This window comes from Anabrus simplex, chromosome X, assembly GCF_040414725.1.
Source record: "Anabrus simplex isolate iqAnaSimp1 chromosome X, ASM4041472v1, whole genome shotgun sequence".
Classification (NCBI taxonomy): Eukaryota; Metazoa; Arthropoda; class Insecta; order Orthoptera; family Tettigoniidae; genus Anabrus; species Anabrus simplex.
The window spans coordinates 61,544,747-61,616,835 of NC_090279.1; the positions used below are offsets into that span (position 1 = coordinate 61,544,747).

The following is a 72,089-nucleotide window of genomic DNA, read 5'->3' on the forward strand; positions in this document are numbered from 1 at the left end:
CATGGCTAATCTTTTATGAATGTTATTTTGTGACACAAATATACATATTGTATTTGTACATTGTTATCATATCACAATAGCATTCTCTTATGTCACTGTGCGCTTTTCCGAAATATGTATCTTTGATATGCAATCACACAGAGTCAATATATATAGAAGACGGTATGTTTATACAAGGACGTTCATACTTACTACCATGTACTACATCAGTCTACGTCTTAATTGCTGTATTTAACACAATCCGTATGCAACACGGAAACCACTAATCCTGATGAAATTCTGGAAAAGCTGAAATATAACAAGTATACGACGGCTCTCTCCCTAGCATAGATACTGTCCTTTCTCCTCCAGATACTGCTGTTAAGGACATTATGAAGGCAACACAGAATATGGCTTTGGTGGTAGCGTTTTATTACTATGCTCTATTATCCTGAATTTGAAATCAAACGCAACCTATCAAGCCCTTGAATATCCTTACAACTATTACTTTAACAATATAGCTAGAAAGAGCGTGAAAATCAAGGCTTGAGCCAAAATTCGAGATAACAAGATGTTGAATTGCACCGTAGTGTATATTGCTGTAATGAAAAGGAAGAAATGAGATTTCATTTACTTCAAAAGATCACGGACAACGTGATTATTTTTAGTGGATTGATAACATAGTTGGATAGCATCCAATTCTGTGCCTGTCTTCCCACCGTAGAGTAGTTCTACATATTCTAGGAAAGAAGGGCGAGAAATACAAATTTATTGGTTAAAGATGAGACCCGCTTACAAATGGCACATGGGAAAATCGGTCACGCAGGCTACAATATATCGTAACATGAACTGGTACTTTCCAATGCATGCTGTATGCACTGAATTCACATGGCCCAGTCGAATACCTGACTGGCTCACAAGCAAAGTAATGGGAGGGTCGACAACGTATTGTTACTGCACTCTTAGGAGAAAATAAGTGGAAAAATAAAAGGGGGTCATTGATTCCAGATATGACAGGCTAGACCTCTTGATCATCTCACAAGATATTACTGTTGACATCACTAGAAAACAGGGGGCAGAAAATACGACACTGTATTATATGCCATACGTTTTGTGGCATTTCACGCCAAGCAAAATTGCAAAGGTCTGCAACCGTTCTTCTTTACGTGATTACGTGATTCTTGTGACAAGTCAGGTTCACAATAAGTTCTTCAGTAAAATAATGTTTCATTTTTCAGTGATAAATATTCTCCACGAACCAGCTATATTGCTGTAACACGTGGTACGTCCTAGGTGACGGATACGGGTTTCCCACTGGCCTGCCGATGAACTTAAGCAAAACATAATAGCTCTCGCGTACCAAACACGTACTAAGTCTTAAGTGGCAATTTTGGCGGAGATGGAAACTTTCGGTAAGGAGCAGTTGACAGAAGAAGTACCCTAAATTTATGTAAGTTAATGCAGAAAAGAGATTAGCGGTTCTTCTCTAGAGGAGCGGCTGCAAAATGAGTCTGATCCCCATGTCCGAAGCTGCGTTACTACCTTATATCAAGAGCTCTAAAATGCTACAAGACAAGCCGCCGTAAAATAATACCGTCACATCATTACAGAAATATGTCTCATGGTATCGGAACCAAAGTTAGTGCAGCCTCTGGAAGGGACGCGCGTTGGCAGGGCCCAGCCAGTATGAAAAGTATCCAAGGGTTACCGTCACACGGGCTGTGACGGCTAACCAAGCGAGTACCCCCATTCTGTATTCCATAATTGAATTATGCCTGGATGAAGTAGCAAATAAGCCACTGCACTTGAGAGAACGCTTATAGGATCTGTGAGATGCGGGAAAAAAGATGGAGTGGAGAAAAGTCATGGGAAAAGGGGTGCGGTTACTAACTGATGTACAACAGAAGCCGAAGAACAGCTCATGGTGTTGACATTGTCATAACAGCAAAACTTGACGGTTCAGTCTCCGAGATGCAAAAGTTTGATAATCGCTTGATGTAACTCGTCCACATTGGGGAGAGAAGGAAATTCTATTTTTTCAGCGCAACGCTCCACAAACTGACGTGCTCACGGAACCAAAGATGCGTTCTGGGCACTGCCTGACAAGAAGACCGCTGACTATCTCATCGCTGCCGATGATCTGAATGGACGTGTCGGACGGAGGAAAGAAGAACAAACAGTCCATGGCGTTCATGGACATGGAGAAAAGGACAACGATGCCCAACAAATTCGCGATTATGCAGAAACTGATAATCGGAAACACACGGTTCAAAAAGATTGATATTCATCTACTCAGTACTACAGTGGCTCCCATCCAATTAGCATTGACTACATCCTTGTGAGAGGGTGAAATCTCGAAGATGTTCTGGACATAACAGTTGCCCTTATTAAATCCTTGCGATGCAACACCGACCAGTCATCTAATCTGCGGATAAAGTCACCAAGAGCCCAATACCTCACAGCAAATAGACAAATTGGCATCAAATGGTGGCCCCTTAAGAAGGAGACTACCGTTGTTGCAAAAGTAACAGAGCCACAAATCACCACAGCTCAAGTGAGCCGGACTAAACTGAAAGACGCCGTTCGCTCTATCCTGGAACAATTAAGTCAGGGCGATGACAACGAAGGATTAACCATGACATATGGCTAAGGAATGAAGATGTTAAATATGCAGTACGGTTGACGAAGCAGCTGTACCACGAGTTTCATGCTCGTTGGAATGCCTACAAGGCAGCCACTCGTAAAATGAATGAGGACTTTGCCGTAGCAAAATCAAACCGGTAGGCAGGTCTATATGTGAAACTTGACATGCGCGAATTCGAGCGGAATTTTTAACGGCTAGTCCAATCGAGCAATCGCAAAATGGCAGAAGTCCGACGTTTTTACGGCATCAATGAGGAAACAGACGATTTGCTACTGGACTGGCGAGAAGCGCGAGTACACTGGCGGAACTATTTTGACTAAATTTCAATCATGGAATTTCCGTATCTACCAATCCTAATCACCTCCGCTGTTGAAGGTCCAATGTAGGAAAATGACGTCACTAAAGTCCAGACTATGCTGAAGGAAATGAAATCAGGGAAAGCCATCTGTCCCGATTATCTTCCGGCAGAGTTTTGTTTCTCTCAATGGGGGATGCAGCAGTGTGGCTAAAGCAAGCTTTTCAACCATATCATCAAAGAAGGTCAAAAACAGACAGACTGGCGACGGAGTATCCATTCATAAATAAGGGAAGCCCTGCCGATTTTTCTAATCACGGCCCGATCATACTTCTGAGCCACGCAATGAGAGACTTAGAACAAATCTTCGACAAAAAGATTAGCGACTTAGCCAAACATACAACAAGCCAAGCTGGATTTGTGTAAAATTGTGGCGCAATAGGAGAAACCCATGCTGCCGGACTATTACTTGAGAGACATTGTGAAAAGGATAAGAGGCTTCATCACAAATTTCTGGACCCTTAGAAGCCCTTCCATCGGGTACTTCATGACCTAATCAGTCAGCCCTACAAGTACATGGCATTCCAGAGCTTGCTGAGAGGGTATAATTGCTCTACAAAGAACAAATGAGTTGTGTTCAAGCTGCCGCAGGAGCGTCTGATGACTTCCGCATAACTGTAGGAGTCCATCAAGGCCCCGGCTTATCACCACTGCTACTCATTCTTGTGATGGACACAATTACCACAAACCTGCGCAGTCCAATACCATGGACACTTCCCTAAGCAAATGATATAATTTTGGCTGAAGGGAATAAGCTAGACCTGCAGCGTCAAACAGAAGACTGGAACAATCGACTAGCGCAATAAGCCCCGCGCCTCAACAAGAACAAGACAGAATACATTGCATTATATCGTCGAGAAGTTGGAACCATGCATGTTGACGTTGAAGATAGAGCACGAGTACGGATATTTAAGTATATTGGCTCCACAATCTATGATGATGTCCGCTTACTGATAAAGTCAACTTAAGGATGTACAAAGCCTGACTGAAGTGGAGAATGACAACAGGCGCCCTTCCGAACTTTGGACGAAGGGCCATCTCTAAACTAAGTTCTACCGAACTGGTATCTGTCCTATCGATATCCATCCTGTCGTTTTCTACGGCAACGAATGCTGCCCAGGTCTAGAGGTAGAACGCCAACTAAGCATCATGGATACGAAGTTGCTTAGGTGGAAGACTGGCATAACTAGACTAGGTCATATTTCAAATGATGTTATTAGAAAACGTTTTGGCATTGCACCGACCCAGAAGAAAATTGGGGAAAGGCGTGTGCGCTGGTTTGGGCATGTGTTGCGTGTAGAGGACGATATATTGGGAAAATCAGAGTATACACAGAAAGTCGGTGAAAAGAGGCGCGAGGGACGAACCAGACAGCATAGACTGATAAAGTGCACAACGGTCTGAAAGTTGGAAGACTACATGCAGACATGGCCCGAGACCGAACTAACTGGAGTCACTGAATCACAACACCGGACCCTGCCACCAGAAGCAGACTGATGAATATTCTGTGACAAAAATGGAATGCAAAGGATATATTACACATCCTAACATTCAAATTAGTTTATTGCATGTTCAAATTTTCTCCCCTAAAGCCTATGTCCGATATCTATAAAAACTTATTTTCACAAAATAGTGTTTGAATGGCTGAACGCTTCTGGATTTCGTGTTTAAGTGTCTCCTATAAATGGATTGTGAAGAAAAACTTATAACTAAAAAAAATGGGTATATCTGTGTTAAATGGGAAGGACAGTTTGAATATCCGGTGAAATTCTATGAGTACCTACAAGAAGGGAGTCCATCAGTGTATTCTAGCCTGAATAGAATTTTGCAATTCATATTTCTGCTTACATACGTCATAGACAGCAGACGATCATATTAATCAGTTTGCTATTTTCACTCCGCTCATGCCTATAAATATGAAGGCCATGGAGGAGTGGCACAAAGTGGTCAGCTCAGGGCCATGTGACACTCAACGCTCTAAAGATGGAAGGAAACCACATAACTAAGTGGTTAGTTCAGGACCATGTGTCTCTACACAAACGGAAGTAAGTCTCATCACTAATTGATAATCTCAGAAATACGTGTATTTCCACAAGTTAGCAATTAGGAAATTTCATGAATCTTAAAAGCAATACCAAACTGGCATGGCAAATATTTTAGACATTTTAAAGGAAGTCATTTAAGTTGCGGCATGATATTTGTAGACTGCTGAAATGAGAGTGAGGAAACAATAGCGCCTGAGGTGAGATATAAAACAAAGTGGGAAGTAGCAGATAAGATCCGGTCGACTGAATCTTTAAGAAGCATCTAAAATCTATGATGTAAAATGGACTAAGCTACATAGACAATGGACTGTCCTCTGACATATATGCCAAGAAAAAAGAAGACACATAAAATGCATGTCGCTTTGCTGGTCCGAGAGTGCCTCTGCACAAAATATGTTTAGAAAGCAGAAAGCTAATTTAGACTCCATCAAAAATAGAAATATGATTTTGTGTATGAAAAGGATTCATAAGCAACATTTTTACTGGTGGTCATAATACAAAATTGTTCTCTAATGTAGCCTATTGTGTCTTGTTATACATGAATTACAAAGAAACTGCAGGATTTAAACCTCGAAGAATAGACTATTTGGGCGATCTTCGGTTGTGTGCATGGTTCTACTCTGACTAACCAGAGAGTGTGAGCTGGTATTGGGTAGTTCTGAGGACCGACATGAATATTTCTTGCCAGTAGTGTGAAAGTACAGTAGGAACAAGTCAGTGCATCACATAAGAGCCGAGAAGGCTCTAACCACTCACAAAATCAAATAAACCATTCAGAATTCATAGTTTCCATCACAAATCTGGTTTGAAGTCAAACCTTAGGCTATGACTAGCCATCGCATGACCTGCATTAAATGTTTTAAAACAGGACTTTGTGAGGTCAGTGACAATAATTACAATTTAAAAAAAAATATTATATCATGACGTGATTTACCTATTATTATTATTATTATTATTATTACTATTATTATTATTATTATTAGCATAGGGCAACAAGTTAGATACATATACACAAATATATAGTATTTACAAATATACACAGACAAGAAACATGTTTTACAGCAGAATGTCCAGTTGGGTGATCCACTGTATGGCTTCCTCTGTTGGTTCCAAAAAGTCACTCGGGCTACCTGTGTAGGAACGTCGTGTACATTCACTTACAATATGGGGATCATCTGCCGAGATGCACCACAGTCGCACTCTGGTGATGAGATATATTTCCACTTATAAAGCGCATCGCTGCATCGTCCATGATTTGTTCTCACCCGATTCAGAGTGCTCCAAATCTTACGAGGTAGATGATGTTCACAAGGAAGATGTTCACCAGAAAAGATGTTGTGTAAGGAACTGTCTGTGGCAAATTTCCAGCGACTTCTCCATTCTTCTAAAGGGTGAAAATTCCCATCAGCCAATGCGACAGCATCATGCAAAAATGGATGTCGTGACTTGAACCTTGTTACCTTGAGAATAGGAATATAATCCAGGTGAGGGTTCATTTCTATCTTCTTGATCTCTCGAATGGGAGCATTTTATCTTCTTAAATCAGGCGGCATTATACCTGACAGAATTGGGAGCCAATAAAGGGGTGTGGACTGGACAGTACCAGATATTAACCGCATGCTAGCATTCAGTTGAGTATCAATTAGTCTAGTATATGGGCTATCCAGCCAAACTGGTGCACAGTACTCAGCACACGAGAAAACCAGTCCCAAAGCAGATCATAAAGTCTCTGCTGATGAACACCAACTTAAGCCATACCATTTCTGAAAGATAATATTACATGTTTTGAGCTTCTTGGACAGATTCATAAGATGTTGTTTGTAAGATAGTGTGCGATCAAGTGTAATCCCCAAATATTTGGGATAGCTGCTGTGCCGAAGTTCTTGGTGACAAAAACGTATGTGAAGTTTAATGCCAGCTTGGCGATTATTTAGGTGAAAACATGACACTTCTGTTTTGTTAGAGTTAGGACAAAGTTGCCATTTCTTGAAGTGCGTTTAAAGTGAAATCAGGTCTCTTTGTAGCACTTCTTCTGTCACACTAAAGTCTCAATATTGAGTGGCTAGTGTTATGATATTCAGCATAACAAAATGTTTGTGATGATGTTTCTGGGAGATCGGAGATATACAAATTGAACAGTAGGGGAGACAGTACCGATCCTTGAGCTTTTTTCTCTACTTATACTATTTCCCATACACACTTGAAATCTTCTGTCATTGAGCATATTGCTTATAACCTGCACAATGGTCCTACAGGGTACAATTCGGAGAAGCTTGTAAATTAATCCTTCCCTCCAGACTGCGTCAAATGCTGCAGTAAGATCAATGAATACAGCTGAGGTCTTGAGTTGTTTCCGGAAACCTGCTTCCATGTGGAATGTCAAGGAAAGCACTTGATCGCAGCAGCTGCAATTGGGCCTGAATCCGGCTTGATCAACTGCAATATGCTGGAAAACTGTTGCGCTGATTCCGTTGTAGATTAGCCTGTCTAAAAGAAGGGCAATTGGTCTATAACTGCTTGGGTCATTGGCAAGCTTACCTGGTTTCAAGATGGAAATCACTTTCGTTCGTTTGAATTCTGCCGGGAGTTGTCTGTTCTGTAGAAGGTCGGTACAAAACCTTGCCAGCCAACTTCTAGCATTCTTCCCTAAATGAATGCGAAATTCTGGATGAATGCCATCAAAATCTGGAGCTGTACTTGGTTTAACGTCTTTGAGAGCAGCATTGATGCCTTGCACCGTAAGTGGTAGTGAATACCTTGGTGTGCGTGGTGTTTGAGCTGGCGCCGTATGTGTTTGGTATGTTTCTTATCTGATGGAGTTTGGGAAGTTGTGACGATGTGAGATGCTACTTCATCCGGAGTAACTCCAGGCTCTTGCTTCACCAAAGGTGTCCTTCCTCCAAGTTTTCTGAGGAGAGCCTAAGTTCTTCTACTGGAATGAGTTAAGTCGATATTCTCCACTGTTTCAATTCACCGTTCTCCCCCGGTAGTATCCATGCTGGAAAGAAGTTCATCAGCTATGTCTTCATCACCAGTCTGCAAATATTCATTCTAGAGCGCACCAGTCTCAACATTCCAGCCAGGGATGTATTAATTTTTATGGCCTCCACGCATATTCCTCTTAGCCGCCATCATAACTGCACCTACGAAACGCTAGTAATTATTGTGCTTGGGAGCAATCCACCGAACGCATTTATCCAGTTCAGTGGTGAATGTTGACCAATTTGCTTTTCTGAAGTTCCACCGAGCATGTAGTATTGACCGTACAACAGGAATGTTGATGCCAATATCCACTATAATGGGGCCATGTTGACTGTAGGGAAAATGTCTTAACACTTTACGACTGGTATGTAAGGACTGTCCTCCCTCATTGCAGCTAACAAAACGCAGGTCAGGATTGGAATCCCTATTCCATGCAGCTGATTGGAAAGTACCAAGATCTTTTGGGTCAAACATTAGATGGAGATTGTTCATCTCTGTCCATTCTACGAGTTTTGTTCCACATTCACTGTTATTTGAGTACTTCCATAGTTCGTGATGGCTGTTGAAGTCGCCTACATAAACTGCAGGGTGTTGAGCATTAGGTAGTACTGTACTTCGCCACTGTGCGTTTGGGGTTTTTTTAATGTTAAAAATAGTAACATCTGCCACTCACACAGCAACACAATGGATGTCTTCGTCTTCGTTTTGAAAGAGCAGTGAGGCATATTGGATATTATTACGAACATAAGTAGCTATACCATGTGCACTGTGATATGTTGCACCAAGAGCTGTGTAACCATTAATGCGGCCCCTTTTCAGAAACTCTTCTACATTGGCTGTATGGGTTTCCTGTATAGCCACAACATCCATATTATTATCCAGGATAACCTTGGATAGGTAGTCACATTTTGCTCTGCTGTTGCTCTCTACGTTAAGACATGGATGAAAGGTCCAATGTTTCTTGTCTGGTAGCTATGAGAAGAGCCATTTCCAGCAGCCAAAGTTATTGCTTTCTTAGTAGCAGCCGGGGGTCACGTGTAGGGCACTTTGAGGTTAAACCTAAGGACGTGAAGCAATAATGTACGCCCTATTTATCTAATTTTATGAGATAATAAATTCACTTACTTAAAGAAATCTGAATTTTTTAGGCCAGCTGCAAAAATTTAAAACTCCACTTGTACCGGTAGCTGCCCATTTTATTACTTTATACTAATTGTGTAAGTATGTTTGCAATCAACACACTACAAGCCCCTGACTGAAAATGAACACTAAAATGAATCAACAAGTGTGACCACAACACTGGAATGAACATAAATTCAAGACCACATAATTTTACACTTACAAGAATGCACAAGTTTTATTTGAAAACTATGATATCGAAGATGTAGCACTACTGACCTGAACGTTTCATTTCTACAACACATTATCAGCTCTGGCGTCCACAATTGGAGGAATCTGACTTAACACAAAAGAGACCAGAAATGATCATAAAGAACGGAATCTAACGAAATAGTTTAAAATTACATTCTTTGAGTTATAACATTATTGAACTCAAGCCATAATTATATTGATTAATGAGACTGATTATGATAGTTCGAAATATTACAATGTACATAAAACATAACAATTTTGAATTTGAAGATTTAATTTATAATCTACAAACATCGCTTTTTCTGTGTGTCACTGTTGGTGTGAACGTACAAAACCTTACTCAGAATATCTGGAGGCAATAATTTCAGATAGCATTTCAGATGATAAGAATGTGATGAACAAATGATGCAGAGACAGTGAAAGAAAGAACACTTTCTTCATAGTTGCTTAAAGGTATTGTAAACAAATACACTTCAAAATATCTAGCTTTACCAGAGATTCTTTTAGTAGATATATACCGGTATTCAATAAAACTACATGATGGTACATTAAATATGATCTCAAAGTTCTTGAATACACTGACTGACAGAGCAAATGCAACACCAAGAAGGAGTGGTTCGAAAGGGATGAAAGTTGGGGAAAAACAGAGACGGCACGGATGAATAATTGATGTTTATTTCAAACCGATATGCAGGTTACACAATGCGCACGGCGTCGACTCAGTAGGATGTAGGACTACCGCGAGCGGCGATGCACGCAGAAACACGTCGAGGTACAGAGTCAATAAGAGTGCGGATGGTGTCCTGAGGGATGGTTCTCCATTCTCTGTCAACCATTTGCCACAGTTGGTCGTACGTACGAGGCTGGGGCAGAGTTTGCAAACGGCGTCCAATGAGATCCCACACGTGTTCGATTGGTGAGAGATCCGGAGAGTACGCTGGCCACGGAAGCATCTGTACACCTCGTAGAGCCTGTTGGGAGATGCGAGCAGTGTGTGGGCGGGCATTATCCTACTGAAACAGAGCATTGGGCAGCCCCTGAAGGTACGGGAGTGCCACCGGCCGCAGCACATGCTGCACGTAGCGGTGGGCATTTAATGTGCCTTGAATACGCACTAGAGGTGACGTGGAATCATACGCAATAGCGCCCCAAACCATGATGCCGCGTTGTCTAGCGGTAGGGCGCTCCACAGTTACTGCCGGATTTGACCGTTCTCCACGCCGACGCCACACTCGTCTGCGGTGACTATCACTGACAGAACAGAAGCGTGACTCATCGGAGAACACGACGTTCCGCCATTCCCTCATCCAAGTCGCTCTAGCCCGGCACCATGCCAGGCGTGCACGTCTATGCTGTGGAGTCAATGGTAGTCTTCTGAGCGGACGCCGGGAGTGCAGGCCTCCTTCAACCAATCGACGGGAAATTGTTCTGGTCGATATTGGAACAGCCAGGGTGTCTTGCACATGCTGAAGAATGGCGGTTGACATGGCATGCGGGGCTGCCACCGCTTGGCGGCGGATGCGCCAATCCTCGCGTGCTGACGTCACTCGGGCTGCGCCTGGACCCCTCGCACGTGCCACATGTCCCTGCGCCAACCATCTTCGCCACAGGCGCTGCACCGTGGACACATCCCTATGGGTATCGGCTGCGATTTGACGAAGCGACCAACCTGCCCTTCTCAGCCCTATCACCATACCCCTCGTAAAGTCGTCTGTCTGCTGGAAATGCCTCCATTGATGGCGGCCTGGCATTTTTAGCTATACACGTGTCCTGTGGCACACGACAACACGTTCTACAATGACTGTCGGCTGAGAAATCACGGTAAGAATTGGGCCATTCGCCAACGCCATGTCCCATTTATCGTTCGCTACGTGCGCAGTACAGCGGCGCATTTCACATCATGAGCATACCTCAGTGACGTCAGTCTACCCTGCAATTGGCATAATGGTCTGACCACTCCTCCTTGGTGTTGCATTTGCTCTGTCAGTCAGTGTATTTAAGATGATTTTAACCAATAGAATTTTAAGATATTTGCATTTAAATGAAACCTTGTAAAGAAAGGATTCAACTGACGAAAATGGCCAGTTTTTGGAGATAAATCAACCAACACTGAACACAACTGTGAATACGTACAACATGTTCTATATTATATAGGATTTGTAGTGTACTTACTTTGTTTCTTCTTTGATGTATGGCAACAGCTGATCATCGGTATGTTCTTCTATGAATATTTCCTCCTTAGTATCTTCGGAAGGCTATAAGTAAGAAATAAGAAAAGTAGAGTGAAGAAGTAAAGGAATATATATAGGCCTAAACAAAAAAACAGCTGAGAAAATAAATTTCACAGTGGCACAATAAAGATTAAAATTAATATATCTCTCATTTTAAAAATATAAGAATGGAAAGGAACAATCAATTCAAAATCAATCTAAATACAAGAGAGGTGTCGACCTTGGTGGCAAATGGTACACAAAAATACATTATTATCAAGCACTAATTTTTAAAAGAACAGAGAAAAAGACAATTTCATAAAATACAATATTATACAATTTACACTTTATTTTCTATTAAGCATGTATATAATTTATAAAATTTTACTCGTAATACCTTCTGTATTACAAACATAATCAACACATGTACAACTTGTTCAACTACTTCAAATAATGCTATACAACTTCTATTAGATTAAAATTTGCATTTATTTATTTTATTTTTACTCTTTTTGGAACCTAACTTGCATAATGACCTTTTGCATTTTAACCCGGTCCCTTTGCCACTGCCTTCCAGACAAATGATAAGAGAGATAAGAACATGAAAAGGAACACAGTGTAGGATATCAGTAGACAAGGTAGTATAGAAAAGGAGGATCATTTGCAAAAATGTAAATATAAAATTACCTACATATTTGTGAATATTCACCAGAGTATGTGTACACATACATGTGTGGGTGGAGGCACTTCCGAGTATGTGTATATGTACAATTTAAGGACAATAAATAATAATACACACTATCTCCAAATCAGATTTTCAGTATGCGCCAGGTAATTGAAAAATGCTACGAGAGGAATAGGCAGTTGTGTTTATGTTTCGTAGATCTAGAGAAAGCATATGACAGGGTACCGAGGGAAAAGATGTTCGCTATACTGGGGGACTATGGAATTAAAGGTAGATTATTAAAATCAATCAAAGGCATTTATGTTGACAATTGGGCTTCAGTGAGAATTGATGGTAGAATGAGTTCTTGGTTCAGGGTACTCACAGGAGTTAGACAAGGCTGTAATCTTTCACCTTTGCTGTTCGTAGTTTACATGGATCATATGCTGAAAGGTATAAAATGGCAGGGAGGGATTCAGTTAGGTGGAAATGTAGTAAGCAGCCTGGCCTATGCTGACGACTTGGTCTTAATGGCAGACTGTGCCGAAAGCCTGCAGTCTAACATCTTAGAACTTGAAAATAGGTGCAATGAGTATGGTATGAAAATTAGCCTCTCGAAGACTAAATTGATGTCAGTAGGTAAGAAATCCAACAGAATTGAATGTCAGATTGGTGATACAAAGCTAGAACAGGTCGATAATTTCAAGTATTTAGGTTGTGTGTTTTCCCAGGATGGTAATATAGTAAGTGAGATTGAATCAAGGTGTAGTAAAGCTAATGCAGTGAGCTCGCAGTTGCGATCAGCAGTATTCTGTAAGAAGGAAGTCAGCTCCCAGACGAAACTATCTTTACATCGGTCTGTTTTCAGACCAACTTTGCTTTATGGGAGCGAAAGCTGGGTGGACTCAGGATATCTTATTCATAAGTTAGAAGTAACAGACATGAAAGTAGCAAGAATGATTGCTGGTACAAACAGGTGGGAACAATGGAAGGAGGGAACTCGGAATGAGGAGATAAAGGCTAATTTAGGAATGAACTCGATGGATGAAGCTGTACGCATAAACCGGCTTCGGTGGTGGGGTCATGTGAGGCGAATGGAGGAGGATAGGTTACCTAGGAGAATAATGGACTCTGTTATGGAGGGTAAGAGAAGTAGAGGTAGACCAAGACGACGATGGTTAGACTCGGTTTCTAACGATTTAAAGATAAGAGATATAGAACTAAATGAGGCCACAACACTAGTTGCAAATCGAGGATTGTGGCGACGTTTAGTAAATTCTCAGAGGCTTGCAGACTGAACGCTGAAAGGCATAACAGTCTATAATGATAATGTATGTATGTATGTATATCTCCAAATCATTACCCAATAACATTGCGTGCTTGTGTTTCTATTTCTGTTGATCCCTATTTCCACACTGAATAGCTATTTTCTTCATCCTTTCATGTTCACATTCCCCTATTCCCATCTTTCTATACCAACTTGACTTGTAACTTCTTTGTTCATTTCCATGTTCCTATATACTTTCTTTCCGAAAACACTTCACTGTAATATCAAATAATCCCACAGTACTCCCACCACTTTCCCAACAAGTGGACAATGCTTAAATCATAAGCATAGGAATATCCATCATCCCTCTCTGTACATCACATTAAGACCCAAAAAAATCAGTCAATGTCCCAATCAATCAACGAATCAATCAAACAACAGCGTTTCGGGTGTTGGTTGTTTATATAGAAAAAGATTGTGGAAATATATGAAACAACGTCCTCGGTAAATTATTTCAATCACTAAATCATCTTCCTATAAGTGAACATTTGCCAAAATTTGTCCCCATGAATTCAAAATTATCTTCATGTTGTGACCTTTCCTAAACTTAAAGAACATGACTTAAATGTATTCATCAACTAATGTCATTCCAAGCCATCTCTCCAATGACATCTCAGAATATACCGTACTCTTTAATCAAACATCTTGTCTTCTTTCTCCAAGTCTTCCCAGCTGAAACTTTGCAACATCTCTGTAAACACACTCTTTTGTTGGAAATCACCCGGAGGAACTGGAGATATTCTGTGGATTATTTCCTGTTCTTTATTCATGTAATACTGGTGATGGTCTCATACTCTCATTGTGGCTTTGCTGGAGATTTATATGCCCTCTCCATTACAACCGTTAAATAACCTCATTATCATATTAAGAGATCTGTAAATATCCTTTTCAATATGTTTATATGATTACCACAATGAAGATCTATTCTTATTATGAATACCTAGGTACTTACAGAGATCCCCTTAAAGAACGTTCACCCCATCAACACAATAATTAAATGAGAGAGGACCCTTTCTATATGTGAAACAGAGAACCTGACTTTTCACACTGTTTACCAATATAACATTGCCAAATGTCCATCTTATCTTACAATATTGTTAAGGTATTTTTGCAGTTACACACAATACTGAAACTTACTTATTACAAAGAGCCTCATAACTTATTTCAGTTCATTATTCATATTGTTTATATATATCAGAAAATAATGGTTTCATAATACTGGCCTGTGGGAGCCAATCCAATAATAGTTACAGGATCAAATAAAGCTTCACCTATTCTAATGCTCTGAGTTCTATATTTTAATACACCAGACGTGGCCAAATTCTAATGGTCAAACGTATATTTCTATCTTTATGTTAATTATCAACCTTTATAGCCTAATCCTTGAACTTGTTTGGTGGAGTTACCACTTGGGATATCCCTGTCTACACTACTGGATTTTTTCATATAGTGGGTACAGTGGGAACCACAATGTAATTTCATTATTCATATGGTTTTGTGTCAATTTTGTTAGTGAACATGTTCTGTTGGTTATTGTCCATATCTGCATATTGTTGCTGTATGGAAGTAAACAATGTGACCTATTGTTAAGACTGTGCATTCTGTAAGTTACACGCATTATTGATACTGTTCACGAGTTCAGTTCACATTTCTTCAGAGTGGTTCTAGAGAATTAAAAAATTTTGAGGTTATGGGGAGACAAAAGGACCTTTCGCCAAGAAAGGCACTGTCAGAGAGCTACTTTGGAGAAACGTTATTCACAGCAAGAGATAGATTCTAGATTGCAAATATCACAGCAATCTGTAAGTAGAATTTTAAAATGTGAAGATAAGGGGAGAAAAAATGTCAACAACATGTTGGATACTGCGGGCGAAAGAAGAAACTAACCCCAAGGAGGAAGAAAAACTGATTAATTTGTCAGTAAACAACCGCAATGTTACTAGTTCAGATTTACGTAAGAAATTAGAAGAGTATGGTTCATTGGTACCAGCCAGGACTGTGAGGTGAGAGCTGTTTAATGCTGGAATGAAAGCAAGACGACCTCAAGGAAAGGGGAAGATTACTCCTGCTATGGCTGCAAAGAGGTTCCAGTGGGCCAAGACTCTCGAGAAGTGGTCATCTGATGAATGAAAACAGGCAAGTCCATGACAATTACTGTAATTCCTTAATTATCACTCACTATTCCATTTTTTACCCAATCTAAGTGATGTAACCGTATAGTACAGTATATGTATGAAATTTTGCTAGGTTTATGTGTTTTATTATTTCAGGTTTGTTTTAGTGACGAATCGGTATTTCCTGTCGAAGAAGAGACAAGTCAATATGTCAGAAGTAAAGGGGAAGCATTCCATCCAGGATGAGTGAAGCAGAGAATGAAGCATCCAACTTCAGTGATGGTCTGGAGTGTGTTCTCTTGGTACGGCTGTGGACGATTATATGTTGTAGAAGGAACTATGAGACGTGAACAGTATAGTATTAAGAACCAGTTTGGTAGCTCAGGTGCAACAGTGGTTTGGTCAAAGTGAATTCATTTTTATGCAGGATGGGCCTCCTTGCCACAAAGCTTAGAAACAGTTCAGGCATGAACCCCATAGAACATCCTTGGACGGTACCAAAGGAAAATAGGAAAAACAAATATAACGACAAAAAAGCTTGATTGGGAAGATCGTTCAAATCTAGTGTCATGATGACGATTTAAAGAGTCAGGGTAAAATACTGACTGAGGGTATGCCCAGCCAAATCAAGTCACTCATGAAAGCTAAGGGGATGCATATCAAGTACTAAAGTCATCAACTTAAAAATTGGTAACATCTTATGTGTTCAATTCCCAATTTTTTAATGTTTAATACACTGATGGAAATGGAAATTGCACCACCCAGAACGAGCGGTGCTACGTTGCTGCAATTGAACATGCAGGACGAGTGTTCGGTTGTGATTCGATGATTACACTTACAGGTCCCTCTGACCGCAAGTTTGGACAACAATCAATACAGGATGTGCCCACCACGAGCTGCAATACATTGATGAATTCGTCGTGGCATGGAGTCAATAAGGTCCTGGATCGCGTCCTGAGGAATTGTGGCCCATGCTTGCTGCACTGCACGGGTCAGTTTTTCCAGAGTTGAGGGTGGATGAGGACGGTCGGCCAGTTGTCGACCCATCACGTCCCACACTTGCTCAATAGGACTGAGGTCCGGGGATCTGGCGGGCCATTCTAAGGTTGTGATGTCGTGGAGAGCTTCTCTGGAGATGCGTGCAGTGTGAACCCAGGCACTGTCCTGCTGAAACATCCCATTAACAATGTTCGCCATCATAGGGACAACCACTGGATTGAGTGCCCTATCAACAAGCACTAATTGTGATTTCACATTAAAGCCAATAGCTCCCCAGACCATAATGCTTGGTGTTGGCCCTGTGTGCCTCTCGACAATAAGATCTGCGTGGCCCCTCTCCCCGGTACGTCGGCGCACACGATTCTGGCGATCACTGCAGGCAAGACAGAAGCGCGATTCATCACTAAAGACGACCCTATGCCATTCGTCGACCCACGTCGATCTTTCTCGACACCAGGCCAGCCTTACACGTCGCTGTTGTGGGGTCAATGGAACACCTTCTGCAGGGACACGGGCTCGTAAGCCAGCTGCACGCAGGCGATTACCAACTGTTTGTTGTCTAACGTAGGGTGCTACAGCTACTCGAATTTGCGCTGCTGTTGCATGGGGTTCCATCCGGGCCATCCGAATGATGCGGCGATCCTCTCTCACAGTTGTCCGTCTCGCTGGGATTGTGCCAAGTCTACGAGTGTGGGTACCTTCATTCGACCACTGCTGCCATACACGTTGTACCGTAGATGCCTGTCGGCCAACACGTGCAGCTACAGTACTTATCGATAATCCAGCCCCACACAGCCCAATTATCCGAGCCCTCTCAAACGGCGACAGTTGTTGACAGCGTGCTCTTCTCTGTCGTCGAGGCATTGTTGACGGGGAACACATCACTGCAGAGACTACAAGTCAACTACGCTACACCAGAGTCCGTATACTGGAGTTGATTCCTCCGCGACCAATCACGTAGGGAGACCTGTAGCAACAATCCAATGGGTCTGAAACTTTGATCGCTTGCATACCTACATGGCATCGTTCCATATCTTGAAAATCAGCACAAACGACAAATGCCTTCATGGTGAAGCAATTTCCATTTTCTTAAGTGTAATTTGGCCACGTCTTTTTAGTCACCAATTCAGCCAGTATTTTACCTATCCTAACCGCACTAATTTTTGTCAGTAGTTTCCCGATATGTAAGTCGTGATACATTTGACCACCTGAATCCAATATATCTGCCATATCCTGCTGTAATCTACAAGATGAGCTTCAGTGGAATCATGTTTTCGAAGCTTGAACTATCTTCTATGGAACCAGTTGGTAATTTCGTAAATGTATATAATATAATCAGAAAGAATGCATTCCAAGAGCTTGCACGCAACACCAGTCAAAATGATTAGTGTGTAATTATTGGCTTTATGATTAGCACATTTTCTTTATACACCGGGCGCTTCTACACTAATTAATCACTCATCTGGTATAGCTGCTTCATACATACACTAATCAATATCTCATAGAATTTACTTTCGTACATGCCCAGAAATTTTACCAATCCCAGCAGCATTTCTAGTTTAAAATTTTTGTATATTATTTTCAACATCTTTTTTATAGTAGGGCCATATGGACATTGCAAAGTAGTATCAAAGGATTGGATAGAATTGCCAACTGCATCAGGTACTGGAAAAGGACACGACCATACCATTGGTGACATATCCTATGCCACAAGTGACGGGTGCGATGCCAGTTTGTTGGTGAACGATGTATGTTTTTACATAATGCAGGACTGTGATGCCCATCGACTAATAGTGTATACACATTCACACGTTGTGTAATTGCTACTCCATACCTTACTCAGCCTGTCGACATTCAAAACCGTACACAGCAACAAGACATAATAACATGCAGTATATTCTGGACTTCAGACGTAGTGTTATCCTTCAGTCACAGAGTGTGCCAGTGACTTCCCTTCATCTCATCCATGCTGCCTTTTTCATAATTCGAACTTCAACATCTACCCAACTAACAGTCTGTAGGCAAGATCCTAGGTACCTGAGTCAAGTTGGATGGAGCCATTAGATGGTTCAGATAACTCCAGGTATTCATTCTTCCTGCTGTTCATTCTAAGGTTGTATTATGAAAAACGGTATTCAATCTTCACTTCGATGCCGCAGTCCCATTCTCGATCTATCGGCAAGTGCAACATCATCTGCATATGAGAGAGTCCATAGGCAATTCTGGCACTGAACAAGCTTGTCAGCCAGTTGATAATGAGTTCCTTAAATTGCTACAATTTCCAGAAGTTTGCTGGAATGTCATCTGGTCCTGGCGCTTGTTGGTTCTTCATACTCCTAATGGCACTGATCAGTACCTTTGATGTGATGCATAAGATGTGATGCATAAGATGTGACTTATCATCAGGAATAGGGCGATGTGGTAATTCTGTGCAGGGAATCTCTACAAAATGTTGTTGCCAATGTTTGAGGATTTCTTGTTTGTCCTGTGTTCACTGATCATCTTTGCCTCTAATGCACACAGAGCGCTCAATACCTGTGTCAATTTTTGTCAGCTGGAAAATAGTTATTTTCTCCTTCCTTTGAGTTCAGTGGTGTACAGTGATTATCAGAACTATACCGACAAAAATTCAAGGATGCTCTTCGTGTTATGTTAAGAATAATGGTTCAATCAGACTGACGGGAAAAATTATTATTTTTGAGAAAATGGTTTTAAATTGTTACTTACGGGTGCGTGATTAAATTGATGAGCTGCTGCCGTGCTTCAGGGAAGACAAGTGGAACGACCATCCACCTAATTACTGCTGCCATTATCAAGAACTCCACATGTCTTGCCCTACTCGCCGCTACCAACACTCATATAATCGGCCTTGTACTTTCGCTTTGGCCTCGCTTAGCGCCCGACCTGCTGGACAGCTCATCGCACACTGATCTACCACTGGATTACGTCACGCGCTCCGTCACAATCTGATGTTTCTAGAACCCATGTGCGCTTCTATCACGAACTTTCTGTGATGTAATAAATTCGTTCCTCGATTCCTCGGTCTTGAGACCAGCGCTGATACCGAGTGAGGTTGGAGAGTCGTAGAAGGCGTTCCCAGTATTCTGCCGGGAAACTCTGTTTTTTAAACACATTGGGTGAGCAACAGAGTGCTTTACTTATTATTATTATCATTATTGTTTGCCTAATGGACTTTGGCAGTCAGGGCCTTAAACTTACCTTCGTATCTATTGACGGTTTTCAGTTTTACATGAGTGTTTCTTTCCAACAAAATATGACCTCCAATTAATCAATAGACTCAAGAGTTTTTGAATGATTGAACACGAGGCCTGGACTCAACAACATTTATTATGAACTGACTCTGTACTCTGCATCTCAAAGTGCTTGGCGACTCCCACTGTTGTGATCCCGTACTTGCCCCTCTCTACTGCCTTCCTCCTCCTCTTGTTTATTTTGGAAACTGTGTTAATTTATTCTGTTACGCTGAGGGTTGCAGTTTGCTACGGCCTTTTGAATTGCCTCATTTAATACATTCTGTAAATTGTCTAGGGATTTCTTGTAAATACATTATTCAGGATGATTGTTTTATTAATGTGCCATGTTACGGAATGCTACGTTGTGTTTTGGGTTATCTTTTAAGAGGAAAGAATATATGGTCTTCGTTAAAATGTATTCTTATTCTTATTCCTTCCATTGACCTCTCATTGGTCCCAGCCTCTTTCTTACTGGATAGCCTGCCCATGAATCTTTATTAATTATTACGTCATATGATTTGCTGTCTTCTATGAATTGCTGCATATTGAAACATGTTTGATTCGATATACACTCACAATCGTAACACAAGGGTAGGGAGGGGTTGTGGATTGTATGATGCAGACAGAGATAGCGCTTCGCGCATATGCAAAAGTTCCTCATACGACTTGAATAGGAACGTCTGTAACATGCAATATCCATTTATTAAATAGCCGTAACAGCACACGCAGTTGAAGAACACACTGTATTTAAGACACACTTGTCAGTCAAGGAAAGCACCAGATTATTTCTCCTCTCATCTGTATGTCGCAGTAATATTCTATATTAATTAACATTAACATTCCTTCACACACAACATTGTAAATTCAATGAAATACTAAACGAAGGAGTCAATATGCCCAACGGTTTAATTACAGTAGATGTTCAATATGGCCCCCTCGTATTTTGGTGCATAGTTCACAATGTAGTAGTGAGTGACTTTTGGAGTCTGTCCAGGATGTGTAGTGAGTGGCGAACGACTTGGAAAGCTGCCTGTATTCTTGGTACAAGTACGGCTTCTCCTTCTATGGGGATCACATTGTAGTCAATTTGTGGAGAACAAATTGTACACTGCCTACTGGAGCTTGGAAGCTACTATGCGAAATGAACGAGAAACTTATGCATTCGCACCGAGCATTATATTTGCCTCCCACTTTTCACTTCCCATCCCTTGCCTACTCTTACGCACAGCAAGGGGCAGCAGCTGACTCTCTGGTATAGCAAATACAGTAAATACTTCATTTCCTCAAAAAAAGAAACATTTCCCCGGCAGTCCAACTGCACCATCATCCTCAACATTACACGAAGAGCTTCCCTGATTTCCTTGTCAGTACAGTTCTGATACACCTTGTACACAGGTAATTACAGTGAGTGCGCCTCGATTCAGCGACAGATTTCTTAGCCACACGTTCGGCAAAGAAAATTCTTTCTCTGTGTTCTGGAGTCTTTTGTGAAAGCCAATTTAAATACAGTATGCCTTTGTCTTTTCCTACACCTCTTCTTAGATTGGAATCATCCATAAGAACGTTTAATTTTCAATACAGTAGGAACAACGTTATGTCGTACCCAAGTTTACAGTGACGGTTGCAGTGAATGATCTGTAGACTGTATCCACATGTTGTCAATTGCATTCAGGTCAATGAGAGGAAAATTTATGCTGCCTGCTAGGGTCTCCTTCTAGTCTTTAAGCTTCCATCACTTGACCTTCTCGGGGGCATTTTTCCCTCCACCTCTACGATGCATTAAATCCGCTATGCCTACCTTATGCAGAGGTGGTAGACAGTCAAATGATATGACATTCACATCCTTTGTTAGTCGGAGATCACGGTGCTGAACAATGATAAGGTCAATTTGCTTCCTGCAGTCATAAATGAAACCTAAAATAAGAGTTCCATCATCATATCACATACCGAAGGTATTACCACCATGGCAGCTATAACAATTCTTAGTGTGACCAACATGCGCATTAAGGTCACCACAGAGAAGTGGAAACTCATCTTCAGGACACGCTACAATATGATCTGGTAGCTCCTGCCAATGCTGTTCCTTATCCAGGTTATCACAGCCTGATTGTGACAAAGAAAACACAAGCTCGAGAAGATGAAATGTCGAGTTTAATTGACAAAAGACTGTCTGAATAGCGCTGAACCTCAGCAACTCAATCTTTCAGGCATGTGCACACAATGAAGTCAACACATTCCTGCTGGATGTAACCTGGCAGATGTTGTGAGATTTCTGGCGTTTCCAAAGCAAGCAACTTACTATCTAATTAACATAGCTACTCTTCAATTCTAAACCGGACTTACATTATCCTAATTACAACAGGTTAAGAGAAACAATAGAATTAACTACATTTCTAAGCAGATATCTCCCCTACAATGAAAATATTAAGTAACAATAAAGTAAGAATGATATTTACTAATAAAATAACTATTCCACAATAATTCTAAGCCACATTTAGATGTATCCTAATAACAAAACGGAAGCAAAAAGTATTCCTAAAGTGTAAATGTAAATTTTCATTGACTATGTATATAACATTTTAGTTTCCTTGGTTTATTAAAGAGTCAAAAAGGTGGAAAGTTAAAATGTAATTATCAGTCAAAGAACAGTGGCCAGTTATAATCATAAACGGAAGCCTTACAAGTGAAAGTTAATTAAACATAACCTATGGCATTTTGTTTATTTGATGGTTTGTACCATTTCCCTTTCACCCCGACAGATATAGGTCGTATGGCGATGATGAGCTAAAAAAAGGTTAGGAGTGGGAAGGAACCAAATGTGGCCTTAATTAAGGTACAGTCGCACCATTTGTTTGCTGTGAAAATGTGACACCATGGAAAACATGCACTTCAGGGCTGTCGGCAGTTGGTCCGAACCCAGCATCCCCCAAATGCAGGCCGATAGCTATACGGCCAGTTGCTCAGTAACACAAAGAAGCAATTGCTTGAATTCCTTCTCCTCCAATACTTATTGTGAGTGAATCTTAATATATAATTTCAAACAATACGTTAACCCCTCAGCGTCACGGCCATTTAAAGAGCTTCCTATCCCGCATCCGGATGAGATTTCAACTACGCGCGACTGAAATACATTGATTCACTTCAAGCGTTACTACAAGTATAAGAGAAGCCCGATATTCACGAAAGTTGTAATTCCTTATGATAAAACATGCAGATAATTACATAATTGTTTCACATTTTCTTAGTAATTTAGTTTCATTTGATAGAGATCGAAGCACTCTTCGAGGCAGAGACCCAAGTCACACTCCTGGCATCAGTAGACCGACGTCTTCTTTTCGCCGTGTTTTGAACATACTATACAACGTCTCTCAGGTTTGGATTTCTCACTCTTGGCTGATAATTTCCTGATAAAATTTCTTTCCTGCAACCTTGGAACTGTATTATCTGATGCGCGCCGGCTTTGAATATTTCGTTCCCCGCCCGAGCGAGCGTATTTTGTAAACAAACCTTCCATCAGCTAAACCCGATAAGATAACTGCTCAATGTTTGTCCCTGTGACTTGTCTGAATATTATTAGAGAATTCAGGAATCAGAATTCACTGTTGAAAACCTCCATTGGAATTGTATAATTATCCATAGCCTCCCACACGAAATTTCCAAGTACTGGTTCCTCCTCATCGTCACTCTCATCATTTACCACTGCATCCATTACAGCCACATCATCTATTTCATTATCACTGCTGATAATACTGTCACTACTACTTCCGACTAAACTTTCATCTGAATTATACAATATTTCAAGCACGTTACTGTCAGTCAAACCACGGCTGAAGCTAGCCATTGAGCACGGCGCGTCATACGGACTGATCAAGCTGCAGCGAGACCGAAAAGAGCAGGATGAAACTGAATGAGGGGAATAACACTTATGACGAAAAAACCAACTCGATACATATTTCAGATAAAAGTTCGAGACATCATCTTTCAAACGAGATATATACCATGAACAACTGGTTCTCGTATCGTATGACAGAAAGCAGCACTAACTCTTGCCTGCACAGTGCGCTCGTGGAGAGTTACGAAAATATTACAAGCTGAGAAATAAAAACAAATATAATGAATAAACCGCACTTTTAATGTAAAATTAGAGCAAAGAACATCACGCGAAAATACAAACTTCTCAGAATATAATTTCTTTATTTTATTATGTGGGAAAGAATGAGGCACACAGACTTCTTTTAAAGCAGTGATTAGTGCTCAGACTTACTTGACAAATACTTATCCTTGCAAAAACAACTTCATTTTAAAGATTTTCAATTCTTATTTATGACACTGATAAACGAAAATGTCTTCTTGGAAACAAAACAATTTGCATATCCGTAACTCGAAAACTCTTCACGCTATAGCCGTAAATGCGAAACCATGTATGGGTCTATACCACGTAAAGAGTTCGGCACTGAAGGGTTAAAAGTAAGTCTTTATTTTAAAAATTCGGTGTTCACAGTTCGCCAGATTTACATGCACATTTGGACATAAGTTTTCATATACATGTGCAACATTCTGCGATACATGGGGTTACTTTGAAAAAGTAAAGAGTTAAGTAGAACCCCCAATGCACATCTTTCAAAATTCTATGCAGAGCATGCTTTCCTCCCTTGAAGTCAAGATGGGCTGCCTACCAATGCTCTTCGGTTCTAGGATCAAGGTTAGCACTTACTTCTTCGCAGCTTCTCTGTACGCCTTTCACCAAGAATTCCTTTAGGAGACTTATCAAGCATATCGGCATTTCAATTACGATAGACCATGCTTCCATGTTTATGCTTATATTCTTCCATCAAAATCCGAAGGAACCTCACACAAGAACCCTACTCAGAAAAAATGCCAAACATTATTCTTGAGCTGATCAAGCCAACGCATGTTGAACCCAACAGAATTTCCAAACCAAACCAAACCCTATGGCACTACAACCCTTGAAGGACCTTGGCCTACCAAGCGACCGCTGCTGAGCCCGAAGGCCTGCAGATTACGAGGTGTCGTGTGGTCAGCACGACGAATTCTCTCGGCCGTTATTCTTAGCTTTCTAGACCGGGGCCACTGTCTCACCGTCAGATAGCTACTCAATTCTAATCACGTAGGCTGAGTGGACCTCGCAACAGAACTTCAGTTAGAGTTAAACACTCAAAAGCAATTCACTTCAGCTAACATTTGTTGACAATGTGAACATACAGTACAACACGATACAACAAACAAATTCTCCTACTGAGGTACGGAGAAAAAGAGACAACAATCAAGAAATAGGTTTAACACAATAGTTCTATGAACTTTGACTGTCCTATATATACACAGATCTATACATATTAAGAAACAAAGTATCCACTTATTTGAAGATAAACCGATGTCCAGAATTATCCCATGGAATATTTGGAAGCTAATACTCAGAGAAGTGTAAGAAACACTAGTAAATTGCAGGGTATACGCTGTAAACGGGAATCATGGATCAAAGGAATCTGGGCACAGAGTAACGCTCACGAGTCAATTTATCTCCAAAGGGAAGAGACTGGTTTGGATCAAACACATTTCAATGACACTTGGGTGAATTATCAATTAACAAATAGTAAATGTAATGATTATCATTATTTTACTGTTAAACCAATTATAGCATTAACATTAACAGCTAAAAGAAAAGTTAACTGTTAATAATGTAGAATGACAGACTGTAAGCACTGTACACCTTAAAGTTCTACACAACAATTTATTCTGAAAATGCAATTATCACATCATAGATAGGATTTCTACAGAATATATTACTAATTCTAATACCAGTTCCAATTTCCTTATTAAACGTTGAGGAGTGATTGATTATGCTGCAAACGTCACTAAAGTTTACAATGTTGACCTTGTAGAATTACAGCTGACTGAAGGAGATGATGGTCGAATACAAGGGATAGATACCTCACGGGAAGACTTCGATTGTGGGAATAGCTATGCTGCGCCAGTCGAAAATGATGGGGGTAATCCCAATGAAATGGGACCCGTCGAAGATGTGCCTCTTATAGAAGAGATATTCGACGACGGTTCTGACAATATCAGCTCCATAGTCGGTGTAATTAAAGACCCAGCGGCCAAAAAAGACGTTGCAGATACAGGCGAGGAAATCTTTAAAACTTATCCAGACTTATTCAATGATCAGCACGGAGAGATCTGAGATTTTAGATACCATCTGGATGTTAAGGATACTTCCACATACAAGAAACGACCCAATTCCCTACCACAGGAATACAGAGCAGAAGCAAGCATGCTAATTAACCAAATGGAACCATCGAGGGAATATATAATACTTCCAGCTTGATGACATACTTCGAAAGAGACGCATAAAGAAAATCCTGATCGAATTTTCTTTATCCTGTACCGGAAACACCGCAACGTGGAAACAAGTTCGAAGTATGTGTGTTAAACTTCGCCCGAGGTGGAGGATAGGCAGCCCACCGAACTCCCTGACGTGCACAGCAGTGAAGTAGCTGCTTCGAGATAGCTTCAAGCAGCCAGGGGTGACAATACATGTTAATGTTTCGACCCATGTGTAAAAGTCTACTTAGAGTTAAGATGATGTTATTTTTACACCACCAACGTGGAGGCCATCACAGCAGATACAATCTATCAAATTCTCGAGAGAATCCACCACGTACTTTGGGAGTTATACAGGTGGATAATATCCACATTTCTAGATGCTTTGTCGGCTCCAGGTAAAAGGAAGGCGATCGAGGCTACAGGGTCGAAGGACGAGATGACTGTCGTAGCGGAAGGATGTACGTGATTCTCGCTCCGTTTTCTCTCTCCTTGCCAGGCGCACAGTACTTCTTAAGTGCTAACCAGGCTGCTGCACTTATTAGTATGACTTCGAAAGAGCTTTTGTCTGAGCTGAGCACTTCTAAGTGCTCGCTTTTCTCTTTCAGGAATATATTTTCAGGAGGACCATGATGGAGAAGCCAACGCCGACCCTACCAATGAGACTGGTCGACCACGACCATGAGGGAGCCTTTGAGAAGCTACAAGACGCGCTCTACATGATGGAAGCCCCCCCTTACGAACGCCCAGGGCTGGTGGTGTTCAACCGGTGGGGGGAGGACAACCATCAGGGGACGCTCCGAGTATTCGACCACCTCAATGCGACCGCGGAGCCCATTGGGGAGCCACTCTTGCAGATCATCGGCCATATGGTCCCTGCCTGGGCGATCATCATTCGCCCTAATGACGCAGCTAGCTTCAAGGTCTACGAGGAGCGCGCGTTCCACCAGTTCCAGGTCGCCCGGCTACCAGGACTCAGGGGGCACCTGGACGTCTCAGGCTACCAGGAGGCAGCCACGCAGACGGAGCCAGAGATGGATAATGACGGCGGCGCTCCCGAGCGCCGCTGCCCCAGTTGGAAAGCTGTACTTTACGTAGTACACGCAGACCAACAAGGCCGCCAACCAGGATCGTCGACCACCTATCAGTGCGACGTGGTCGCAGGCGGAGGCCTACCAGGAAGGGCCAGTTACCCGGGTGCAAACCAGGAAAGCGCCCGTGATGGTGGAGAGCAGCATAGCAGTGGAGAGGGACGCCCCCTGGGGTTCCGAGGCTGCTGCCGAGCCCCAGCCTGCCTGCATGTCTGTCGAGTTGCAGACCTCGATGTGCGCCTCCCAGGACAGGGAATGCAGTCAAGTGTTAGCACCGACTGACGCCGCCGACACCAGCCAGGAGAAAGAAGAAGAGGGCTACGCAGTGGAGACACCAGCTACCCCGGGGTCACCAGGCCGGGAGGAGGGCCACCAGGACGAGGCCTCCTCCCCTTCTGAGAAGAAACCTCCGGGAAGAAGAAGAAGACGCCGGACCAGGAAGCAGAAGGCGCCGCCGGCCCAACAGGACAGGGCCGCTCTGCTGCAACCCAGGACAGCTCCCAGGACAGCAGCCGAGCGAGGAGCCAAACAGGAGAGGACCTCAACGGGTAGCGGCAGTCAGGTGAGACTAAAACGTCCCCCTCAGCAGCTCTTGCAGTGTTTCCGCTGTCTGAGCTGAGGCCACAGTCAGGTCAGCTGTGGGCTCCAAGTGAGGTGCAACCGCTGTGGTGGTGATCACCACTACACGTCCCGCGCAACACTTAAGGAGGCGCCGGTGTGCGCCAACTGCTCGGGGTCCACCCGGCCTCCCATCGCAGTTGCCCTGTCTACCGGGCCATGGCGCGGGCAGAGAGGAAGGAGGCCCGGCGCCATGACCCACCCCCTTCCAGGAGGCCCCCTCTTCGGCGGGCTTGGCCTCATTCTCCGGGGTCGAAGACTGGGTACGAGGGACCCCAAGGAGGTGGCGCTGTTCAGCAGGCCCTAATGGTACTCGGCGAATGGCTCCGCAGCCGGCAAGGCCCACGCTAGTCACAGCAGTGCCCAGATGAACTGATCCCCTGGCAGACGGAATGGCGAGGAATGGGTTTATGACTTGTGCATGTTACCTCATTCTAACTAACACTACCTCTGGACTTTTCCAGCCCACATCCTTGCATGTGCTATCACAAGATGTCAGGTTTTACATGTAGGCTATTTCTCTTTTCTGCCTATGTGTTTTTTCCCTGACCCTACAATACCATACTTTAACACTATCCAACCAACACAAACCTTCCCTGGTAGCGTGTCTGACATGGAAACAGGCAGATACTTCTTGTATCACTTCCCACTCTTCCCTGCTATCTCTTTCTTCTTAGAAATAATAGCATGTCGGAGGCCATGTAGATTGAGTCGATGGTCACACGGGGGAAGCGGGCTTCGCCCCCCTCCCCCGATATAAAACAAAAAAGCTACAGGGTCAATAATACTCCACTGTCACTGCGATACGGGCGATGGGTGGAGGTCTACATGTGCGTCAGACCAAACCTAAGGTCGGACGAGACTTCGCATCACGAGTGCTCGGTTCCAGCGGAGGCAGAACTTTATAATTTTCTTCAAGTGCCATGTTAGGACTTGTGTTTCAGTGATAAACTGAAGGAACATAGAATTTTTCTCGTGAGTGTTGTAACCCTTCCAAGAGCTACATTTGAACTTGTGTTCGAACTTGTGCTTCGTAACAAACTTTGGAACATGGAATATTTCCGAGTGTCTCATTAGAAGTTGTGTTTTGCGACAAGCTGTGGGAACATATAACTTTTCATGTGAGTGTTGTAATTTTCCACGTACCACACTGAACTTGTGTTTCGCGACAAACTGTGACAATTAGAGTATTTCCGTGTATTACGTTTGTGTTTCATAACCAATTGTGGGAAAGAATATTTCTGACTGCCACATTTGAACTTGTGTTTAAACTCGAGTGCCATATTAGAATTTGTATTTTCCTCTAGTGAAGTTCCGAGAGAACATAGAATTTTTCAGTGCCATATTTGAACTTATAATTTCGGCGTCATTATCATTTTTCACAGACAGTGGCAGACTCTTTGCAAGTGCAGTTTAACTTTAATTATCATTTAATGACATTGCTCAACAGTATTCAAGTACACGTAATTTTTGTTTAAGGACGGAATAGGACATTTCTGAGTGCCATTAAGTTTGCTTAATTCATCAAGAACATGCTAAAATGTCTTGAACTTACACGGACTGTGCGTATTGCGCTCAATATTGTGTTCTGATGATAAACTGACGAAATCAGAAAGTTAGGAACTGTGGCGATAAAGATTAGTGGCCTAATAGAACATCCCAGTCTGACATTAGCGGATTCATGTTAGGAACCTGACATTATAAATTGTACATAATTTTCCGAAGTATTAATTCGGCTGACTTACAACTTGTGGTCAGATATTCAGCTTAATTGTTTTACTTTCAAGTGATAATTTATGAACCATTGTGATTCAACGAGCTGTTTGAATTAAAATTCGAGTGTTAATTTCATTAACATTTGACTTATATAACTTGCAATGAACGAATAAATGAATGAATGCAATATTTAAAAGTCAATGTTGATTTCAATAACAGTGCTACAAGTGAGTTGAATGCCATACGGGGGACTTGTATGTGCGCTACGCCTCACCTCTCAGTATTATCGTCTGATCGAACCCCGCAAAGTGGGCACATAGAAATTCATGAACTCCTAGATCCTCCAGAACTTCGAGAAATTCTAGAAAGTCGAGAACTTCACATCCAGGACGGGCGTGGTTCCTATCGAGATCGTGTCCAGTAACCATTCCGGAGTCCGGAGATTCCAGCCTGCTACAACGCTTCAACTCAACTTGTATGAAAGGTGATATGAATTTATTTCCAGTGAATAAAACCAAATTTTCAAAGAAATATAAGTTCAATGAACTAATATCCCTCTCTGTACCAACTCCAATGTTTATGTGCCACATCCTTAAAAATATTCCATGCTCTTCAAGCTAGTGTCACCGGCCCCAGTGTGTGCAATTTACACCATTTAGTAACACTAGCAGTTTCTGTCTATATCGTTGACTGTTAATAATCACAACCAACAATGACATGCAGTTATCTATATTGACAGGGCCGGTTTTGCAAGCCGGAGTCTAAAAAATCAGCGGGCGAATCACTTCAAGAATTACGAAGGAAGCAGAGGGTCGTCTTTATCCTTCGAGCTGCAATGTCTCTCAATTGTTCCAAATGATAACCCAGTTTTGAGGTTCGATAATAAGGGAGACAGACTAGCCCTTAGACGTAATGGCAAGTTAGCGGCAATAAGGGGTGGCTTTGACATGTTCATTTCACACCTACCTAAAGTGTTTGTTTCATACGAAAATACTACTGTGGGCGAACAGAAGGTTCGCTTTAGGGGAAAATACCCCCTTAAGTAGTATTTACCGACCAAACCAAGAGTAAAATATTGAATAAATGTATGGCTAATCTCGGATTTGGACGCGGCTAATTTGTGCGTTGCTGAAGTTTGGAATGTAAACCATTAACCGGACAGAGAGAAGTGAACCAGGAAAGGAATGTGGTATTGAAAGTTGTCAAGGATATTGAGGGAACAGGGGGAAACGTCACTACATACAACTTCTTCACCGAATTCACCCTTGCTAGCGAGCTTCTGAAAAAGAATCACAATTTCAGCAATGATTGCTGTGGTCTTTTTAAAATGACTGGAACATTCCTAGAGACTTAAGACTTGCTGATCCCATGCTCCGTACTCCTTGAACAGACATATTCCCAGGAACTCAAGTTTTCATGCAGCATTTAATAATGGATCAGAAAACTCATGAGACTTAACCAGTTCTCCACTACACAAAATTGACGTGAATCTATGATGGATAGTTTAGTATAATTACTTACAAAAGATAAAAGATGATCGTCGAAGAGACATACGCAAGTGCCGGCCAACAAGTGGTATAACATGGATGGTACATGGGGGAAGATGTAAATAATATACAAGGAGTCACGAAAATACAAGAACACAAGTGTATGAACAATAACTGGCTACTTTGGAGGTATTGAAACAAAGGACACAACAAGTTACAAACAGTAGAGCATAAGAAATATCAAAAAATATTTCACAACAAATCACAAAGGAAATATTACTAAGATCAGTGATAGTGACACTAACATTTACAATTAGATTCATTAAAAAACACAAAATTCCTAACTAACTGTACAATGAGAAATAAGGAACATTAGCAAGGATATCAGCAAAAAATAATAGGAAAAAACCGCTGACTTAGGGTGAAGACGACTACAAATGAACATAATCATCAACAATACAGTTTGTTGCCATGGTCCTACATGATTGAATCAATACTCCTAGAGTAGCCCAAAATGAAAACGTGAAACTCAAATTAATCTCTCACTACAAAAAATGCCACTAATTCTCCTTAGATCCATGCACGGTGATCTGTTCATAAAAAAGTTGCAAGATAAAGCACGGTATAGAGTGTCGCTGCATATTGTTTGCGAATTATCTGAGATTGATTCAAAAATTTATAAAAATCAGGATCCTGATTCCTCTGGTAAAGTGTTACATAGAGAAACATGTGTTATAAAAATGAGGAAACTTGTTGTAAGTTCACAAACGACAATATACACAATTAAAACATGTCTAAAAATATGTGTGAGAATAATGGTTAATTTTGGTGCAAACTTACATTGATACCCTTAAAACACTTTTAAAAATAGCCAATCAATCTATATACATGAACAAAAAGAATGTCTATGGCTAAAATTATTGTCTAAAGTTGCAAGTTCAAAGTATGAATGGAATGTGATTTAAGGCAACTCAATTTGAAGTCGCATAATGGTTACTATGAACCTTATGTAGTTTAATCATTGAAAGATGACACTGAATATTCTTGTAGGAGGCTTGTAGTCTTATCATACAATGTACAGCTGTGTGACTGATGGAGTTGTTATTGTTATTGAACACGTATTTGTACGGTGCGTCCACAGTCTCCTCATTTTTGTTGAAGAAGTGAAAAAGGTTCAAACCTGTGTGTGGCGTGTATGTCTTTACTAGCTGATGTGATAGCCTACTCTTGTACTATTAGTCAAATACGGACGCTCGTGCTCACAGTTGGCTAAAACTTGAATGTTGGAATCGACTATTGAGGGATGTGTGGTGAAGAATCTGTAATGAGAGGAGGGTAGAAGGATTTTTACGATTAGAGAAACAAAGGTTAAATTTGTGTATTCATTTACTTAATCAATCAGGTGTGTACTAGTTGCATTTGCAAAGTCAGACTGAATGACACTTACACTTCCTGTATTGTATCTGTGTGGAATTGAGGGAACAGGATGTGGCGGAGGTGAGGAGATGAGTGAAGCATTGGGCTTATGCACTATTCGCTGTAGACTTAACATTTACAGCGATAATGGCACCAACTTCTTTGGAGCAGCTAAAGAAATCAAGGCCTTTCTGCAAAACAACCCTCAGAAAACCAACTCTTCACACACCTGCAGGCATGGGACAGACATGGCATTTCATACCTCCTGTAGCACCACACTTAGGTGGAATATGAGAATCACCTCTGAGGAATGATGGATTCTTATCGCTTCACCAGCAAAGAATGGACCACTCCTAAAACATGTACTCATATCCTCTCCCAAATACTTTTAGATGTGTTTTAATTGTGTAAACTGTCGTTTGTGAACTTACAACAAGTTTCCTCATTTTTATAACACACATGCTTCTCTATGTAACACTTGGACTAGAATAATCAGGATCCAGATTTTTATCCTCTAGGCATGAGATGACAGCTGATGATGCCCATGCAATGGGTGAAACATGTCCCCTTAAATTAGTATGACAAGATGTAAATCTTAATTTTAAAAACCCAATGTGTACTGAATAGGAGGATTTCAATGAACTTTTGTAACATTTTTATATTAATGTACATTTCAATATGGACCAGTCATGAAATTTGTAGCATATAATTATCTGAGATTGTTGTAAACAGCCCACAGAGTGAAATTTAAGTCCGCTGTTCATATTGGAGTTGAACCCTGTACACAAATAATAGATCAGTATTGTGTAGGAAACTATCAACTCATATTAAGACTATAAATCCAATCATAGATCAAGAAGGGAATCTTCATGTTGGCAGAAGTCTGCACAATACTCCAATACTAGTGGAGTGGAAACATTAGATATTCTGTATCATATCATCTCAAAAATATAATTATGATGGCAGGACACCTCGAGTACTTCATCCTGGCACTCAACTCTCTGAAATACAAGTTTAGGATCTCAACAGCAATGGGGACGGAAAGAAGTGTTCTAAGTTGAATGCAGATACCTCAGAACAATTAATGCGAAATACACAAACGGTGCATGTAACCTCAACGTACCTATTCCCATTCCAATTCTCATCAAAAATGGTGTGAGGTCGAACAAGACCAGACAGCTCAGCTACCAAGGCTGTCTACACAGACATTATATCTGATCTCACCGCAACAACACATCCCTCCGCACTGCATTGACTTAGTTCTCATAGAGGTCAACCCCTGAACATGTACAGCGATAATGGCACAAACTTCTTTCTGCAAAACAACCCCCAGAAAACCAACTCTTCACACAACTGCAGTCATGGGACAGACATGGCATTTCATCGCTCCTGTAGCACCACAATTCGGTGGAATGTGGGATGCAGCTGTTAAGAGTCTGGTATATCACCTCAGATGAGTTACGGATTCTTATCGCTTCAACAACAATGAATTGACCACTCTTACAACACATATCACATCCTCTCGCCAAAGCTAAGTGATGACCCTTTTGACACTTCTTACCTAACTACATCCCAGTTCCTTATAGGAGAGCCAATTACTATACTCCTTGACCATGATTATACTTCCTCTCCCATCATAACCCTGCCCGCATGGCTATATATTCAGCACCTAACCCAGAACTGCTGGAAGAGATGGTCAAATGAATATCTCAATAAACGGGCAATGAAATACCCCATAGCAACATAATCATACTGAAAGAAGACGACACACACGCTGTGAAGTAGACGATAACAGTGATCAAATGTGGATCCTGGTAGTGACAAATTCATTCATGTAACAACTGTTCAGGTGAATAATGGTGAACTTACAAGGCCTATTCACTAATCCTATCCCTTAAGAAGTATGAAGCAGAAAGGCAAGATAACTCTTCAATGGCTTATTTATTCATTGCATGTTTAAGTCATATTCTAAGTCACAATGGACTAATAATACCACGAACACATTCAGAAGAATAAGAATGTTTTTCACTTGCCATGAGATGGCTACAATGTGTGTAGCAGGTATATAAGTGAACACTCACAGTAAACAGGCATATCACCTGCAACTTGTATCAACAAATAATTTTATTATCTAGAAATCAATAATTAATATAATCAATAAGATTACAAAGTTGTTTAATTTGGAAGCAACTAGAATAAATACCCTGTAATACTCGTAGTAACAAAAGAATGTATCTTACAGCTACTTTGCATTGGAAAATATTTAAAAAGTCTAAAGTATTAGTAGGAATTATAAGAGCTCCCAAATGATATAGAGTAGAGGTGTTTGGAGTAATCCTAACTGCTGCACAATTCATAATGCAAGGTCGTGGAAAAACTTGAAGGAAAAATGAAAATTAGGTAAGTAAACAATCTCATCAAAAAGTATGTCTTCCGTAGGACTATTAATAGTGTCCACTGAAATAAAGGGTCAAACACTGATATCTGCTGAGCCATTTTCTAACCATTTTTAATACCTGACGATGGCTTATCAAATTATGTACATTACCTCAAGAGAGTTTCCCTGTGTTGACCATGGCTCGGTTAACTCTGATTTAATTTCCTCTTTCACAGTTATCACTTCTGACACATGTTCAATATGTTCCTGTGGAAAATAAGATATATTAGGTATACTCATAACACATATCTACAAAATAGTCACGAACAAATAAGCATATTAATACATTAATTGCCAGTATTACAGTTACGTTCAAAATTTCACTAATACTTAAGGAAGATTACTATCAGCAGAGGATTATTCTAACTAAAGGCTGTACTGAGAATGGTGTTACTGTTCCTCCTCACTCCTTATGTGAGATAAAGCATGAGACTGAGAACAAAATATAAAATGTGAAACATTTCCTAGCCATACCAGAATATATACTACCAGGGATGGAATTGGCACCATCTTGCACAGAATTTGGAGGGAAGCAGCCATAGGCATAAACACTAAATTATATGATATGTTTTCATATATGTACAGTCATATCAATCAAATCTTAAAAGTTGTTTGAACCAATTACAAATGAGATTAATATACCTTGAAATATTGGAATAACATTTTCTACTCTGGTTTCACCGACCTCACAGGGGCTACATAAAGTATTAAGACAGTTCGGTTTCAAACAGCATATTTCAATGCTTCCAAGTGTAAAATTAAAAAAAAAATTAAACAAGAAGCAGGGTTATCACAGTCATATATGAGTGAAAGATGTGATGTAGCCCAAACTCAAGGCAACCACAAATGAAATATTTTACTACTACAATAATGTTATGTAGTGTTCTGTGAAGAACTGTGTGTATAAGGACACTCTCAGTGGAGAGTCAGCAGTGTTGGAGTGTACATCTGCAGTTTCAGAAGATCTTTTATGATCTACTACGAGTTCTTTAAATTTCTCACTTGGATTCATAAAAACCTTGTTGCCACTAAAGGGGGAGGCACTGTGATCAAAAACTTACGTTCTATTAATCTACCAATAAAATTGAATTAAAATATAAAGTTCTGGATTATACTGACTTAATCCATTTAATATAGTACAGGCTTAACCATTCAATACAGAAGAGAACAGTATTTGAACTAAGGAATGGATGAAAAGGATGCACAAAAAGGAGAGGTCAATAATGACAAAGAGGAGAGAATTTTTTTTAATGTGCCATAAGTCCTCAAGGTGTCAGGAGGGGCATATTAAAGAAAATTTTCTCAGAAATCATGTATTCTAGAGCCCTTAGACATTATTCTCTATATAACATACAGTCCGACCTTTATTCGAGGAATAAAATGAGCTAATCACTAATCACCTTTTCTAAATGGATTCAATGTCTGAACAAAATACTTATTTTGAGAAAATGTACATTCAGATTTTAAGCTATTTTATCTCTCATATGCCACAGGCGCTTCTGCTCTTTCCTTAACACACATATCTTCCAGCACATAGTGGATGTGAGGGTAACCCAGAGTAATCACCTGTGTTGACATTTTGTTTAGCAGACTGGTGTATCCAGTCTCAAAATCACTGACGAAAGATTTGTGACATAACTTCTTCTCCTTTTTTTGCTAGTTGCTTACGTCATACCTACACAGATAGGTCTTATGGCGACGATGTGATAGGAAAGGCTTAGGAGTTGGAAGGAAGCAGCCGTGGCCTTAATTAAGGTACAGCCCCAGCATTTGCCTGGTGTGAAAATGGGAAACCTCGGAAAACCATCTTCAGGGCTGCCGACAGTGGGTTTCGAACCCACTACCTCTCGGATGCAAGCTCACAGCCGCGTGCCCCAGACCGCACGTCCAACTCGCCCGGTTAACTTATTCTACACTATTTACGATATGAGTAATAATTTTTAACATGTGTTCTAATGGTGGTGCAGTAGTGTTGAAAGATATTAGTTAAAAAAAAGTACAATGGGCCAACCATCCTCCAGTATAATCAGAGGGGAAAAATAGAAGAGGTGCAACCCTTAAACCAAAGTAATTTCGATACTGACAGTAAAAAGTACAGACTAATCCAACCCCAACCTTAATATACGTGCTAACAGTTTCCGATAATGTCACACATTTCTTTAACATAATTTTCATATCTGTACAAGTTTGAAGCAGTAGCATTATAAGAAATATTAAACCTAGTGTTTTTGATCGGGAGTGTGCTCATATGCCGGGTTCAAGTCTGACATAACCAGAAATACCAAAGGTAGAGATCTTGAACAGCAGTACACTAACATCTTGAATATGTTCAGACACCATTCTCTTCTGTAGTGCCTGTAACTCAAAACTCAAAAAGCACACATTTATTCTGAGAATAGCATTCATTAATTGCAGAATTTTATCTTTAAGCAACTATTGGGCAATATCTCATCTGTAAATTAGCACTTCACAGTGTTTACAATAGATTATTACTGGCAGGTCACAGTTATTCATTGAACATCTCTCTTCAAACTGTCAAGGTTTTCAAAGACTCTGAGGTGCCAAAATGATGCACAGGAATTCACATTCAACAGAGTAAAACCACAGACATATGCTGTAATTCAGCTTCCTCAAATACCTCTAGACCTAACCTGAATCATACTCACTGACATGAAATTAGCATGTCATCAGTTTACCCCCTGAGCTATCAGATGAAAACCCATTGAACTGAAAGCCACACTAACAGAAGATTGCAATGGACTGTGATTAGAGTAGCAACAGGCAGAGCAAGGAAAGATGATAAAAATATCTTGCATCTTCTCCAAAATTTTCCACTGCATCTCCACATTCACCAGGGTGTTTGCTTTAGATGAACTATGCTCACAGTAAACTTCCAAGGCAGAATTTTTCTACGTGCTCACCCAACATCCATGTCACTGTAAAGAAGTTCAAATGATGCAAATCTGACTTGGAATTTCTTTTGGAGGAAACATGTTCTCCATGAGAGCCAGGGAGCTACTGGCCATAACCTAATTATATCTAGAACCCACCATTTTCCAGCACCTCAGCAACTACTAGCACTGCAATTGGCTAATATTATGGGAAATGATGTCAATACCACAAAGATACCATTACCACATATGCAGAATAAAGAAATGACCACACACCCTCCAGAAATCCATTTCAATAACCAAGAGAGGTAATCAATTAACATCAGTCAGTCAATAGGTATTTATCACTTGAAATGCCCTGAAGCCTCAATCTTGAGACACTGCTAATCACAACTTTGTCACTAGCTGGACCTAACCAAGGCTCCTTCAACATGAAGCCTCCAACATTGATCCTAATTTATGATACCATCACACATAGAATGCATTGCCGTCTCCCTAGTAAATGCCAGAGGCCAACTGTCCACCGGGCGGTCATTATCCGGTGGCATATACCACCAGAACCCCTTTCCTTGTCCCATGAATGATGTTTTTCTCACTAGTTTGACCCATAGATGTACATCAACAGTGTGGTTTGTAGTTCCTATGGGTTGGCAGCTTTGTGTAGTGCGCTGTGGCACATTCCCAGGCAAAGAAACAAAACTGAGACATACTACACATAGGAGCTCATGCAGTAAAAGGTAATTGCTGGTGTTAATATTGAGGAAGCACATAGAAAATTATGCCCCTGCCAAACTTATTCAGCTACTAAGGGCTAATTATTCACCTCTATAAAGTTATCTGGAATGAGCTTACAAGTGATGCACTTGTTGTTCCTTCAAACCAGGCTGGTTCCTCTTTTATCTTTACTTCCAGGTCCATTTCACACAGCAACTGAAGTTGTTATAAGGCACTGGAGTTGTTGATTACTTCCAATGACCTTACACTGAAATATAAGCCAGAAAAATACATTACCTTATTGATGTAATTGCTACTTATGTTATTTATCAACAGACTAAGCAACAAGCATGTAATTTTACATGACCATCAATATTATGATCATACAAAGAAACTCAAAAATGTTACATGTCTGTTGATATTGTGCTCAGATGTATAGGACCTCAAGTTTTCTATGACTGATACAACGCTCATAACTAAGGGCCTCCAGTTTTACATGACTTCTAATACAGTGATCATTTCCATAGGAAAACATAACTTAACATATCTGTCAATATCAAAGTCCCCTAGTTTTAAATGACACCTTATATCGGATGAATAGCTATATAACATACAGTTTTATATGGAACTGAAACTGCAACAAGAAGACCTTTCATGTTAAAAATCCAACGTACCTCACTTGCGATCAGAAAGCACAAAACTTCTTGAAAATTCAGTGACTATTCCGTTTGCATATCACTCCATATCTTGGAATCTTTCTACCATTTTTATCCTTTGCAATAAGCTTCAAAACTAACTGAAGAAATTCACAGTGCTTTGTGATTTTTTCTATCAAAATTTTCCTTCTCAGGGTCAATTCTCTCCAGCCATTCTCCTCTCATCAAGCTGATTTACCATCTCTTTATTTGAGACATGTTCTATCCATCTGATCTTCATCAACTTCTGATAACATGGCATCTCAAAGGCTTGAACTCTATTTTTCTCGGTACTAGTTATTATCTGTTTTACTTCCAATATGATGTCATACTCCATACTCAGTATAGACATAACTTTTAAGTTTTCCAATCTGTTGAATCTAAATAACATGATGGAGAACAGATGGGAGTTTAAGCAGGATTTAGTGATGATATATATTGATATTGAGAAGGCATATGCCAGTGTACCACAGCAAGTAGTCTTGGATGCATTGATAAAAGAGAAAGCAGGGAGAGGAGCAGAACCAGTTATAAAAACCACAAATGAATGGTAAGTAGCATGAAGATTATGATAGGACAAACAAACCGGTTCAAATAGAAACAGGACTTAAACAAGTATGTGTATTATCCCCTCCACACTTCATTACAAACATGGATGAAATCCACAAGAGTATACAACAAACAATGGGAACCAAGGAGGCAAAGGCCTTAATCTTTGCCGGTGACACAGTAATATGGGGAGAAGATGAAATCGAAGTACAAGAACAAGATACTGTATGGAATCATGAGATAGAGGAATGTGGAATGAAAATAAATGTGGAAAAGTATATGATAGTAGTGGTAACGAGAGGCAATAGGGAAGGAAGTGGGAATATTGAAGGAAATGCAAGGCCATTAGAAGTTGTGGAATGCTTCAAGTATTCGGGGAGAATAATTGCAGAAGATGAGAAAATAAATTAAGAAATTAGAAAGAGAATTGAACAAGCTAATGGGTTTTAGCAATATGTGAGAAGTATAGTCTGTAACTGGGACGTCCTAAAAGAATGCAAGAAAATTTTTCATCCAATGTATTACACACCAATTTTCACATATGCTTCAGGCATATGGACAACAACAAAACATGATGAAAGCAGAATGCAAGAGGCCAAGAAGAAATTCCTTAGAGAAGTAGTAGGGAGGACATGAAGGGATAAAATCAGAAACACAGAAATCCGGGAGTGAATTGGATTACCTGAACTGAAAGGCAATATAGAGACCAGTAAGCTGAAATGGTATGGACACATGATGAGAATGGAAGAGGATGGACTTCCCAAGTAAGTATTTACAGAGAAAGAGATTGGAGAATGCCCAGAAAGGGGTGAATGGATATGGTGAAAGAGAGTACAGAGAAGAGTGGAGTAAAAGTAGAAAAAATATTCGAGGAAAGAAGGGAGTGGTGGAGACAGAAAAGCTGAGGGGCATACCAGCCAACTTTCGAAACGAGAAATCTGAAAGATTCCTAAGCGGAAAATCTTTAACACGCGCATGCGTAAGTCTTGAGACATAATGAAAAAGGACGGCAAGGAGGGGGAGAGATTATAAACAATACTAATACAAGACAAATAAATCGAACCTCGATGCATCGTTCCCGGAACTGTCGTTTTCCCGTATTAATCGTTGAATTTATTCGGTCCCAAAAATGTTCCGTATAAACCTTTGTTAAATTTCCACGCATCTATCGTTTCTCGAACTATCGTTTTATCGCAATGATCGTCGAAAAATATTTGTCCTCTGTCACAATTTTCCCGCATTGATCGATCATACGTAAGAAAAAAAATACGCAATGGTTTTTTAAATTTAGGAGGACTGTTCAATACTGTTAGCATACCTTATAAAAGCGGCAACCTGTTACGCGAGAACGTACGTGCGATTCGGAGTTGGTAGTCTTGAACAAGGTTATTGTAGGCTGGAGGGCTGTGTGCAGGTCATTCACGAGCAACCTCACTACGAGACTCCTGGTGCCAACGCTTCTCCTCGGCCCACTAGCCGACCCCTAGAAGTATTCTTGTTTACAAGAATTAAAACGTAGGCAGCGTAAAACTGAAATTTGTCACCATTTTCTCTGTTGGTATAGGTTGCCTAGGGCTGCCAACGTCGTCTAAAAAAACAGAAAACCGCGCAGTGCGCCAGATAGGTTTTAATTAGTCACAGGGTGATTAATCGCGTCGTACCTTGTGGAGTGTGTGGGATGCCAGAGGCCTGTTAACCGCTTTGTTGCCCTCTGCCCAAGAGTCTTGAAAAGCCGGACCTAACCAAACCAGACCAATAATCTTTTCTCATAGCCTAGTCTTGTAACCAGTTCCTAAGTTGGCAACTTCGCACAAGCCGCTGTGACATCATTCGAGACGCGCCGCGTTGAATTTCTAACCTCTGTGCAATCGTCTGAGCTGAGCTGCGGGAGCCGCGCCGTGTTGGGTATCCAACCTATGGTTCGCAAAGAGTCTACGGAATCTATTCCTAAATGTAGGTTATCGCCGTAATACCCACGTATATCTTTAATTTGGAATAAGAGAATTAAACCTAAACCTAAAGGATTTTAACTTTCCTTGATTAATTCTAAAGGTTCGGGGGCTGTCTGTTTGCCGAATTAAACATTAGAATTCATCTTAGGTAGGGCCACATTTTCATATGCGCGTAGATCACGCTACAAATCGAAAGACCTGCACCTGGCTTCGGAGGCCACGCGCCGTTATTGTTGCTGTTTTTATAATAAAAATATGTTTGCATAACTAAGAGTGCCCCAATAGGGTACCCGTATTTTATTATTTTGCTTTCCCCCTATTATTTATGTAGCCCGCATTTATAATCTTCCCGCACCCGTCGTCATTTTACCCTTGCCCCCTGAAGAACGAAGCATCGGGGTTTTACTGTATACAGTGTGTTATAATTACCCCTGAAATGAAATACTTGCACAAAGTTCCATCTTGACGAGTGCTCATCTCTTTTCAAGGGAACAATTTCCGTGATCGTATAAAACAAGGACATTAAGCAAAATATGCCTCCCGAAAAGAGTGATAATATCGTTTCTTAGTTGAACTCATTAAGAACAATACTACCTCGCTTAGAAATTCGTCACACAATTCCACGAGTTTCAGAACTACCGCCAATGTTACACACGCACACGAACAAAGCCTTTCAGCTGCTACGAAGCACGACGCAGTTACTAAAGTTGTTTTTTATAAATTCACAATCTGCTACTTTTCACGGATCTCTTTTCTTCAAAATAGCAGCCTGCTACTTGTTTGAGAACATCTCATTGAATGAAGTAGCAGTTGAGGTCGAACAGGTGACAAAAGCAAATACAGTAGAGACAATACGCGACACTTCCGGATTTAGCCTTGTTAAACTGGGAGACAAGTTGCAAGTGGCGCTCCTAGTGGCGTGACCTGAAAATTCCCGCTAATTTCAAATATCAATTGAAATGTATATACAGAAATGGATAAATAAATTACGTCTAGAAAGAAAAGGTTACTAAGATATTAATTACAAAGTTGCTAAAGCAATTCGGGATAAATGAATGAAGATTCATTTAACAGGTTATTATTTAAAGACTGAAATTAGACATATAATCAAGATGTGAAATGGACTGCAGTGAAAGGGTTTGATCTTTCATTTATGCATTACTTTTTTAGCTTTAGCATTGCTGCATGAACCTTCACAGTTAGATTTGTTTTTTCTCATTTGAAAGCATTGTATCATCACATTAAAACACTTAACAACAAAAAGATCGGCACATTCCTTAAACACATGATTCAATGAATGTATATTTAAGAGCTAGACAATTTTCCTTTTAACCTGAAGCCTACTAACAGAAAGAAACTCTATAAATTTAGCAAAAACATTCAAACTTTCCCTATAAGCAATACTTACAATAATTACATTACATTAGGGTAAAGCAAATTTGCATCATCATATTGTTTCAACAAAATATGTATATTTTTAAATCACCCATATTTTCTTCAGTGCTTGACAATGCATTACGGCATTCAAAATGGGGTAACTTGGAACACAACCAGCCACACGCATATGTATATGTATTTCCCTTAATTACATCAAACCTACAGATCACACCTACAACAACACATCGGAACTGAAGGTTAACTGCTGCATTATACAATAAAATAAGCTTATTATATTTTAAGCCAGTTAAAACGTGGGCCGCGCAGTTCAGAAGTTTAGGAAGTACTATAAAAATATCTTTGTAACTGGAAGAACATATATGCAAACACAATATTTACTTACATTCTCTTATCACGAGGGAAACGGAAGAAAGACGTCGAATCCTTCTGCACTACATAGTTATTGCAGCCAAACACAGCATGTATCTTCCCACTCATATTGAGAGGAGATATGAAGGAATGACACACGCTACAATTTACTTATGTCAACTTAATGCAAACGCATAAATAACGCAAAAACTTCAAAAACAAATACACGTGCTCTTATGACAGAATCAGTAACTCTCACGTCACTCGCTAGATAGAGCTCTAATGGCTGTCCTTGGATACCCCGCAGAGTGTCGCCTATTGTCTCTGCTGTATTTGACAAAAGCACGGTGATAATCGATAATGTGATTATCGATACATGTACCGGTCGAATTTCAAACACTGCATCTCGTATTACCAGCTACTATCGAAAGTCAAACAAATCCGATTTGACCACAGAAAGCGAAACCAAGCGCGGGTATTCAAAATCCGTACAATAACGTTGTTCATCCGTACAGCCATAAAACACACTCAAAATCCGTACATTTCACGAAACAACCGGAATACATGGCAGGTATGGAGGGGGTCTTGACTCACTTTTGAACCCAGAAGACAGGGAGAAGAATCTGTTGAACGGGAAACAAAAATTTTCACAATACTGCTACCAGCTCATTTCATCCAACAATGCCACCAACCTTGACTTCAGTGCCCTTTCTTTATTTTTCCGCGCATGTCATATCTAATGACACAACCGAGTGGTGTTTACCAGAGCGCCCCTTGAAGGGAGTTCTGTGTCAAACAATTAAATTAATTATTATGCAGTTTTTATTGTTCCCCAGGTGGTACGAAAATTGCCTGTGTTGAATACCTCGAGTAGTGCCTCAGTGAATTCATTTCAGCCAATAGCAGTGTTCGTTAGTCACTTTGTGATATTTTACTGTAAATGTAATTATACTGCACTACCAATGAATACTACAATTTTTCCTACAGGTTATACAAGCTTCGTTCCTGTGGCTAATTGAGTCGACTCGTATGCATTGCCAGGGAACAGATTTCTATGTAAACATATATCAATTCAGGAAACTATACTCAATTGTATTTTGTATATTGAAACGTAGGGGAAAATATTGAAGTCAGCCATGGTAGATTTCCTACTGTTGTTTTCCTAGCCTTTTCTTAAATGATTGCAAAGAAATTGGAAATTTATTGAACATCTCCTTTTGGCAAGTTATACCAATCCCTAACTCCTCTCCCTATAAACGAATATTTGCCCCAATTTGTCCTCTTGAATTCCAACTTTATCTTCATATTGTGATCTTTCCTAATTTTAAAGACACAATCCAAACTTATTCATCTACTGATGTCCTCCCATGCCATCTCTCCACTGACAGCTCGGAACATACCACTTAGTCGAGCAGCTCGTCTCCTTTCTCCAATGTCTTCCCAGCCCAAACTTTGCAACATTTTTGCAACGCCACTCTTTTTTCGGAAATCGCCCAGAACAAATCAAGCTGCTTTTCTTTGGATTTTTTCCAGTTCCTGAATCAAGTAATCCTGGTAAGGGTCCAAATACACTGGAACCATACTCTAGTTGGGGTCTCACCAGGGACAAATAAAGCTCTCTCCTTTACATCCTTACTACAACCTCAAAATACTCTCATAACCATGTGCAGAGATCTGTACCCCTTATTTACAATCATATTTATGTGATTAGCCCAATGAAGATCTTTCCTTATATTAATACCTGGGTATTTACAATGATCCCCAGAAGGAACTTTCACCCCGTGAATGCAGTAATTAAAACTCAGAGGACTTTTCCTATTTGTGAAACTCACAGCCTGACATTCATCCCCGTTTTCCATCATACCATTGCCTACCGTCCATCTCACAACATTATCGAGGTCATTCTGCAGTTGCTCACAATCTTGTAACTTATTTATTACTCTGTACAGAATAATATCATCTGCAAAATCATTATCTCTGATTCCAATCCTTTACACATATCATTGATACATATAAGAAAACATAAAGGTCCAATCATCCTGCCTTGAGGAATTCCCCTCTTAATTTTCACAGGGACAGATAAAGCTTCACCTACTCTAATTCTCTGAGTTCTGTTTTCTAGAAACAGAGCCACCCATTCAGTCATTCTTTTGTCAAGTCCAATTGCACTTATTTTTGCCAATAGTCTCCCATGATCTACCCTATCAAATGCCTTAGACAGATCAATTGCGATACAGTCCAATTGATGTCCTGAATCCAGGATATCTGCTATACCTTGCTGGAATCCTACAAGTTGGGCTTCAGTAGAATAACCTTTCCTAAACCCAAACTGCCTTCTATCAAACCAGTTATTAATTTTGCAAACATGTCTTATATAATCAGAAAGAATGCTTTCCCAAAACTTACATACAATGCATGTCAAACTGACTGACCTGTAATTTTCAGCTTTATGTTTATCACCCTTTCCTTTATATACAGGGGCTACTATAGCAACTCTCCATTCATTTGGTAAAGTTCCTTCATGCAAACAATAATCAAACAAGTACTTCAGATATGGTACTATATCCCAACCCATTGTCTTTAGTATATCCCCAAAACCTTATCAAATCCAGCTGCTTTTCTAGTTTTCAACTTTTGTATCTTACTGTAAATGTCATTGCAGTCATACATAAATTTTAATACTTCTCTATCTGGACATTATCCTTGTAACCAACAATCTTTACATACTGCTGACTGAATACTTCTGCCTTTTGAAGATCCTTGCATACACACTCCCCTTGTTCATTAATGATTCCTGGAATTTCCTTCTTGGAACCTGTTTCTGCCATAAAGTACATATACATACTCTTCCATTTTTCACTAAAATTAGTATGGCCACGAATTATGCTTGCCATCATGTTATCCTTTTTTTTGTTATTTGCTTTATGTCGCACCGACACAGATAGGTCTTATGGCGACCATGGGACAGGGAAGGGCTAGGAGTGGGAAGGAAGCGGCCGTGGCGTTAATTAAGGTACAGCCGCAACATTTGCCTGGTGTGAAAATGGGAAACCACGGAAAACCATCTTCAGGGCTGCCGACAGTGGGGTTTGAACCCACGATCTCCCGAATACTGGATACTGACCGCAATTAAGCGACTGCAGCTATCGAGCTCGGTCATGTTATCCTTAGCTGACTTCTTTGCTAGATTCGATTTCCTAGTAAGTTCCTTCAATTTCTCCTTACTTCCACAGCCATTTCTAACTCTATTTCTTTCCAACCTGCACCTCCTTCTTAGTCTGTTTACTTCCGTGTTATAATACAGTGGGTCTTTACCACTCCTTAACACCTTTAAAGGTACAAACCTATTTTCACATTCCTCAACAATTGCTTTAAACCCATCCCAGTGACTGTTTACATTTTTATTTACCGTTTTCCACCGATCATAATTACTTATTAAAAACTCCCTCATGCCTGTTTTATCAGCCATATGGAACTGCCTAACAGTCCTAATATTAATCTCTTCCTTTCTATCATATTTATTTTTAACTATGACAAAAACTGCTTCGTGATCACTAATACCATCTGTTACTTCGGTTTCTCTATAGAGCTCATCTGGTTTTACCAGCACCACATCCAGAATATTCTTCCCTCTAGTTGGTTCCATCACTTTCTGAATCAGGTGCCCTTCCCATATTAACTTACTTGCCATTTGTTGGTCATGCTTCCTGTCGTTCGCATTACCTTCCCAATTGACATTTGGTAAATTGAGGTCACCCGCTACAATCACGTTTCTTTCCATATCGTTTCCCACATAGCTGATTATCTTATCAAATAATTCTGAATCAGCATCTGCGCTACCCTTTCCTGGTCTCTACACTCCAAAGACATCAAGTTGCCTATTATCTTTAGAAATGAGCCTTACCCCTAGAATATCATGCTTGTCATCATGTTATCCTTTTTTTGTTATTTGCTTTATGTCGCACCGACACAGATAGGTCTTATGGCAAGCATAAAAATAAATATGATAGAAAGGAAGAGATTAATATTAGGACTGTTAGGCAGTTCCATATGGCTGATAAAACAGGCATGAGGGAGTTTTTAATAAGTAATTATGATCGGTGAAAAACGGTAAATAAAAATGTTTCGTAGCTTACAAATTCTTCTTTCACGAGAATGAATACCCCCCTCCTACCATTCCTAACCGTGAGAAAATTTCTGCATCCATTATATCATTTCTCAGCCTTGATTCAACTCCTATTACAACATCTGGCAAGAATATATCTATTAAATTACTTAATTCAATTCATTTCTTTACAATACTTCTACAGTTGAGCATTAACAGTTTTATGTCATCCCCACTCAATTTCCAGTTCCCTGTTCCTTTAACACCGCTCCTAGGCCACTCTGTTTCCCTGAATGTACCTCCCTATAACCCTTCTAAACAAATTTCCTAACTTATACGTACCACTGTGGTTTAAGTGAAGGCCATCTGAGCGCAGATCCCTATCTCCTACCCACCCATTAGGATCTAGAAATTTCACTCCCAGTTTCCCACATACCCACTCCATAGTCTCATTTAAATCCCCAATCACCCTCCAGTCAGTATCCCTCCTACACAGGATTCCACTGATAACAATCTCTGCTTTCTTAAATTTCATCCGTGCTGCATTTACCAGATCCCTCACATCCCCAAATATGTTGGTACTTATACCTACCTGTCTTACGTTGTTAGTACCAACGTGAAACACTACCACCTTCTACTTTCCCTCCTCCCTCTCTTCTACTTTCCTCAACATCTGCCTTAACCTAATTCCTGGATAACACTCTACTCTGGTACCCTTTCCTCCACACACTTTCCCGACATGTCTAACGATAGAATCCCCCATGACCAGAGCCTCAACCTACCCACCTCATTTGATGCCCTCCCCTCCTGGTCAGTGCTATCTTTCCTGACAGCTGCAGAAGCTACTTCCACCTCCCTTTCCTCCATCCCATGACCCTGTTCCACCTGTCTTATTCTGGCCATCACAGGTCATTTTATTAGTACCGGTATATCATTGGTTTTACTTTCAAGTAACTACCTTTTACAGTTTCCACAGCCAAAATTTATTCCTGAAGATTGCTTTTCTATTCCTGCTAGCAGTTTAGTTTTGCACTAGGCCTAACAAGTTCTTGCTGATGCTTGTTGTTTAAAGGGGCCTAACATCGAAGGTCATCGGCCCGCTATCAAGTCCATGGGAAAGGCATAAGATTAGATATGCAGCGGCATTAATTAAGGTTAATTAATGATAAAATGCGGAAACCACGTAAATGTTTCTCAGGGCTGCCGATCCTGGGATTCGACACCATGCTAACTCACCGCCACTCACCCCTGAAGATCTTATACACCAGTAAACCATAGAATTACCTAAATCATCACGAATAAACATCGGATATATCTGTTGTGGGGTTATGATGTGATACAGAAGAATCTCTATAACAAGACTGATATTACAAGATACAGATATCTTTAACGGAAACCTCTCATGATTTCGAACCGTACTACCATATGTCGCAGCATACAGTGTAAAGAAAAACTCAACAATCACAGCGTCACTACAAAATTGCACACGGAGGTAAATAACACACCAAAACAATAATTAAAATTATATACTACATACTCTAATTTCTTTCTGAAATTACCATCTGCGTAGCTCTTCAGAAAAAAATCCTCATTCCACTCAATTTAAATACACGATATATTGCTACTACACACGACTTGCCAACACTTGGAACGCAAAGGCTGGGAGATTTCAAACAAGCAAGCTAGTTATATGCGTATACACCTTTTATGCTTCATTAAAAATACAATTTAAGAAAATTAAAACATTAAATATTAAAAATATATAGAATGCTGAAACTGAGAAGGATTAGTATTAACTTCTTACCGTTCTCAACTGAGATCTATAAATTTCGGAAAAGTAATTTATTGAACTGGAAAATTACCGACAATAGGGTAGAGGTTACGGACACACGGTAAAATGACAGAAATAACTATTCCTCAATGAAGAAAATCCGAACTGCACTTAAAAGAATAAGATATACAACTGGCTAATACGCGCTATACATTACAATATACCAGCCACTTCGAAACAAAACTGTACCGGTACATTTGAATGTTGTTTAATCACTTATTGAACTCTTGAAGAATAAATTTCATTTGTAGGATTCAGTAGAACAGACTGAATTTAAGAAAGGATAAATTACTAGTGACAACTACAGAGTATACGCCACTTACCGAAGAAAGCACTGGCGGCACTGGTTCTAATGTGTCGCTATATCTGGCTTAAAGGATATATAACAGAGAAGGAACCTCCCCGGGTGAGGAAAAGAAAAGTACGAGAGCAGGTCCGCGAGTCTTAACGTATGTGGATAACCATGGAAGGAGGAATCAATTCACTGAACTTTACGATCCAATTCTTCGTAAACTAAAGGAAATAAAATCGTAGGTACGGTTTTTATACATATATAGGACACATGCATTACCATTATAGTCCGTTATGCCTTTCGGCGTTCAATCTACAAGCCTCTGTGAATTTACTATAACGGCACGTCGCCACAATCCCCTCTATTTGCAACTAGTGCTGTGGCCTCATTTTGTTCTATACCATACCTCTTATCCTTAAATCGTTAGAAATGGAGTCTAACCATCGTCGTCTTGGTCTCCCTCAACTACTCTTACCTTCCATAACAGAGTCCATTTTTCTCCTAAGTAACCTATCCTCCTCCATTCGTCTCACATGACCCCATCACCGAAGCCGGTTCATGCGTACAGCTTCATCCAATGAGTTAATTCCTAACTTAGCCTTTATTTCCTCATTCCGAGAACCCTCCTGCCTTTCTTCCCACCTGTTTGTACCAGCAATCATTCTCGCTACTTTCATGTCTGTCACTTCTAACTTATGAATAAGATATCCTGAGTCCACGCAGCTTTCGCTCCCGTAAAGCAAAGTTGGTCTGAAAACAAGTCGATGTAAAGATAGTTTCGTCTCGGAGTTGACTTCCTTCTAACAGAACACTGTTGATTGCAACTGCGAACTCACTGCATTAGCTTTACTACACCTTGAATCAATCTCACTTAACTATATTACCATCCTGGGAGAACACACAACCTAAATACTTAAATTTATCTACCTGTTCCATCTTTGTATCACCAATCTGACATTCAATTCTGTTGAATTTCTTACCTACCGACATCAATTTAGTCTTCGAGAGGCTAATTTTCATACCATACACATTGCACCTATCTTCAAGTTCCAAGATATTACAGTAGACTGCAGGTTTTCGGCACAATCTGCCATTAAGACTAAGTTGTCAGCATGGGCCAGACTGCGTACTGCAATTCCACCTAACTGAATCCATCCCTAACACTTTTTACCATTCAGCACATGATCCATATAAACTCCGAACAACAAAGGTGAAAGATTATAGCCTTGTCTAACCCCTGTAAGTACCCCGAACCAAGAACTCATTCGACCATCAATTCTCACCGCAGCACAAGTTTCAACATAAATGCCTTTGATTGCTTTTAATAATCTACCCTTAATACCATAGTCCGCCAGTATGGCGAAATTTATCCCACGGTACCCTGTCATATGCTTTCTCTAATATCTACGAAACATGAACACAACTGTCCATTCATCTCGTAACATATTTCATTTACTGGTGCATACTGAAAATTGGATCCTGACAGCCCCTCTATGATCTGTGACCACACTGGTTTTCATCCAACTTCCTCTCAACCACCGATCGCACCCTAATTCCAAGATACCAGTGAATATTTTGCTTGGTATACCGGTACTAATCAATAAGATACCTCTATAGTTGATGCAATCCTTCCAGTTCCCTTGCTTATAGATAGGTGCGATTACTGCTTTTGTCCAAACTGAAGGTACTTTACCAACACTCCATTCTAATCTTACTATTCTATGAAGCCATTTCATCCCTGCCTTCCAACTATACCTCATTGTTTCAGGTCTAATTTCATCTGTTCCTGCTGCCTTATGATAATGGAGTTTATTTACCACCCTTTCCACTTCCTGGAGCGTAATTTCACCAACATCACTTTATTCCTGCCCATGAGCTTGATGTTCGCGACACCACGAGGAGGATTTCCTTTTTACGTTGAGAAGATTTTCAAAATATTCCCTCCACCTGTCCAATATTTCCTGGGATCTATTATGAGTTCACTTGAACTACCCAAAACACTGTTCATTTCCTTTTTCCTTTACTTCCTGAGATTCTTTATTACTGACAGAAAGGTTTCGCTGCTGGTGGACCTAGCTTTTCCAGGTTAATACCACAACCTTCCCACGACTTTCTTTTTTTTTTTTATTCAAAAACTATTTGTTTCGCTCTGTTTCATTCATTTACGTACAATTCCCTGGCTGCATCAGCCTTTGTTTGGAGCCATTTCTGATAAGCCTTCTTTTTACGTTTACAAGCTGCTGTCACTTCATCATTCCACCAAGATATTCACTTTCCCTACCTTTACACACAGTCTTTCCTAGGCATTCCCTTGCTGTTTCTACCTCAGCATCCCTGTATGCCACCTATTCTCTTTCTATATCCCGAACCTGCTTACTCTCCACTGTTCGAAACTTCTCACTAATCATATCCATGTACAGTACTTCTGTCTAATTTCCTCTTCCTGGAGATTTTCCATTCTTATTCGTCTGCAGAAAGATTTCACTTTCTCTATCCTAGGCCTAGAGATACTTAGTTCACTACAGATCAGATAGTGGTCTGTAACACCTAAAAATCCCTGAAAAAATCATACATTCCTAACAGACTTCCTGACATCCAGACTTCCGGTTAAGATATGGTCTATTTTATAGATCTGGTACCCCAACCCCCAAATGTGAATAGCCTTATGCTTGAAGAATGTATTCGTAACTGCTAAACACAAACTAGCAGAGAAGTCCAGCAAACGCTTTCCATTCCCATTAGCTTCCATGTCTTCCCCACATTCACCAATCACCCTTTCGAATACTTCAGTTCTATTTGCAACTCTCGTATTGATATCGCCCATTAGCACTATTCTATCCTTGCTGTTGACCCTGACTACGACGTCACTCATTGATTCATAAAATTTGTCAACTTCATCTTCATCTGCACCCTCACATGGTGAATACACTGAGACAATTCTCGTCCTAAGTCCTCCAACAGCCAAATCTACCCACACCATACGCTCATTTACGTGCCTAACAGAAACTATGGTGCGAACAACAGTATTCCTGATAAACAGTCCAACCTTTTAATCTGCCTTTCCCTTTTTAACACCCGTTAAGCACCCTCTATTATCTCCTGTCTCTTCCTCGTTATCTCTTCTTATCCAAATATCACTTACCCCTAGTACATCCAAATGCATTCTTTTTTGCTGAATCAGCCAGTTTTACTTTCTTTCTTCCAAAAGCCAAATTAATATTGATGGCTCCACATCGAATTCCATTTCTTTCGCCAAGTTGTTTCCAAGGAGTCCCTTGCCTGTCACACGAGAGTGGGACTCCATTATTCCCATAGGTCCGAGGCTTGCTTAAACGGATCTGAATTCGGTAAATTCATGAAGCAGGATGCTACCCTACTTACACTTATTCCAAGTGAGGATCTCTCCTCTAATGAGTGAGGGACCAACGGTGGATTGTGTAGTCCTAGCCGTCTAAGCACAAGAAGGGCCATTACACAGAATATGTCCGAGAACCAATTCCCGTTCCATAACAACTGACCATCCCGACCATCAGGACCACTTACTAGGTAACTCAGCCGTTGCCTACGGTTCATGAACTAGGACGAGACTGCAGTAACCCACACCATGAACCATCGGTTATTATTATTATTATTATTATTATTATTATTATTATTATTATTATTATTATTATTATTATTATTATTATTATTATTATTAATATTATTATTATTCCTGTAATATCGTGGATCACAGAGGTGTAAGAAGGTGCACTCAATTTTTAAATTGTTCCCTTCCTTCTTGTTTCTCTTGTTTAAAATTTGGTAAACAGAAGATCTGAATGAACAATAACAATATAATAATGAACACGATAGCTCTAACAACAACGACATAAAGTCCAAAATTAGGGTCAATTATAGAGAGAATTATCAGCATGATGATATACGAGGGATGAGCATTTTCAGCTCTGAAACAGGTAGACTATTTTATAAGAGATGGTTTGCTCCATTAACTTCCATAGTCTAAGTGTCTGAGCTCCAAACTCTAATACAGTCCAGTTCCTCAGAGGCATGCATTACTTATGGCGCACAAGGTTATACAATGGCAATCTTCAAATGAGTCACTTCTGCTCAATTATTTTCACATTACTTTCCGGAAACATAAAGAGGGGCAATGAGTGCCCATACTAAATGGCCATAATTTAAGAAGGGAAAGGTTGATAATGATCGGCCAAAAACAAAATGCAGGGAGGCGGAAATTCTGCACTTTTTCTCGAAAACTTTTAAAACCATAAGTGGCCTCATAGCCCCAAGATACTTAGGCTAAGGCTATTCTGAACCAGGGTGATATATGATTAACATTAAATAACAACTGGCATAAATCCTAAGGGAGTAAATTCCGGTACCTCGCCTTCTCGTGTTGTCAACATAGCAGGTTCGATCCTGGTTCAGCCCGGTAGTGCTCAAATGCGTTTGCTTCGTGTCGGTAGAACTCTTGAGGGACTGAATTCCGGCACCTCGGTGTCTTCGAAAACAGAAGGTTCGATCATGGCTCAGCCTGGTAGTGCTCGGTAGATTTACAAAGAACTCTTGAGAGACTAAATTCCGGCACCTCGGCGTCTTCGAAAACCGCAGGTTGGATCCTGTGGCTCAGTCCGTTACTGCTTGGTTGATTTACAAATTGAGGGACTAAATTCCGGCACCCCGGAGTCTTCGAAAACAGCAGGTTCGATCCTGGCTCAGCCCAGTAGTGCTCGGTAGATTTCCAAAGAACCCTTGAGGGACTCAATTCCGCACCTCGGCATCTCCAGGTTCGGTCCTGTGGCTCAGCCCCGTAGTGCTTGGTTAATTTACAAATAACTCTTGAGGGACTAAATTCCGGCACCTCGGCATCTTCGAAAACATTTGGTTCGATCCTGTGGCTCAGTGCGGTAGTATTTAAAGGTGCTTGGTTAAATTACAAAGAACTCTTGAGGGACTAAATTCCGGCACCTCGGCGTCTTGTGTTGTTAACAAAGCAGGTTAGATCTGGTAGGTGATACCGTAGACGATACCCCCTTTCTTTACGGCGTGTTGTTGTTAACATAGAGTCGCTTCTTGTTAACAACCCTTCTTGGGATACCAACACGGGAAGGAAGAAGGGCTTTAGTCTACCGCTTACTTTGAAGGCCTGTGTATTTCCCCCAACCGCTTAGAAAGTCAGTGCATAAACTTTTGTTAGAATTGTACGTATGCAGTTTGCTTCGCTGCCTGGTAACAAGTCGCAGTCCACCGGATGTAGTCTGTGTGAAACGCATGGCAGTTGCAGTTCCCCGTGTGTGTTGAGTGTGTGCATATAAGGAATTTACTCAATACCTGTACTTTGATTCAAGCTCATTTTCGTCCTCCAACTAGTAGTAAAAGAAAAGGTAAAAATAAATCTTTGAATATTATTATAATTATTATTACTATTATTATTATTACTATTATTAATATTCGATATTTTTACGACTTTTTTCTTTGTTTTTAGAAAATCATCGTCTGCTGTCAACATTATTCCAGTAACCATTCTTCATTTTGCAGTCTTCAACTTCAGGAAAGCCTAAACTGTTGATTAGTGCTAGGCAGTTCTGTTAATAATCTAACCTTCATGCTCTTTCCTTTCTTTTCCTTTCGTTTCGTTTCGTTTCCTTTCCTTTCCTTTCCTTTCCTTTCCTTTCCTTTCAGGCAGTAATATCTCTATTAATAATTAGCTGTTCTCTTCAAACCTTAAGCTGGTTACTGTATCTGACCGTTATTAATTGAATTTTCGTTTTTTCTAGTTTTTAACCTTGCGACTCGAGAGAAGGACATTGAGTTGACACTTTTTAACAACAGCGGCAACACCCTGATCGATCGTTATCTGCAAGAGTGTTTTTACTTTGTTAGGTATGGAACATTCATATCTCTGTTTACTTCTTCTAACTTTAAACTTACGATAATATCTAGCCTCTATGGGTTAAAACTTGGTTTCTTCCGGACTTTACAACTATGTGCGTCTCCCTTACTTTTGGATTTAATCCTGTAACTTCAAACTCGCGACAATGTCTGACCTCTAGAGGTCTTGGCTTCCTCTGAACTTTGCAACTTTCGCTTAATCTCTATTGATAAATGGTTGTTCTATTTTCAGAATTTGTTGCATACGCTGTTCACCTAAACACTTTATTCTACTATTAGCAGGGAGAGAGGGCACTATGTTCCCATGCGAGCAGTGTGAGGCTACGATTAGAAGATGGGATAACCTTGCACGTCATATTAAAATTAAAACATTCTTACATAACATATGCTTTATGTAAAGTTTGTAGAGAATAATTTGCTAATGTAGAGCAGTACCAAGCTCATTTACTAAAAGTACATCAGGTATCTACTTGCGACTAGGAACCCTCAGGGTACGCAAAACATGCGTGTAAATACGGATGTAGATGTAGAAAGCTGTAGTAACAAAAACCAAGGAAAAATAATGTTAATGAAGAACTTCATACTATACACTGCGAAAACTGTAACACTAATGTACCATCTTCACATTTTGAGGGTCACTTACGAAGTAATGCACATAAAAACAATGCCTGTAGAAGTGCCAGTAATACAAACATCGAAGAAATTAATACTGCATTTCGAGGCAGGATTTTCAGTTGCAGAATTCGTACTAGTCAGAAGTTTCAAAGCACCGAAAACTTCTTAAATTGCGTTACACCGGATGTGCAACAGCTTCTTAACAAAACTTTGTCTGATCATAATTTATTTAAAGTTAATTTTTAACTTTTTGCGTTGTATATTAAGAGACAGGTGAAAGTGAAATAACTGAAATTAAATCATTTAATACCAAGAATTGTGTACCTAGTGAATGAGTCAACTAATTTCAGTGATGCATTTAGGGATATCTCGAACGTTATTTCAACGAAGAGCGAGGAATTTCAGGAAAAAGTATCAGGGTGGGCTTTAGTTGAAATTTTGTATCTAGAAGTTAACATTAATAAGTACAATCCATTGCGAGGATCTTCATACATCGAGCTGCCGACATGGATTCAGATTTAAAAAAGCTGTTGTCAACGTCCAAAGTGATGATGAGGCTTTTTTTGCATGGGCTTTGTCGGCTTTAAATCCTGCGAAACGGAATGTAGCGAATAGAACGTCATCGTATCCTCACTATTCAACACAACTAAATTTAGATGGTATAGAATTTCCTATGCAGCTAAAGGACATTAACCCCTTTGAACAACTAAATAATATTAGCAGTAATGTGTATGGTCTAAACAAAAAGTCTGTTGTAGGTCCTCTGTATTAAAGATGTAATAAGAAGACTACTCATGTTAAATTACTCTATATCGAAAACAGTGAAAATAGTCACCTTTGTTGGATTAAAAATTTGAGTAGACTTGTTGGTAGTCAGTTGTCAAAACGTGATGGTAAAAAGTGGCTATGCGACGGATGCTTGCAGTATTTTAGAACTGAAGATCAGTTAACAAACCATTCTAAAAACACTGCAATCCTGTATGTACAGAGATACTTACTACAGGCAATAATATTTTGAAATTTACGAATTGTAACAAGCATATGAGGGAGCCTTTTGTTATTTACGCAGACTTTGAAGCCATCCACAAACCATTCAGCACATGCGAGCCTAATCCAGACAAATCATTTACTAATACTACACACATGCATGTCCCATAAAGCTTCGCGTATTATATCAAGTGTAGTTATAATAGTACGTTTAACAAGTTAGAGCTGTATCAAGGACCTTATAATGCTAAAGTATTTTTAGAAAGACTTGAAAGTGATGCAGTACGACTTATCAGTATTCTAAATACTAGCATTCCCATGAAACCACTCATCGAAATTCAGTTACAAGACCATGAACGTGCTACAAAATGTACTATTTGTGATGGCGAATTTTTCGATCATGACCATTTAACTGGCTTGTACAGATGGTCTGCTCATAATAGCTGTAATATTAAGTACAGAGTTCTAAAATTTATTCATGTAATTTTTCATAACTTATCTAGTTACGACTCACATTTTATTATTTCACAATTTGGAGCTTCGGATGAAAAAATAGATATAATCCCTCAGAACAAAGAGCGGTACATTGCATTTACAAAGTGTGTGAAAGTAGATGAGGAGCATACCATAAAATTGAGATTTCTTGACTCGTTTCGCTTTATGGCGAGTAGCCTTGATAAACTTTCGAGTAATTTGCAACCAGAACAATTCACAGAAATTCGACGCATTTTTCCTGAAGATGAGAGGTTTAATTTAATTCAGCGCAAGGGTGTCTTATGTTATGAATATATTGACTGCTTAGAACGCCTCGAAGAACGCACCTTACCATCAAAACAATCATTTTACAGCTCGCTGAATTCAGGTGATATTATTGATGATGGCTATTTACATGCACAACGTATCTGGCAAAAATTCCACATTCAAACGTTGGGCGAATACTCCGACTTATATTTAAAGACGGATGTACTTTTGTTAGCTGATGTTTTCGAAAATTTTCGCTGTGTTTGCAAGAAAACCCACAGCCTTGATCCATGTCATATTTTACAGCGCCCGGGTGATGTTGGGATGCTATATTAGAATACACGCAAGTGAATTTGGAACTGCTAACAGATATCGATATGGTGCACTTTAAAAATCGCCTATTCGAGGTGGCCTAATTCAGTGTAGTTGACGGTATTCTAAGGCAAATAATAAGTACATGCCGAGTTTTGACTCTAGTCAGGGATCTCAGTATATTGTTTATCTTGTTGCTAATAATCAGTATGGGTGGGCGATGAGCAAGCATCTACCATTAAATAGCTTCCACTGGCTAACGCAGTGCGAAATTGACAATTCACAACTGCACATCCTAGACGATGAAGCTAATAAAGTGTATTTGCTCGAATTTGACTTACTGTATCCTAAAGAGTAATAATTTACCGTTTTGCCCTGAAAATATGAAGTCTCCGTACAACACATCAACAATAAAGATGCTAATCGCTAATTTGTGTAACAAATCTAAGTATAAATGCTTACAATATAGTTATTATTTTAATCCGCCTATTCAATACAAATTGGTTTTGTGCTGCTAGTTCATAATATTACAACACGAATTTACAGGGACATGTTTCGCTTTATTTGGAAGCATCTTCAGCCTACATAAATGTCTCAAGGTTAAGACCTGTCATATTTGGATTGTTTTTACAAATTATTTTGCTTGAGTATAAATCCATGTTTAGTAAAAGTATGTAAAAAACATAGGAATTATGTACACATTAAAAGTATGACAGTATGAATTACAATGTTGAATTGAAGTAACCCTTAATTCTAAAATACATTGACGTCCAAAACATAGTAACCAATTAAAAAATTTTTTGTTAAAATTGTTTTCACAATTACAATGTTGAATTGGAGTAACCCTTAATTCTAAAATACATTGACGTCCAAAACATAGTAACTACAATTTGAAAATTTGTCTAAAATTGTTTTTACAATGCTGTGGTTGATTGAATCAACCGTAATATGGCTTTAAATTTGAATCATAAATATAAACTGAAGGTTAAAATATATAGGAGCCATTTTCTCTAAAATCCATTGACTTCTGGAACACAGTAACTTCCGATATTGAGAATTTGGATAATAATTGTAATCTCCAATGCAATTATTTAAAAACAACTATGATTTGACCCCATGTGTAATTTGAGTCGAAATGATATTCTAAAATTTAAAGTCTTGGAACCGTTGGAGACCAGCTTCTAGAATATTCGAGGCTTGCTGCAGTTTGGTGACTTGATCAGTGAAGTATTAGAATAATTAGTTCTTGTTTATTGCGACTTGAATATCATTGGTAGCAGATTGTATTAATGTAGTTGTAGTTAAAAGGATGGGCTTCTATTCAAATCTTGAATAGCAGTTTAGGTTTCTTTCGAGGTAATAGAATGACTGAAGAATCTGGAATAAATGGAGATTAACTTGAATACTGTTATGTGTTGTTGTGCTTGTAATGCGAGTTTGATGTTATATTTTTTCACTTACCCCTTTGACTGCTGCCACAAAGTCTTGTGGTCTTTTTTGCGTTAATGTGACTAATGTCTGTTGTGGTTCTACTCCTTGTGTTGTACGTGTGGAGGGGCTGTTGTGTGGGGCAAGTAGGGGGTTGAGGGGGATAGATGTTAGGCGGGGCGTTTGCTATTGGCGTACCATGTGGTGGGGAGTTCTTATCTGTTGTCGAGATGGGGGTAGGGCACATGTAAATCTAAGTATGTAATTCATTATCAGAATTTAAAACAGTGTTTGCAGCATTGTTTGAAGTTAACCAAAATTCATCGCGTACTAGAATTCAATAAGTCACCGTGGCTAAAACCATATATCGATCTCAACAATGATTTAAGAACAAATGCAGTTAACGAGTTTGAGAAAGATTTCTATAAGCTCATGAATAACAGTGTGTTTGGTAAGACTATGGAAAATGTTGTCAAACGCGTTGATGTAAAATTGATTACAAACTGGGAAAATGTGAAGCAAAGGTATGGTGCTAACTATTTAATAAGTAAACCGAATTTCCATAGCTGTACTATCATACGTGAAAATTTAGTTATTATACAGATGAATCGTGTTAAGGTTAATTACGACAAACCTACCTACGTTGGCTTTGCTGTACTTGAATTTGCTAAAACACTGATGTATGAATTCCATTATGATTATATGATGAAGAAGTACGCTCATAATGCGCAATTGCTCTACACAGATACCGATTCGTTTATTTACCAAATCAAAACTGATGACTATTAAAATGATATAAAGCCAGACTTAGGTAGGTTTGATACTAGTAACTATCTTACAATGCTGTCTGTGGCCTGGTCATTCCAGTACTGGAACTATGGACTGTTCACCGTAGAACTGTTTATTCAAAGTGATAAAATGTGCGCTGTTCATTTGATCGAGTATTATTTTTGATAACATTGATATTAATAGCTACATTCCTACTCATGTCATTGTAATGACCTATGTTGACTGCAGTTGGGAAAACCACAAAGAACAGTCTTTCTGATAATTCCATAGCGAAGCATGTGTACATCAGCTAGTAATTACATAAGTCCAAATTCATTCATGATGTATGCAGTGTTCTCCCCAGAAGTTTCGTTACCTGGGTGGCAGGAATGAGTAGCCGGACAGGGAATACTACGTAAAAAATAAAAATGATAACATTTCGAATTATTTCCCTCCAGCCATTAACAATAATACTAGACAGGTAAACATTAACTGAAAAAAATCAACTATTTTAGTGTTACTACGAAGAAGACGTAACAATGTAGTTTGAACTTCTAGTGTTCTACTACTCGTTCATAATCACTCGGTTGCTGCGGAGAGCCAGACGGATTTGTTACGACCCGCGGAATCGAGTGCTCGCATGCGATTCCACGCTAATCCAGACACCGCTCGCGCACGACACTACGTGATAAGATGAACTCCGATGTAACTCGCGCAATTGTGCTGACTATGATGAAGATTTTTCATTTAAATGAACAGTTTTACAGTGTTTACATTTTAATTTGTGACACATAATGACTGAAATATGTGTAGTCTCCGTAGCTCAGGCGGCAGTGCGCCAGCCTCTCACCACTGGGTTCCGTGGTTCAAATCGCTGTCGCTCCATGTTAGGTTTGTGCTAGACAAAGCGGAGGCGGGAGAGGTTTTTTTCTCCGGGTACTCCGGTTTTCTCTGTCAACTTTCATTCCAACAACACTCTCCACTATCATTTCATCTGTCAGTCATTAGTCATTGCCCCAGAGGAGTGCGGCAGGCTTCGGCTGTCGGCAAAATTCCTATCCTCGCCGCAAGATGGGGCCTCATTCATTTCATCCCTGACCCGGTCACTTACTGGAAACCAGTCTGTAGGTTTTCATTGACGGAAATATATATTAATATTACGTAAACCGAGTGTGTTAGGAGCGCGTAGCTGTGAACTTGCATTCGGGTAATAGTGTGTTCGAACCCCACTCTCGGCAGCACTGAAGGTGGTTTCCGTGGTTTCCTATCTTTACACCAGGTAAATGCTGGGGCTGTACCTCAATTAAGGTCATGGCCGCTTTCTTCTCACTCCTAGCACTTTCCTATCCCATAGTCGCCATAGGACTAAACTGTGTCGGTGCGACGCAAAGCAACTTGAAATATTATGTAACGAGCACATATATAGGTTATGATAGGCGGGTGGTGCGTGAATGGTCCTAGGGAGAACACTGTGTATGGGTTATATATTGTTGAAGACTTCAAATTCAACAGTTTCAATTTGTACATTTCTAATGGTTGGGTATTAACGTATATGATTTTGTATTGCAAAACACCCAGCAAGTAGGCTACACAGTGTGGTCAGGTATCTGTGGGATTGCGCTCGGGCAGTGGCGAGTTCGAACCCCAATATCCGCAACCTTGAAGATGGTTTCACTTCTTTGAATTAGGCAGGCAGATACTAAGGCCGTGCCTTAGTTAAGGCCACAGTTGCTTCATTCTCAGGCCCATTCTATCGTTGCCATGAATCGGTGCTATACAAAACACATAGCCAAAAAATGAGACTTTATGAAGCCCATAGCATCATTATAATTGCTCATAAAGGTGGAAACGAAGTATGTTCAGTTCATGTTCAGTATTATAATTCAAAATATGCCAAACGTATGCATGTTCCAGACTCCATTTGTCTTAATTGCATTCATAATGACTTTGATAAATTCCTGCCGTACAGTTGATGCATTATTATTATTATTATTATTATTATTATTATTATTATTATTATTATTATTATTATTATTATTATTATTATTATTATTATTAATATTATAAGGAGATTAATTACAGGATTAAGCATATCTGCTGAATGGGAAGTGAAAATTGAAATGAGGAGTTATTTTCCAGAAGAGTGAACCTTTCAAACATGTGGTTTGGTGTCCTCATAGTCTGTTCCTTTGTATGAGCTCATCATTTCTGTAGAATTGTGTGATAAAAATCAAATACTGAAGTGGAAGTGTCATGTGATATTGTGTGGATGAATTTTGTTAAGAAGTCATAGTTTTGGTTAAGCATCCATTTCTACCAAAGAGGTTTCACTGAAAATTGTGTATTTTGGAAACAATTTCTCATCAGAACACAGGAAATATGTTACTCTCTCCTCGCTTACTTGCAATTTGTATGCACATCCTCCTCTACAGAAGTATGTACTGGTATGTATTCAATGTCAAGTAACTAAGTTAATATTTGTGAATTTCGTGTTGTTGGTAACTGATTCATTTGATGTGATGGTAACAGTTGTACAGACTTTCCTTATAATAGTTGTCCCCCTGTGGGTGGGGGCAGAAGAATAACATCCAAGACATACCCTGCCTGATGAAAGAGGCGAATAAGATGGGTCCCATGGGGGCTCTGAACTTGGGAGCTTGGGTGAATCCTGGCGTTGCTTCCGCGTACTTGTGCCAGGCTCCTCAATCAATCAACAGGGATCTGCGTTTAGGGCAGTCGCCCAGGTGGCAGATTGCCTATCTGTTGTTTTCCTAGCGTTTTCCTAAATGCTTTCAAATAAATTGGAATTTATTGAACATAGATGACAGTCCAAGAGATGCCTAGAAGTCTGTTCCTCTCCACATTCGCACAATGAGTCCCTTATCATGCACGATGCCTGATTTCATATACGCCATCCCTCTTCGTGACCAGGTGGCAACTTTTTTCAATTTCAACACAATCAATCAATCAATCAATACTGATCTGCATTTAGATTTCATCTATCCTATCCGAGCTACCTCGGTCACCACCTGTTCTTTCTAACCCCGACTGTATTAAGGTACGGAGGCATAGGGAGTCTTATTTCCACGCCATAATACTGTACATAAATTAGCGACCAATTCCTTGGATGTAGATCATAATAAGTGGAGCTATCTTGTAATGTGCCATGTGAATTTTTTGTGCTGGATCAGCTGCCATATAGTAGTACGTAGATCGTGATGCTACGTATTTCTTTCCATTTATTGGGACTCCTCTCCTGCGGATTGACTGAAAGGAAGCATTATTTGTACCTCCTGCATGTTGTAACAGGGACCAATCACAGAATCTGTAATTGATCTCTTGTCTTTTATGCCCATAAGCATATTCATAATTATATCCTTTTCCGTTTAGCAGAGAAATTTAGATATATCCTACTGATACATGAAATAAAACATTTTAAGTACTGTAAATAGTGCAGAACAATAAATACAAGGGATGCACACAATTTGTAGCTTGACATTATTTATCATCTAAATGCAGATGATCGATTGAATGATATGTTGTGTTTTGGTGCAATATGTAGAAACAGGGTACGTGCTACCATGCCTTGGTTTCTTCAAACAATACTCTGCCAGAGACTTGCCATCCTCTAGAAGATACAAAAGAAATACAAATCTCCATATTTCTCAGTGTGTGGCCCTACGTGTCTGATATGACAGACTGAAAAATGTATCATATAGTAAGTTCCTTGAGAAAATACAAATGGTGTTGCAGAAAACTTTTGACGTGTCAGTGCAACGTTAGACTGAAAAAAAGAGAGGAAAGTATTATGTTGCAACTTGTCAGTTCCACTCTTTCTTTCATAAATTAATGATTTTTTATTTGTGTTGTATTGTTTTCTGGCTGATGATTATTAATTGATGATTAATACTACTGAATATAATGTCATGAAATTACGATATACCATGATTACTAAAGCCATTGTGGAAATTTCTACACCATTTTCATACCTATAATACTGTGGATAGTAGGTAGAATATAGCTCCATTAATCACATGATCATGTACCATTTCGGTTTACTTTTGAAGCCTACAAATTTCCTCCTTAGCATATGAGTTTCCTTTAATCATTTTGGTTCCTGTGTGTGGCATTCTTTCATACATTGTATTTAAATTTTATTTCCTGCATAAGTGGCATATCTTGATACTATTGACTGTTGAGGTTGGCTTAGATAGTGTTAAGAGGACTGACGTACGAGGTGATGTTAGTGTCTATTCATTTGGTGTTCAGTAGCTTACGTTCTCTAGGTTAAGTACACTAAGTAGGTGTACTTTGTTTCGATTTTAGGTTTAGGAAATACTTTAGGTAACAATATTAACTTTTAAAACAATATTTTTAAATATCTGTAGGTTCGTTTGTATTATACTTACAAAGGCAGATTTTCATAAGGAGTTGTAACTCATTGTAATTTCCGCCGCTACTTTTCCGATATTTAATTTATTACATTAAACAACAAGATAAGACTGTAAACATCGAGAAGTTAAAGATAATTCACGGTAATTTCACTGAATAATTACGGTACCTAACAGTTTTTTGGATTGTTGACGATTGTTGCTACATGCACATGATAGTAGTGTAAATAAATACAAAGTCAGCTGATTCATTATACAGATAATTTGTAGTCTTAGTTCCCTGCATACTTTGTACTTTCTACTTCGTTTATTCATCGAGTAAAAGTTAATAATCAAATTCCTATATCCCAATAATATAGCACTTCAAGCCCTGGCGTGATTTTGACAGAAATTATAGAAGGCAACCTCTTATTCTCAGCATTTAAGGACACTTTTATTCTCCGTCCCGCGTAGTAGGGAAAATAATACTAATCCACCAGCGGTAAAAGTTCATATAACCACACTTCAGCTGAAAATTGTAGTGTAGATACATTGTAGTATAAATACAGTACATTTAGATAGTGCCGTTTCTTTCCTGCTGTATTCGTGTGTTATCTTTCGTGTGTATCTATTAGAGCGTAGTACTAATACTAATTTGTCTAAGCATTTAGCTTTGTTGGTTATCTCTGAGTGCAGTAGTTCTTGCAAATTTCATTTCTGTTTGTACTTAGTAGTGACATACGGTACCGGTATAATAATTAGGATACGACTGAAAGTAGTTTAAAATTACTGTAGTGTACTGTACAATAGTATACGAGTAATATCCTATTAGAAATTTTTGTGCTTATTTTATTATTGTAAAATATTTGTGCAGTACTGGTGTAGTAGAGGTATCCGTAGAAACTCTTACTAAAATTCTGTTGCTGTAATTAGGATAGGCTTAATTGCAGGCTTAATTGTAGTTTGGAATTGTGTAGTTCTTGTGTATTACTTTCGATATACAGTAAATTAACAGCAGTTTTTATCCTGTTAGGGGTTGTACGACTAAGTAGTATTGTAGTGTAGTCGTATATTAATTACCTTGTTGTGTGATCTTTGAGTACTATCCCAGACAATATATCCCTCCATACATTTATTTTTTGCAAATAAGTTATTTTATTCTTATTTTCATTTTTTCCGTAAAGAATGACTAAGGAGCGCGAGTGTACGAACTGTGGTTGTGGCGAGGCATTGAGGGGTATGAGGGAGGACTTGGAAAGATTGAGGGAGATAATTAGGATCTCACAGAAGACAGGAAGGAAGATAGGACTCCCTCAAACAATGTACAGGTTACAGTAGGTGTACAAGAGGGAGGGGAAGGAAAGGGGGGAGTTGTAGAAGACAGGTGGTGTAATGTTCTAAGGGGAAGGAGATTGCAGGCTAAGGGCTCTATTCAGGATCAGAATTCAGGACAGGTGTCTGTGCGAAATCGTTACGAGTCACTCCAGGTAGAACAACAGAGGGAAGATGAGGAACAGGGAACTGTTGCTGAGATGTGTGGAAGTAGGAGGAACGGAAAAGGTAGGAAAGGGATATGTAGAGTAGAGGATAGGAAAAGACAGGTGGAACAGGGTCATGGGAAGGAGAAAAGGGAGGAGGAAGTAGCTTCTGCAGCTATCAGGAAAGATAGGGCTGACCTGAGGGGAGGGGATTAAATGAGGTGGGTAGGGTTGAGGCTCTGGTCATGGGGAATTCCATCGATAGACATTAGACACGTGGCGAAAGTGTGTGATGGAAAGGGAAGCAGAGTAGAATGTTATCCAGGAATTAGGTTGAGGCAGATGTTGAGGAAAGTAGAAGAGAGGGAGAAGGGGAAGGAGAAGGTGGTAGTGTCTCACGTTCGTACCAACAACGTAAGACAAGCTGATATAAGTACCAACATAGTTGGAGATGTGTGGGATCAGGTAAATGCAGCACGGGTGAAGTTTAAGAAAGCGAAAATTCTTATTAGTGGAATACTGTGTAGGAGGGATACTGACTGGAGGGTGATTGGGGATTTAAATGAGACTATGGAGTGTGTATGTGGGAAACTGGGAGTGAAATTTCTAGATCCTAATGGTTGGGTAGCAGATACTGACCTGTGCTAAGAGGCCTCCATTTAAACCGCAGTGGTACGTATAAGTTAGGAAATTTGTTTGGAAGGGTAATAGAGAGGTTCATTCAGGGAAACGGGGTGGCCTAGGGAGCGGTGATAAGGGAACAGGGAACTGGAAATCAAGTAGGGATGACATAAAATTGTTAGTGTTAAACTGTAGAAGTATTGTAAAGAAAGGAATAGAATTAAGTAATTTAATAGATATATATTTACCAGATATTGTAATAGGAGTTGAATCATGGCTGAGAAATGATATAATGGATGCTGAAATTTTCTCACGGCACTGGAGTGCGTATCGTAGAGATAGGATAGGAATGGCGGGAGGGGGAGTATTCATTCTGGTGAAAGAAGAATTTGTAAGCTACGAAAAAGTTAAAGATGAGACACATGAACTTCTAGGTGTAAGGCTCATTTCTAAAGATAATAGGCTACTTGATATATTTGGAGTGTACAGACCGGGGAAGGGTAGCACTGACGCGGATTCGGAATTATTTGATAGTATAGTCGGCTATGTGGGAAACGACAAGGAAAGAAATGTGATTGTAGCGGGAGACCTGAATTTGCCAGATGTCAATTGTGAAGGAAATGCGAACGACAGGAAACGTGATCAACAAATGGCAAATAAGTCAATATGGGAAGGACAGCTGATTCAGAATGTGATGGAGCCAACCAGTGGGAAAAATTTCCTGGATGTGGTGTTGATAAAACCAGATGAGCTCTATAGGTAAATGAAGTAATAGATGATACTAGTGATCATGAAGCAGTTTTTCTCGTAGTTAAAAATAAATGTGATAGAAAGGAAGGTCATAAAATTAGGACTATTAGGCAGTACCATATGGCTGATAAAGCAGGCATGAGGCAGTTTCTAAAAAGTAAATATGATCGGTGGAAAACGGTAAATACAAATGTAAACAGACTCTGGGATGGGTTTAAAGAAATTGTTGAGGAATGCGAAAAGAGGTTTGTATCTTTAAGGGTGGTAAGGAATGGTAAAAACCCACCTTATTATAATAGAGAAATAAAGAGACTTAGAAGGAGGTGCAGACTGGAAAGAAATAGAGTTAAAATGGCGTTGGAAGTAAGGAGAAATTTAAGGAACTTACTAGAAAATTGAATCTAGCAAAGAAGGCAGCTAAGGATAATATGATGGCAAGCATAATTGGCAGTCATACAAATTTTAGTGAAAAATGGAAGGGTATTTATTGGTATTTTAAGGCAGAAACAGGTTCCCAGAAGGAAATACCCGGAATAATTCATCAAAAGTTGAAAACTAGAAAAGCAGCTGGAATTGATCAGATTTCTGGGGATATACTAAAGACAATGGGTTGGGAGATAGTACCATATCTGAAGTAATTATTTGATTATTGTTTCGTCGGAGGAGCTATACCAGATGAATGGAGAGTTGGTATTGTGGCCCCTGTGTATAAAGGAAAGGTTGATAGACATAAAGCTGAAAATTACATGCCAGTAATTTTGACATGCATTGTATGTAAGCTTTGGGAAGAAATTCTTTCTGATTATATTAGACATGTTTGTGAAATTAATAACTGGTTCGGTAGAAGGCAGTTCTGTTTTAGGAAAGGCTATTCCACTGAAGCGCAACTTGTGGGATTTCAGCAAGATATAGCAGATATCTTGGATTCTGGAAGTCAAATGGACTGTATCGCGATTGAACTGTTTAAAGCATTTGATAGGGTGGATTATGGGAGGCTACTGGCAAAAATGAGTGCAATTGGACTAGACAAAAGGGTGACTGAATGGGCTGCTATATTTCTAGAAAATAGATCTCAGACAATTAGAGTAGGCAAAGTTTTATCTGACCCTGTAGTAATTAAGAGGGGAATTCCTCAAGGCAGTACTATCGGACCTTCATGTTTTCATATATATATATAAAAGATTTGAGTAAAAGAGTGGAATCGGAGGTAAGGCTTCTTGCGGATGATGTTATTCTCTGCAGAGTGATAAATAAGTTGCAACTGCAACCTGACCTCGAAAATGTTGTGAGATGGGCAACAGGCAATGGTATGTTGATAAACGGGGTTAAAAGTCAGGTTGTGAGTTTCACAAATAGGAAAAGTCCTCTCAGTTTTAATTACTGCGTTGATGGGGTGAAAGTTCCTTTTGGGGATCATTGTAAGTATCTAGGTGTTATTATAAGGAAAAATCTTCATTTGGGTAATCACATAAATGGGATTGTAAATAAAAGGTACAAATCTCTGCACATGGTTATGAGGGTGTTTAGGGGTTGTAGTTAGGTTGTAAAGGGGAGGGCATATAAGTCTCTGGTAAGACACCAACTAGAGTATGGTTCCAGTGTATGGGACCCTCACCAGGATTACCTGATTCAAGAACTGGAAAAAATCCAAAGAAAAGCAGCTCGATTTGTTCTGGGTGATTTCCGACAAAAGATTAACGTTACAAGAATGTTGCAAAGTTTGGGTTGGGAAGAATTGAGAGAAAGGAGAAGAGCTGCTCGACTAAGTGGCATGTTCCGAGCTGTCTGCGGAGAGATGGCATGGAATGACATTAGTAGACGAATAAGTTTGAGTGGCGTTTATAAAAGTAGGAAAGATCACATTATGAAGTTAAAGTTGGAATTCAAGAAGACAAACTGGGGCAAATATTAATTTACAGGAAGGGGAGTTAGGGATTGGAGTAACTTACCAAGGGAGACGTTCAATAAATTTCCAGTTTCTTTGAAATCATTTAGGAAAAGGCTAGGAAGACAACAGATAGGGATTCTGACACCTGGGCGACTGCCCTAAATACAGATCAGTATTTATGGAATGAGATAAGGATTGCCAATCCCACTCACCTTCTGGTCACTTCTTTCCTTCCTTCCTCCCTTTGTGAGTTAGCTTCTTTTTCCCTCAGCACACAATGAAGAGCTGCACAGGCCAGACCGGCCACTCCCTTCCTTCATGGCTTTGTAAATTAGTAAAAGTAATATTGTAATAAGCAGCACAGGCTGGTAGACTTCTTTTCTGCAGCCAAATAATAATGAAGCACAGGCAAACCTCCAGGTTTATCAATGTTCAGAATGAAGTATTTCAGAAAAAGGTAACAGAAAGAAAGAAAAGGCAAAAAAATATGAAAGAAATGAATATATTTAAGAGTGGGGGGAGAATGAGATCCTGGGGACCTGACGGGCTAAACGATTTAAATTGCCCGCCCGGTAATTTTAGTTCAGGCCTACGACGGTCAGATGTGTTAGCGTGCAATTCCCAGCAATCTTTGTGGCAGCCGTTGCGTACAGAAGTGAAAAATGACGTACAGAGTGGCCTCTTACTCATTCTCTATGGCGCACAGTGAAATTATCAATAAGTGTCGTATACTCTGGAGTTGTCACTGGTAATACATTCTTTCCTAAATTCAGCCTCTTCTAGTGACTGATACGAATCAAATCCGTTCTTCAAGAGTTTGTTTTAAGTGATTAGCAATGGCGAACTACCTAACTCCTCATCCTGCCTAGTACGCCCCACGACATTCTCTACTTCTCGCTAGGAGCGACATCTCCGAGTGGAACATCAAAGCTACTCCTTAATTTTTTTTCGGCCGGGTGGCTCACCATCTTTACCTCAGCTACCTCGCCGACTCTAAAGAGCATATTGGCTGACACCTAGTTCGTAGTCGGCCTCCCCGCCATGCTTACCTGCCTACTCCGTAACGTCCACCTCGCTCTCTCAGATGACGACATCGTCCAACAAATCCGCCAGGCAGGCGTTCCAGTTCATTGGGCCACAAGACTACTAAACAGTTCCGGACTGTCACCAGATGTCCTTCTATATTTCCACACAGAGGACGACGTCTGCCGCCTCCTGAACAACGGCGTCCATATTCATCACATCTTCCATCGTGTGGAAGTTACTCCTGCGTCACTCATGGATCAGCTCATAGCCACTAATTTTACTCCGCCTGCAACGGTCGCGCCACCACAGGAGACTTCCCACCAGCTGCCTTCGCACCAAGTGGAATCTACGCCGTCAAGCCAGCCAACATCACACGCCGTTTCTACATCGCCGATAACTACCACTACCACCACCATCTCCACTACAACATCAACCTTCAACCCCTCCCCTATTCCCACCACTGTGGTTACACCCAGTCATCCTGCGTCCATAATGATTTCTTCCCTCCCTCTTCATCAACACCTGAAGAACGTCATGCCTCATACATGCCTCCCGCAACGTCTGCAGCACCGTCGTCTTCGTCGTCTTTCAACGCCGCCGAAGAAGCACCACCCTCATCGCAGTCATCACCGTCCCGCCACACCATGTATAGCTGTGTGATCCGTGGAGTGGATCCTGCTCACTCAGAACAAGCCATCCTCCAACAACTTCGAGCAGAAGGCGTACCCCTCCGTCGAGTCTTCAGGATCAAGAACACCTCCGGTCTGACGTACATGGTCCGCATCCACCTCCCTACTGCCGTCGACGTTCACCATCTCATCGCCAATGGAGTCTACAACTTTGGCCATCACTACAAAGTCGAGCCATCTCTTTGACCACCCCAACCTATTCTACATAACTCCAACAATGCCCGTCGTCAAACCCGGCCACCCCCTCCATATCGACCCCCTCCACCCGTTTACCCTCCCCTCCCATCAATCAGTTTCTTCCCCCCATCAGCTCCAACACTCGATATCTTGAGATTCCTAACTTCCTCCCTCTATAACATCACGGCGACCCTGCATCTCCTCAGTTTCCATTTACAGCCTGGTACACTCCTCTAAACATGTCAGTCCTCCCGCACACCTTCATAACTTCAGCCCCGTAGCCATTCATCCAAATTTCCATACCGTTTTTCCGTCTTCTTCATTTGAAACATCTCACTGTTCTCTCCACATCTCCCGGCCCGAGAGATCGCGACACGATCTAGGGGGCCCGCCCCGTCCTTCGGGCGGGGAATGAAAGCTTTCCAGCAGCAGTAGTACGCCTCATTTAGGCTCTGCCATTGGTTTTTGTGGTTTCCCTATAACTGCATAGCTTTTGGTAGTGCTATTTGAGGATCTAACCA

At 40.1% G+C, this 72,089-nt stretch overlaps 1 long non-coding RNA gene across 1 annotated transcript; it reads right to left on the reverse strand.

Annotated features, from left to right (window-relative positions):
- Positions 1-11,583: 11,583 nt before the first annotated feature.
- Positions 11,584-49,606, reverse strand: LOC137503109 (uncharacterized). Its single transcript, XR_011019052.1, has 3 exons — positions 49,508-49,606; positions 35,163-35,258; positions 11,584-11,631 (listed from the first exon to the last, which is right to left on the reverse strand). It is a non-coding gene; the product is annotated as an uncharacterized lncRNA (long non-coding RNA).
- Between the last annotated feature and the right edge of the window lie 22,483 nt (positions 49,607-72,089).